The sequence below is a fragment of the Eschrichtius robustus genome, chromosome 4 (genome assembly GCF_028021215.1).
Source record: "Eschrichtius robustus isolate mEscRob2 chromosome 4, mEscRob2.pri, whole genome shotgun sequence".
NCBI classification, from domain to species: Eukaryota; Metazoa; Chordata; class Mammalia; order Artiodactyla; family Eschrichtiidae; genus Eschrichtius; species Eschrichtius robustus.
The window spans coordinates 144,676,899-144,748,987 of record NC_090827.1 but is presented as its reverse complement, the minus strand read 5'-3'; positions in this window follow the sequence as shown (position 1 = coordinate 144,748,987).

Below are 72,089 nucleotides of genomic sequence, written 5' to 3'. Positions count from 1 at the left end.
CAGGGACATCAGCTCGGTGCTTTATGTCCCCTAGAGGAGTGGGAGAAGGAGGGTGGGAGGGAGACGCAAGAGGGACGAGATATGGGGATATATGTATATGTATAGCTGATTCACTTTGTTTTACAGCAGAAACTAACACACCATTGTAAAGCAATTATACTCCAATAAAGATGTTAAAAAGAAATAAAATCTGTGGTAAATGTGCATGAAAAGAAGCCAGTTTGAAGTTCAGAGAATAAAGAAATGCTTGCAAATTGATGAGAGATAATGACCTTATTGGAAGCTGAAGAGAAATGTAAGGGCCGGGAGCCCTGAGTTCTTCCTGAGAACTGTCCATCTTGAACTCTCAAGGCTGTCACTAAAGTCAGAGGGATACTTAAAGGGGTTTCGTTTCATTTTGTTTTTCTTTTGGTTTCGTTTGTATTATCTTAATCCAGGTTGTTTCTTTTTAGTAGTTGAAAGCAATGTGTTAAGTTATGTAAGACCTTTTTTTCATTTTATCTTTATTCAATTAACAATAAAACACACAGGCAAATGTGATATGTGGTAGAAAATGTAAGTATGCACAGAGATGGCTAAATTTACTTCTGTTTCAATGCTGTACGTATTTAATTTGTACAACTTGATGAGTTTGGAGATAAGTAGACGCTCATGGAAACATTACCACCATTAAGGCCATAAACATACCCATTATCTCCTCAGTCTCCTCCTGCTCCTTTTATTATTATTATTATTGCAACAACATTTAACGTAAGATCTATCCCAAATATTAAGTATATAATATTTAACTGGGGTTTAATACACAGGTCTTCAGTTAATAAATTTGCATCACAATATTGTCAGAGCCTTCCTCATACCAATTTCTTTTCCATAACACTTTCAATTAAATGGCATAAATGAGAACATGTTCCATACAATTCCTTTTTGTGCAGTAATATCTCATATGAGACTCTGAACACTGTACTACATGGTTTGCACTGATTCATTGCTTTTGCTTAAAATTCTTGTAAGTATCATTTGACTGGGCAGAGACTCGGTTTGAATTCTGGAAGATTACACTGAAAATGTAAGCCTAAAAATAAAAGCACAGAGTTTAATTAAACTCATGGATTAGGGATGAGGACGAGGTTATTTCACAAATATGAATTTGTTACTGAATGTCTCTTTGAATTTGGCTCAATCAGTGAGCTTGTTTTCTAAGATGTTTTGCTGTAATTGGCAATAGAGATTTGGAAGAAGCAATGTTAAAGTAGAGATATAAATGAGAAACAATCCAAAGACTCAGAAGCCAATAGCCAATAATGCAGTTCAGAATGAAAGAAAAAAAAAGTACCTGTTGAAAATTAAATTAAAAAGAGCGATATTTTGCCAGTGCAGGGAAAAGAACATTTCCACTTTGCTCAAAGCTACTTATTAGTATGCAAAGAAGCTGGAGGTAAAGTCTCATCTCAATGTCTTGGGATTTATTCACGAAGAGGTGTAGATACTTGGAATATTGCCAGAAATTAAAGTAATAGGAAAGGATTCATATATAAAGCAGATATCCAAGTGCAGATTATTATTGACTTATGCAGGAGGCAAGAGAAAATGGAAGATACAGGGAAGTTACAAACAAGGTGAATGTGGTATATTATTGCACTTGAATATTTTTTTGCATGTTAGTACACAATTTTGATATCTACCTTTCTATGAGGAAACATTTATAAAAAGCTTTTGTAAATATCTGAAAATCCATTCAAATCTAAATTATAAAATAGCATTTAAAATTAAATTTTAAATATTTTGTGAAAGCTTTACAAAGAATAAACATTGTGTAAAAATACTACACATATTATCCAACATTTTCTTATTAACGTGATAAACCTAATAAATTGTATTTCAGCAGAGATCATCAGGACCCATTTTGGGGATAACTAATGATTAGCTTTTGAAAACTGTACAAGTTATTTTCTGTATACGTCCTAGAGCTGCAAATATTTTGGTCTTATACTGATGTTATCTACCCTCAGGCAAGCTTAGATAATGTGTAAAATATGACCCAAATCTTATGACATATACACAAACACATGAGGGTTGACTCTGGAAACAACTAGAGTCTTACATCAGGCTATGCATGGGTCCTTAGGCCATGGATAGCTTTGATCATTATCAGCTTCAATGAAAGGCAGCCTGCAGGGAGTTAATTCAAGTTTAGGCTGAAATTTGCTGGCTTGATGTCATGGGAATTCTAAAAATGGTTAAACTACTATTTTATTTTTAAAAATCAGTGTCATTTTATCTATTTGTTTAGAATTTTCCAAATGGAGTTAGATTTTTCTGGGGAATCTTATGTTTATACATTTAAAAAACAGTAGTGGATTTTCTTGCACCCATCTTTGTTTACTGGATTGGTATCTTATAATTAGATAAGGAAGAAAAAAATACCTTCTGTCATTAAAATATGCATGATAAATATTAATTGATCTGGACTTATGAAGAAGTGAACTACTATTTAAACCAAATTTTTGTTCTTATGCATCTCTGACAATTAAAAGAAAGGAAATGCTATTTACTCATATCTTTATAGCTAAATTTTATATATATTCAGATACTCTGTAGACTATATCATATTCTGTAAATGAATAATACTGTGTAGTAAATATGTGATCTAGCAGACAAAAGTTCATTCTTTGTTATCAGCTAATTTAAGTGGTGTCTCTGTGTGTGTGTCCATTTATCATGCATTAATTGCATGATTCTTCCATGCTAACTAAACACAGTCTCTTCTGTTGAGGGGCTTATAGTTTAGTTAAGGAAGCAGATAAATAAACAGGCAATTTTATGGGAATGAGATGAGAGCTATGATGAGGGGAGATATAAGAAAAAATAAAAAGGTTACGGGCAGGAAAATATGACTGGAGCAAAAGCAGCTACGTTAAACAGTCAAGAATAAGTAGCCTGGTGAAGGCTGCTGGCGAGGGGGTTTTGAGAAGCAATAGCTTTTAGAAAACCTATACAAATAACATTTTTAATTAAGACAAATAGCGGCTTTGTTTAAAGTTAGATAGCACACTTTGATTATACCAGTAGGCTATTAATTATGTATAGATTAATTTTCCCTTTACATTTACTGATGACTTAGAGACATTTTCTCTTTTGATTTCCACCATTAATCTGCCAGAGTATTTAAGTTCCTCGCTTTGTTTAGCAAAGCATTTCCAAGGTCTGCGTTGTGTTTTGCTGCTTTGGCATCAGCACAATAGCAAGAATCAAATCTTTCTGAAAGTTACATTTTTCTTCTGTTTCTTTCATCCTGCTGAGTCAAGTAATAACTAAATCTAAGCTTCATTATAGTTACAGTTTTGTTAATGTCATTTTTCACACCTATTACTCATTTGAGTTAGTGTTGTCATTTCAGTTGGGTGTTTTACATTTTATCCTCTGTTGCAAGCACTTAATTTTTTTTTATTTTTTGCTTGTTTGTTTCACACACTTATGTTTGCACTTAACTAGAGGGACTTTATGATTTACCATTCAAACTAGTACACTTTGGAGAGGAAAATAGGGCAGTATTAGTAATTCAGCTGTGGTGACAGGTGTAATCTTAGACTGTCTGGGGCAAACCTACATCACGGTACTTCCCAACTCTAAGCAATACTCTACCTGAAATATTTAACTTTCATTTTATATGGAATTTAAATAATCTTTGAAAGAAGGTATGGTTATGCTATTACATAATTGAATGATTTCATATTCCTATTAATCAAAGTAGATTTTATTTTTTAAATTTTTTTAACATCTTTATTGGAGTATAATTGCTTTACAATGGTGTGTTAGTTTCTGCTGTATAACCAAGTGAATCAGCTATATGTATACATATATCCCCATATCTCCTCCCTCTTGCGTCTCCCTCCCACCCTCCCTACCCCACCCCTCTAGGTGGTCACAAAGCACCGAGCTGATCTCCCTGTGCTATGCGGCTGCTTCCCACTAGCTATCTATTTTACGTTTGGTAGTGTATATATGTCCATGCCACTCTCTCACTTTGTCCCAGCTTCCCCTTCCCCTTCCCCGTGTCCTCAAGTCCATTCTCTCAAAGTAGGTTTTATTTTTAATTCTATAAAAGGTGCCCTTAAGTTAGAAAGAGAGATTTGTATAGTTTAATATAATCACTATTGTCTATTAATGTGAAGGTGGAAAAATTAAATCTTCTGGGGTTTATTTGGTCTTTGGAGAATATATTTTGTATATAAAGTGGTTTTCAAATCTCAGATTCACAACTGCTTAGCAGTGTGCTCTGGAGAAAGCGCTTAAACTTTATGATGTTAAATTCTTCATTTGTAAAAGAAAGATATCAAAGCCTGCCCTGTGGAGTTTCTGTGAGGATTAAATGAAATATCATGAAATAGAAAACAATATGCATGGTGCCTTACTTATTATGGAGGTGCAGTATATATTACTTTATTATTTTCCAATCATAAATATTAAATTGACAGAGATTTTTAAGTCCAATATATTGATAAATTACATGAGATAATTTTATGTTTTTACATTTTCATATAGATTTTTTATAGATTTGTACAAAATAACATTATTTTTTGAAAGGTATCTAAAGTTGTTATTCACTTGTTCTGTCTTTTTTATTCTCGATCTCCAAGGTCAGATGCTTTCTTATTTTCATTTCTCAATATTTTTGGACAACTTTTGCAAATGTATTTTACCCTTTGCATTGCCAGACATATTTCTCCTATAAGTAAATATTATTATCTTGGGCGTATGTAGATTCTTTTGTAGAAAGAGAATAACAGAATCCTCCTTTTAACTAAAGAAAATATGAGATTAAAAATTAGAGTTTGCTTTTAAAAGGGAATCAGATTTCTTTTCAGGAAACTTATGTGGAAAAAATCACATGAATCCCAAAACCAGTGTAAATGTGTTTTTCTGCGGTGACAGTGATACTTCATTTCCAAAATTAGTTTCTTAAAAAAAAAAAATAACCTGGATTATACAGCTAATCAGGTTTTGGAGATGGTCACAAACAACCTTAACTATAACCATGTTCAGTTCTTCATCAAAAGTGAAAAACAATTGATAATAATTCTCCTTCCATTCAATGTAAAGAGATAATGACTTGTCTTTCTGAAATTCACTTTATATTTCCAAAAATTAAACTTTTGTATAGCATGTCTTTGGATGAATGTGCAAAGTTATAAAATTTGGCTACTATAGGAAAGAATGATAATTTATACATTGTACTTCTTTAGATGTAAGTTACATTAAAAGGAAATGATTTATCATCATTATGATCATTATGATACGTTTACCTAAGCACACCTGCTGTTCTTTGCATAAATATGAAAGCCCATGTAGTTAAATTCTGGCATTGAGTATATATTGCTTTTCCCTATAGTTGTTAAAAAAAAAAAGCGGGTTACTGAAAGTCTTTAATCCTAAAACGAACTCTTTTCAACCACTTTATTCTTTGAAGTCTATAGCTATTTTATAATCTTGCATAACAGTCATCTAATCACTCTATTTTTCTTCTCCACTTGTTGACAAGTTCTTGTAATGTCTTATTTATCTGGTGACGTTGTATGTGTGGATAATTCACTAAGAAATTAAATGTTGTGCTATTTTCTCTAATATGACTTTGTTTTCAGATTCTTGAACCCAACACTGTAACTGATGTTTTGTTTCCTTTTCCCTAGGAACATCTGTTCGTAGACCCAGAGCCAGAATTTCCTAGGAATAAGATCCCAGTTCTCCAGTTAGGTCTTATTTTTGCTTGGAGAAAGCTGATGAGATTTAAGATGTATGATGGACTAGGATGTGGAGATGGTGACAGGTTCATGACAATGTTTAGATGTGAGGAGAAGAATTAATCTGAAGAAGAAGAAGTTTAGAGAACTTCCCATATGATTGCAGATTGAATAGGATTTTGCGGATCATGTAAGGAAAAAGTCCATATAAAAGAGAATAAGCAAAGCTTTATGAAAGTTTGGGAGAAAGATTCTGTTCTAGGTTTGGGCGAGGCCAGGAAAGGGTTCATTCAAATCATCTTTAAAGTTGGATAGGAGTCTGTGGGTAAAGATGAAGAGGCAGAACATTCTAGGTGGCAGGAATAGGGTGAGCAAAGGAGGAAAGGTAGAGAGTGTAGGGCCTGGCTGGGGAATGGCAAAAAGCTTGGTGGGGCCTCAGCGTCAGGGACTGGCAGGATATCGCAGGAATGAGGGCCATCTTGAATTCTTAATAAATTCATTTTTGCACTTATGTGTGACTGAAGTGTGATGGGATAAGGGAGCATGTTCCTTGCTATTCTGCTCACAAACAGCCTTAGCAATGCCTCATGAGCACAGATTTCCAATGAACCCACAGTGTGTAGGAGTCCAAGCAAGTCTCAGAGCAAGTCTAAAGTAAGCAAGTTATGTCCGTGACTGAGTAAATGGGGCACTGGCAGCCCCTAGAGAATTTCTGGTTTGAACCAGAAATTTCTTCAAACACAGAAAGAAGTCAATGGTGTCCTATGAGACAACCGAGAAACCTTAAATTATTTTTTAGCTGTGTAACTTTCCTCTATTAGCTAACTTCTTAAGTAGAAATGAAGTGAAGAGGAAAGGTAGGTCTACTCATAATTTCTTTTACTTTCAGTTATTCCTTTTTCTTCAGTACCAGAATGTAGAGTGTAGGTAGAATACGCATGGATCAAGAAGTGAAATGTAAGCATCTCAGTTAATTTTGCTCAGTGTTTCTACTCTTCTGGTAAGAACAAAATAAATATGCATGTACTAGCTACAAAATACGAATTGTGTAATTTCAATGATTCCACATATGATTTAAATGCTCTTATATTTGCATTTAAAACTGGCATTTCACTGTGTAAAGATGTAAAAATTCATGATGAAAATTTTAAACTTAAATTTTTCTTTTCTTAAAACATTAAATAGAAAAAAAACCCCACCATGACAAGTCAAGAGAGAGATGGTGGAAAAAAGAAAAAAAAAAAAGTTTTCTATTTTAGCACTTTAACACTTGCATTTGCACTGTGTCCAGCAAATTATGTAGCCAGCCTGCCTGCACAATAAACATATACTAATAACCACTGTAGACTAAACCTCAGACCCGTGTTTATAAATTCAGGAATATGTAAATTCCTCAGAACCAACACAAGGCAATGGGGTGGGAAGGGATTAACAGTACTTGCTGAAATTGAATTTCATTCCAACTAGATGTGACTGGATCTCAAGGCAGGTTTCATTTAATGTTGTGGAAAAATACTTGTTCCAAGCACCTGTGGTTTTAGGTACTTTTCCCAGTAGCCTTTAACCTCTTTGAATGTTAAAATGATATTACTCTCATCTTAACCTATATATCAAACCATGTCAATGGTCCAAGCATATGCTCTTGGAGCTCTTTACCCTTTGTGCTGTGTACTGGTTCCCAGTATGTTTCAATAGTGCCCAGGAATATTCCTCTCCTCCACAGATAGAACTTAACCAATGACTGATAGGCTATTAACACTCTAACTTCTTTGCAACTGATTGAGATAATTCCGGGTATGACCCACATTACCTTCAGAGATTCCCTGTGAATTGAGGTGAAATTATCCCCTTTGTGATGTTTGATCACACATACTTGCTTGGCTGTTTCCTTGTTCCTGACTCACTTTCCCATTATTCTACTGGTTGCTTCTGGAAAATATCCTACTATGTTCTTTTTACAGAAATCCTTGTCTCAGAGTCCACTTAAGAGGAAACTCCACCTAAAACTCTCAGAGAAAGTAAAATATTTGACAAGAATAATAGGAAACTGATAAATATTTATTGAGTTCAATTGAAAATGGTATGTGTGTGGATGGATAAAATTCTCTACATAATTAAGTAGTTTATCACTATGAGTTTCTTATGAACACTTTCATGGATAACATGAAATCTAATCATTTAAAGTGTCTCATTTTATATCAGCATTCATTGTGAATGAGCTGGCTGGATTAATGAATTAGGTCTCATTTTCAGTTATCCCATATCTCATGTACATAACCTTACTTTTTATGTTATGAGTGAGTACGAATTAGTTCTTTGTGTAATTCTGAAGAAAATGTAGGCCATTATTAATTCAAAGGCTTCATATATTTAGTCATATTTAGCCATAAATAGAACAATTTAACAGTTTAACATTAATCTTCCATCTTTAATAGTTTCTCTCTTTTATAATATTCACTCTATATAATACTAATTAGTATATTTGAAGAGATGAAATGAGTATTGAGATTAGCATGTATATGAACATCCTATGACAGAAAATAAGTTTAGTCATAAAGAAGGAAATAAAATGAGAACAATCAACTGAAATTATTTTAAAAGTCAATAGTAGAATTACTTGACTCTGAAGATTTATTCAATAATTTTAAGCTGCTTTATCTTAAGAAATGCTAGCAGTGCAACTGGATATCAGTCAAATTAAACTATTTCTCAGAAATCCAGATTATGAACACCTAAGTGATCTATACTGAATTTTAAGTATATTTTGTTTTCATATCATTTTAGAAGACTAAAAGTGAGATGCTTTGCCACCTTTACATAGTATATTTTTTTCTTACTTTTCTCCTATAAAGCAAGTCACAACCGAGTATTTTTATGAGTGTATATACATATTTGTAAGAGGAGGGATAGAGGAGAACTGACAGACCACATACAGAGTATGTATTTTTAAAGTCACCAAGAAGCTCTACTTTTGTATGTGAGTGTCTCCACATTTTCCTAACTCAAAAGAGACAGAAACATGCAATGTGGTCACATAAACACTCTTCATAAAGCATTTTCAGGATAAAATATATTCAGGATGAAATATTATATCATACTGACAATATGTCTATTCTGATAAATATTTCTTTTAGCAACATGAGTTCACAGGTCATTCCTCTCTTTTTTCCTACTTTAATCTTAGAGTTTAGCCCAAGGTCTATAAAATTGGTTTAATTAACAAATTAAGGGCTATTTGAGGTCTTAAGTGCTTTGTTTAGCTCTTGAAAAAGTCATCCCAGTGATGTGTGGGACAATAATAGGTAACATTTTCATTCGTTCACTTATTTAACAGATTTTTGAAACTGCTCTAATGAATAATGGATAATTCTTCTAAATAATGAGCAGTAAAAGAAGGAGCTTTAAAAATGGTATGATTGGTGAGGGGCCATGCAATTCTTCCTAATCCCCAAAGTTTTACTTTTAATCCATAATAAAAACTAATTAAATTTTATTCCCTTGATTATAAGTCCTTCTAGTTTTTAGGAGTTGTTACTTAAAATACTATAAATCCTTTAAAAGATAAAATATAAAGCATATATTAGGTAATGTAATGCACTACTCATTTAGGACTAGAAGGTGAAAAAGCTTACCCAGAGATTAACAGAATTAAAAGGGAGGTTGTTGGTACCACAGGTAAACTTGGGTCAATTTACCATTTGGCCTGTGAGCAGCTCTTCCTTTTTCAAGGTGATGGTGTGTGTTTCTTTGTGTATGTATGTGTAGGGCAAGGAAACTATTCAACTGCAACATAAAATTTATATTTCATAAATTTAAATTTTGTTGATGCCAGTTCACCTTACTTGATCATTTACTGATATACAAATTAGAAGTTATATTAAATAATAATCTTAGTATCAAATAACACATATTATCTTTTCCATATAGATCTTAATGTTTTTACCAATCTGTGAAGCATATCTTATAGTTCTCTGTTAAGTAATATGGTTGGTAAACAAGTAAAACCATATGAAAAGATGACCTTTAAGAGCTTTCAACAGCTTTAATTCAGTGGCATTACAATTTATTTAACCTTTTAGAAAGTACTCATTTTGAACAGTGACTTTACTTTTCAAAGTCATACAATCAGTATGTTAGAAAATATACTTTATATTCACTCATAAGCTTGTCTATATAAGTTTTTAGGTCATGGTTTACTTAAAATCTGGAATAAATTACAGTTTATGTACATAATAGTCACTTAAAGTATATACATACATTTATATTGGATATGTATTATATTGCTGTTACATATGTGTATATACATGTTATTCATGTTAATTATCTATATTATATATATTTTCTCATCGTACATATATATAGTACATAAACATATACAACAAGAAAATATATATAAGTATATAATCATAGAAATACATGTATATATTTTATAATATATATACCATAATAAAAATACATAATATATTAACGTCATGTATATGTATATAGTTACATGTATATATTTTTTTCTTATTGAAAAATACATGTATTTTCTCCCTCAGACTGTGAACTCCTGAAGGTCAAGGACCATGTCTTATCTTTATGCTGATTTCCACAGTCTAGCACAATATCTAGCTTAAATTAGGAACTCAATAAATGTTCATATAACTAATAAAATTTGAAACAGGTCACATCAGTTGGCTTATATATTCTTATATGAAAAGTGAGAAGAGCAGTGATTTGAAGCAGCTTAGATGATAATAAAGTTTTGAAAAGTGAAAAACTTGAGGGTAATGAACATCAGGTTTTAAAAAATAATGATACATTTGCAATATCTCCTAGGTATATTTAGAACATATTGTACCTCCAAGAAGCAATTAGTGTTTAAAATGTATTATATATATGTAATAAGTATATACTTATATCTTGATGTAGTTTATATAAAACTCTCATATTTAGATATTTAGAAAATGTATGATTTACCTATATGAGTGGTAATTTGACAGATATTTAAAATACTTTAAAATTTGGATAATATTTTAAAAAGCAATCAAGATAGTACAAACATTTCCGTGGGTGGCTTTTTCTACATCTTTTAATGTTTACTTTGATGTGCTTAGATGATCCATATTTTTGCTCCCACTATATAAAGACTTTCCCCCAATATGTAATATAATTTTAAAAAATTTCAGAGATAGTGTAAATGTGACAGGATATCTTGTCTCCCTACCTCCTCCTATAATTCTAATATACACCTTAAATTATTACAATTTGCCATAAATACCCTTTTAAGTTGCAATTTACTTGATTTTTTAATGCTCCAAAACTCGTGCACATAATAAAGCTAACTGATATCCTTGACGCTTAAGATGACTTTTATTTCCATATTTGTCTCAGGTTGCGCTTTAAGCTTATGATTAATTGTGTTCGAAAATCTACACTATTGATTTTTTAATGTAGAAAATTGATATTGCATTCATGGGGGGGGGGAGAAAAGATGAATCTAAACCCTGCAGACTCTAACCAAAAATGTCCCATGATTGCTCCTCAACACTACAGGATGATTAAAATCAGCACTTTAGAACAAAGTGCCATTTTCTTTCTTTATTATCCTATTGGAAATAATTATTAAAAAAATAAGTATCATCAACTTTTAAAATTATTCCAAGATATATGAAACAATTCTTCCTATTTATACTATTCTTACTACTTCAAATATCATTATTTGAAATATTTCAAATATTATTATTTGAAATAATCAAATAATTATCAATGGAACCCTTCTTTTATTACATTTGCTACTTTTTAAAATATAAGTTTAATAAGAGTAATTTTAATACAACCAGATTGGAAATTGTTGGAGAATGCCATAGTAGAGAAGTAAAACAGTTTTAAATGCAGATAGTTCAATTCACCCTTTTTTCCTCTATACTGGGCAGGTGGACTGTTCTAATTTCAACTTTGCTCCACCATTGCTCAATGCTTACCTGGCATTTGAGATATATAAGACTCTATCAGAATTAGTGATTACCTGTCAAGACTTCAGATAGTTACCCCTTTGGTCTGACATGTGTTAGATCTAAACAATATTGTGTGTAAGATTTTGTTTAACATTTAACAAGCATAATGTTCAAATTTTTCGTTGATTTATCTTGCAGTGTAACCATTACGTTTCCCTCTGAATTAACTCATCTCTCAAAGTTATACTGTCTCCATTATTATACAGTTTACGAGGGACTCTTGGAATCCTGCAGAAGAAACTTGACGTCAAATCTTTCCTTTTCTCATAATGTCTTGCTATTTATTTCTCTGCACAGAGTCTACAGGCTTTGGAGACAGGCACTAATAATGGATCTGACTATACAATGAAAGATGAGGAACTTAATATGGATCAAGTTTGTGAAAGAGGAAAGTAAATCTGTTTAGCACATACAAATGCACACACACACAACTGGCAAGTTTAGAGTTGGTGTGCATAAGGACATGGTTTCAGGAGGTATTCCCATTAGAATTTACAAATGGAAAACCAGGATTGAAACCAGGATATTAACTCAAATTTCTATCTATTTTAAATCATGCAATAATACATATCAACAGAATTATATCTTCTTCATTTTCTGAACATAAAACAATGTAGTTTTAAAAAGTCTGTTTTGCTAATCATACAAGATACCCTTTAAGTAATTATTTGGCCAGAATCACTGAAATAACTGTAGAAGTAATTTCTGTAGTGATTACTAAACACTATTAAAATGAAGCTCACGTCTTTATTCAGTCATCACTTATTCAATTATAACTTTCCATGTTAAACATTTATTGATTGAGAGCCTACTATGTACCAAGAAGTGTGTGCTAAGTGCTGTGCCTGAATGACAGAAAAAAAAGACATAATTTTTCTTACAGTCTAGTGGAGATACATACACATATATACATACACAGAGAAAGCATGAATATTAAACAAAACATGCAACGCATACATAGATACACTTAGATATGTATGTGCAAATGAATTTAGGTGGAATGCACTTTGGAACTGAAGAAAGGCCACTTTGAAGGAGTAGTATTTAAGCTGGGAATTAAAGAATGAGTAGAACTCAGCCAGAGACAGATTTGGGAGTTGGGAAGAGAGCTAGTCTACTTGTTATCTCAAAGAAACTGTAAAAGTATAATACTCACAAGTTTCAGGTGTTGGAGCCATTTCAGGCAACTATACCAATCTCTTTCCAAATAAATGAAGACATTATTAAAGAAAATAGTGCTCATAAATGCTGTCAGAAGAATATTAGAAACCGTAGCTTTATGTCAAGTATAAATCAATCCTTTCAACACTTATGTCTTCCAAAAATCTCCAAGGCAACACAAATCCATCAAGAGTAATAGTGCCAGTGAATGCCTGGAAGACAGCGTTTTATTTTGTAGTTCCAAAGAGGAAACAGCAAGTGTGTCAAAGAAATCTGACTTACTCAGCACTGACAAAAGAAGACCAATAAGAGTTGCGCGTCTTCATGCTCTATTTCAGGTGACTAAATTTCTCTGGCTTCAAGCTTAGTAGGTTTAACCAGGTGTGTCACTGTCCTCATCGCCTGCTGTTTCTGGCAGACATTTTATTGCTGTTCCAGATGTTCAGTTTTGCTGGCTGTGTCCATCAGGCACAGCATGGGTCTCAAAACTCTGGATCATTTTATACTAATGACTGTGAATTATCTGTTCATTTGAATTTCAGGCACTTAATTCATTGGTTTAAATAGTGTCTAAGCTTTATTCATGAATAAAAGGCAGCTTGAGGTGATGAAAGGGACAGAATCACAAGAATAAGTTGTAAGAAATATGTATTAGTCCACGATTATAAGATGTTAGTGCCAGAGACATTCTAATGGAACTTTTCTTATTTAAACATAGAGAAGTATCTCATGCCAGATTAACCAAATTGTTAGATAGTTGAGACAGGATTAAACCAAGGTTGCTTAAGTGAGAGTTTTGGAGAATTTGCACCATCCCACAACAATTGTTTGAATCAGGGGTTAACAAACTATGGTCCGTGGACCAAACCCACTCTTCTGCCTGTATTTGTATATACAATTTTATTAGAGCACAATCATGCCTACTTATATCCATTTTTTATTTATCTTCTAAGGTTCTTTCCAGTGACAGTTTGAGTAGTTGTGACAGAGGCTGTATCACCTGCAAATCCTAAAATATTTACTAATAGTCCTTTACAGAAAAAGTTTGTTGACCCCTGATCTAACTCATAATTATTTTTTATTTTATTTTTTTAAATAGATCTTTATTGGAGTATAGTTGCTTCACAATACTGTGTTAGTTTCTGTTGTACACCAAAGTGAATCAGCCATATGCATACATATGTCCCCATATCCCCTGCCTCTTAAGCTTCCCTCCCATCCTCCCTATCCCACCCCTCTAGGCCATCGCAAAGCACCGAAACTCATAATTATTATATAAATAATTGTGCTCAATTTCAGCTTTCCCCCAAATTGTTTGAAATACATTGTGGTCAGAGTAATTGCTTTGGATTTTCATTATTATCATAAAATCACAAACTGTTATGGCTGGAAACGGCTATGTAGGACATTTAGTTCAACTTGCACTCAATGAAAAATGTCTTTTGTTCCATTACTGCAGATGCTCATTTAGGCGTTGCTTAAATAATCCTACAGAAGGGAATTAGAGTACCTTTTGGAGCAGCATATTGTATGGATTGACAACACTATTAGTTGGAATAAACTTCTATGTTTTGAATCAGCTCTGATATTTGCAAACTTTACTGATTATAGTCTAGTCTGTACAGATAACAGAGAACAAATACACAAGTTCTTTATGCCAGTCTTTCCAGTGATTTAACTTTTTACATGGCAAATCACATTAATCCTGCTCTTCCCTGGGAAAATATATTCCATTCTTTCTGTCAGACCACTTAACATCCTGGTCATGTTCCCTGGGTCCTATTTAACCTGGCGAGAATGGTATTTTAAATGTAGCACCCAGAATTGGAAAAAGCCCAGTCCTGTACAAAGTATACCCTTTCAGTAATATTGGACAAATTATATCTTAATATCTCTGTATTATGGTGATAACACATGTTACATGGTAGTGTTGCAAAAATAAAATGCATTAGTATCTTCTGTGCTCAGTACCCTGACATAAACATATTAGGCATTCAGCCGGCACAAGTTCCTTCTCTAGCCTTTCCCCTTCTTTTTAGGAATTGGTTTGCATATAAAAAAATAATTAGAGCATTTGCTTTGTTCCGAAATAGTTAATATTGTATTAGGGAAGATTAGCACCTAACCAAATAATTACAGTGCAACGAAATAAGTTCTCTATTATAAGGTCCTAGAAAACATAGGAAATAAGTTTTAAAATATGAAGAATTCAGATGCATTTAGTTTTAATAATCTATGATCTTTCTGAAGTTCCTAAACTAGGTAGCTTAAAAATTCATTTTGTAAAGTATTTCAGAGGAAAAAAATCAGTTTTTTATGTCTTGTTCAATAAATATTGTGTTGCCTCTGGGGTCTAATGAAAATTGTATATTATAATCATTTGTTTGTTGACAGCGTAAGCTCAGCTTAAGACATAGAATGGCTTTTTGATGTGGCTTCCAGCCGTTTGTGAACTCATTCTTATAATAATTAAATAGCTTTTAAAGTGATAACACTCTTATAGTGATTACAGTTATTCTTTAGACAAGTAGAGTCATTTGCTTAGTATCCAGTATCTTCAAAAAGCTAATGAATTTTTCAAATATATTAAACCTATTGTAAGAGTTATGTTCTTCCATGAAGGAATTGGCCCCGGTGGCAAATCACTTTCTTATTATTTAACAATTACCATTTCCTCAGTTCAGTTTACTTTTTTTTTTCTTTTACATTTTTAACATTTTGTATTATTAAAAAAAAAATACTATGAACTACATTTGTATGTAATAGTTAATCCACTTACATAGGTTGGATTCTGTGAGTTGACTGAGTGGTTTTATTTGTACCAGTTAAGTTCAGGGAATGGGAGAAAGTGACTAGGAGACAAGGAGAGAGGGATCATAGTAGGTGGAAATTTCCAATTTTATTTCAAAAACTGCTGATTATTTTGTATATTTGATGACACCTCACCAAATCACTGAATCTTTTTTATTTACCTATAGAATTTTTGCTAATTTTCACTATGGCATGGAAATTTCCCCAAATCAAACAGTAATATTGACTGTGTGTAAGAAAAAAGAATATATAAAACCCTACAAGTTAGTTATTTCATAGAGAATAGTGTATCCAGCCAAAAGATCAGTTGTATAATTTTCTGTGTTTTATTGCAAAAATCCTACTCTTATTTCACGAATTTATAGTTATATATTATATGAAGAAAGAGATTAAACTGAAAAGATTGGAGGAATTTTAGATTTTACTGATGTTATATTAAGCAGGATCCATAGAATTAAGGCTATGGATATCTTCCATTGGGCTCAAAAGTGTACATTCTGATGAGTACTTATTTAAAATAGAGACATTTTGTGTTTTTTTGCTTTAACTTTTCTCTAAGTGCTTCCATTTTTATTTTCCTTTAAGTACCATAAAAAATGGCAGCATCATTAGCAAAGATTTAATCTGTCACAGTTTTCTTTGCCCCTAATATATAGCTATTTATCTATAAAAGCTTTTCCAGTCAGTCTCTTTTAAGCTGTTACCTTGTAACATCTCACTGGACAAGTTGGCTTTAACTGAATCACCTAGTTTCTCTATCATGTCCAGCGTCAATAAATCAAATGAATAATCAAAGTGGGTTAAGCCTATATATCAAACTACCACACTCATTGAGAAGTTAATAGGTATTATTTTTTCTCCTTCTGGGAAAGAAAAAAAACAGAGAATATATACATTTTATTTTTATTCCTAGAGATTTCTTATCATCCTAAAATAGCCAATCCACACTTGGAGGAGATACTCAATAGATTTAACAATCTTCACAGCGTGGAAATTGACCAATCAGATTGAATGTGATTTGGCCGTCAACCAATCAAATTGGATACAACAGAAACACCTTTTACAGCCAAATTGGCTAAATAAGAGCACTGTCCCTCAGTCCAGGAATCCTATTTGAAATCCTGATTTAGGAGAAAGATGATACAGTCTCACATTGCATAACATTCTCTAATTAAAGAAGGCAAAGAGAGAGCAGTATTAAAATTTCCAAATCCTGGAAGTAAGAAAATCATACTCCAGATTTGGGCTCTTTATTCAGAGCACCAACTTTCCTGCTGAACAAAAACAGATGTGATGATAAAAAATATTTAACAAATATGGAAGGACAATACACAATTAGAATATATACCGGCTGTATTCTGAAGCCAGGAGCTAATGTCCTTGTGGCTGACAATATACCTTTAATAGCTGGATTATGGGAATGTCTGGGACATCTCAAAGGAGTGTTCCAAGTAACTGATATGGTTGATGTGAACCTTGGGGACCAAGAACAATAGCTAAATATATACAGTCAATACTTGAACAGTGGGGGTTAAGGACACTGACCAGTGTGCAGCTGAAAATCCTTGTATAACTTTAGAGTGGACCCTTCTATCCACAGTTCTGTGTCCACAGGTTCAACCAACTGCAGATTGTGTAGTATTTAGTGAAAATACTATAGTAGTATTTAGTGAAAAAAATCCAAGTATAGGTGGACCTAAGCAATTCAAACCAGTGTTGTTCAAGGGTCAAATGTATTAAAAATCAGAATGGCTATAAAAATATCAGTCGTATCCTCAGCATCTATTACAACACTTAATTCTCACAACCACAACTAAGAGCTAGATAATAAGAATTTACAGATAAAATATGAATCATAGATAAGTCAAGTGACTTTACCATGGCCTCACAGCAGTGTCAGAGACAGAATTGAATTCCACATTATTCAGATTCCAAAGTGAGAGGAAAAATTATTCCAACTAATTTTCCAGTTTTAAGAATGTATTTAGGGCTTCCCTGGTGGCGCAGTGGTTGAGAATCTGCCTGCCAATGCAGGGGACATGGGTTCGAGCCCTGGTCTGGGAGGATCCCACATGCCGCGGAGTAACTGGGCCCGTGAGCCACAACTACTGAGCCTGCACGTCTGGAGCCTGTGCTCCCCAACAACAGAGGCTGCGATAGTGAGAGGCCCGCGCACCGCAATGAAGAGTGGCCCCCGCTCGCCACAACTAGAGAAAGCCCTCGCACAGAAACGAAGACTCAACACAGCAAAAATAAATAAATAAATAAATTTATTACCAAAAAAAAAAAAAGTTACTTCTTAAAAAAAAAAAAAAAGAATGTATTTAATTCTCATCCATGGAAAATTAAATTTAATTTGAGTTTATAAGATCGGAACTGTGTTAACTTTTATATTAATAGTGTTTATCTTTGAATTAAAGGATCAATGGCACATTGTGCTTCTTTTATATCCTTCTGTATTTTTTCAAGTATTCTAAATGGATGCTATTTTTACTAATTGTGAATATAAAATGTTTAAAATTTGGTGTTGTTTCAACAGGAAGACAAACTGAGAAAAATATTAGTTGTATCTCCATTACTGAGACCAATAACAATAGTTATGATCAAATAAAAAAAGACACCCCTTTCTTTATTCTGAGTCATGGTACTCAATCTTATCCATTCCCACATTAAAATATTTTATTTATATGAGGAAAACCTTGGCCAATTTGAGAAGCAGGTTTTGCACTATTTAGAAATACTCCATATTTGGTCTTTTGTGAGTGAATAGATCAACAACATAATTTTTAAAGTATACTTTAAGGCCATTTCTTTGATCTTGAACTCCATTAACTTGTTTTGAGTGAAGCACCTTTGTCAAAATCTATTAACCATTTGTATGTGGATCTATTTCTTGATTCTCAGTTCTGTTCCATTGATGTATATGAACAACTTTACACCAAGGCCATGATTTCTTGTTTTCTGTGGAATTAATTAATCCTGAAACCAGGTACTGTAAGTACTTTCAACTTTGTCCTTCTTAGTCAACATTATTTTGCTATTCAAGTTCTTTGTAATTTATATACATTTTAGAATCAACTTTTGGTTTTCTACAAAAGTCCTACTGAGATTTTGATTGCTGTTACATTGAATCTACACAAAAAATTGGCAAGGATTAACATTTTAACAATATTAATAATATTTTAACAATATTTAAAAAAGCATGATTTAGATTTTCCTTCAATTTTAGCAGGAATGATTAGTAGTTTTTGTTGTACAGGTCTTGGACACATTTTGATAAATTTATTTTTAGGCATTTTATGTTTTTTGATACTATTGTTAATTATTTTTATTCATTTTCAGTTTCTAGGTATTTGTTCACAGCATATAGATATATAATTGATTTTGTACATTAAACCTACTTAAACCCACAGAATGGGAGGAAGTATTTGCAAATGATGCAACCAACAAGGGATTAATTAACCTCCAAAATATACAAACAGTTCATGCAGCTCTATGTCAAAAAAAACCACAACCCAATCAAAAAATGGGCAGAAGATCTAAATAGACAGTTCTCCAAAGAGGACATACGGATGGCCGAAAAGCACATGAAAAGATGCTCAACATCACTAATTATCAGAGAAATGCAAATTAAAACTGCAATGAGGTATCACCTCACACTGGTCAGAATGGCCATCATCAAAAAGTCTACAAACAATAAATGCTGGGGAGGGTGTGGAGAAAAGGGAACCCTCTTGCACTGTTGGTGGGAATGTAAATTGTTACAACCACCATGGAGAACAGTATGGAGGTTTCATAAAAACTAAAAATAGAGCTACCATATGATCCAGCAATCCCACTCCTGGGCAAATATCCAGCAATCCCACTCCTGGGCATATAACCATAATCCAAAAGGACACATGCATCCCAATGTTCATTGCAACACTATTTACAATAGCCAGGACATGGAAGCAACCTAAATGTCCTTCAACAGATGAATGGATAAAGAAGATGTGGCACATATATACAATGGATTATTACTCAGCCATAAAAAAGAATGAAATTATGCCATATGCAGCAACATGGATGGACCTAGAGACTACCATACTAAGTGAAGTAAGTCAGACAGAGAAAGACAAATATCATATGATATCACTCTTATGTGGAATCTAATTTTAAAAAGATACAAATGAACTTATTTACAAAACAGAAGGAGACTTACAGATATTGAAAAACTTATGGTTACCAAAGGGGAAAGGTGGGGGGAGGGATAAATCAGGAGCTTGGGATGAACACATGCACACTACTGTATATAAGATAGATAACTGACAAGGACCTACTGTATAGGACAGAGAACACTACCCAATATTCTGAGATAACGTATATGAGAAAAGAATCTAAAAAAGAAAGAATATATGTATATGTATAACTGAATCACTTTGCTGTACACCTGAAACTAACACAACATTTTAAATCAACTGTATTCTCTGAAATGAACACAACATTTTAAATCAACTATATTCCTATAAAATTAAAATATTAAAAAAAAAACCTACTTATACCCTGAAACTTACAAAACTTGCTTAATAGTTGTAATGGCTTTTTGTAGAACCTAAGAACTTCCTATTTAGACATAAGTTTCTCCATAGTGGCACTGCTGACATTTTGAACAGGATAAGTCTTTGTTGGGAGGAACTGTCCTGTGTATTGTAGGATATTCAGCAGTGCCTCTGGCCTGTGCTTGCTAGATACCAGTAAACACCTACCAATTGTAACAACAAAACTCAACCAAAAATGTCTCCAGATATTGCCGAATGTCCTGGGGGGTCGGAAGAGAAGGAATTACCTCTGTTGAGAACCACTGATGTAGACTATTACCTCTTCTGCAAATAAACGACTTGAATAAAAATATCATACATTTTATTTCTATGTCTGCTGTAAACCCAGCAATGTATTATTAGTGCTGTAACCAATACATTATTCATTATAAATTTTGTTTTAGACAGTTTTTTTGGAAAAAGAGGGAGAAGGAGACTGAGTGTGAGCGATTCATGATATATTTACTCACCTTTTGACCAATTCTGGGAACTTTTAATTCCTTTAATGTAGATCCAAATTTCCATTTAGTATCATATTCCTTCTGCCTGAAGAACCTGTCAGAAGACAGATTATTTTGGTTCCTATCCAGTATTACAACCCCCTTCCTGATTGTTTTGGTTAGGAATTTGATGCAATATAGCAACACTTTGAACAATGAGACAATACATTTAGTAATACTTGTCTATTGCACAGTTTTTTTTTTCTTTTTACCATTATGAATAAGTGCTACATAATATATGTGCATTAAGAGGATGCTATTTTTTTTAGAAGGAGTTGGGCATTCAAATTTTATGTGTATTAAAAGTGAGAATTATTATAATAGATGTGGTATTGTTTGTTCTTCTTTTAGTAATGAATTAAATAACTAACAAGACAAAAATTATTTTAAAGAGCATCCACCCTTACTGCATATGGTGACTGCAGATGGCCAGCCAGTGCGTACAATCAAATTAGAGCAGTAGTTTTGAAGAAGCTTTTTGAATGTCTGTCCTCACATAGAGTGGATTTCCTCATTCCAACTCTCTTGTATTGAGAGAATATTGGCATTGAAACATTAAAATCAGTTTCCTCTTCTGGAATCCCAGGAAAGGGAAAAAAAAAAAGACAACTTTGATCTGTGGTGTTTCCAAGACAACAAAAAGTATGGTTGCTTTGAGAGCTGAAAGTAAAAGACTCTAAGGCTTATCCAGGTGGGTTTCTGGCTTACTCAGAATGAACTGTTAGTATTTACATTTGACCTCTGTAGGTTCCCTGTGTTCCTAAAGGTACAGTGGGAGGGAAACCTTCAATTAGGGGTAATAATCACTCTTACAATAGACAGGATGAGGGCTCATAATTCTTTTATTTAAACCAAGTGGAAGTAATATTCATATTTTGGTGTTTTTCTGTGGATTATTCCTACTGTGTGGATTCTACTTAAACATCTACTTTACCCTTGTGAAAAAAAGTAGGAATACGAATAAACAAATGAAGAAGTAAATAAATAAATAAATACAGATAGGGCTATGAATGAATGAATGGATAAATAAATGAAGAAACTCATGTTTTCCTTGTATTTTATTCTATAAGGGGAAGAAAGCTTTAGTAAAATCACAGTTATAATTTAGACAATATATGTTCATGCTGAGATATGCTAAGATATATTCATGTGCTGGGTATATAGGGCCCAATTCGTTTTAAAAATTTTGGCAATTTTGCATGGAAAATTTATCTCTTGCATGTAAAATATGTGTTCTCTACTAATATAGACATGTTACTCTGATTTTAACTTACTAGCTGTATTTGTAATTGTCTGCTTTTACTTTGGAGAAGTACACAGCTAAGAGGTACAAGCAGGTATTGAACCCCTTTTATGGAACTCATACATACACTTGATGTTTTAACATAGACAAACACACTAAAGATTATAATCCTATTAAATAAACCATTGAAAGAAACTATCAAAATCGATACCACCAAAACATAATATTGTATGTTCCATTAAACACTTGGATTTTATCAACTGATTTCATAAAAATTGTGAGACATATCACATCTAGTTGACCCTTCAGTTTCTACCAATTAAGCAATGTCAGCAGAGAACTAAATGTCAAGAGAACTAAATTTGTGCTACTTCCACATTAAACTTACTTTCATCATTATTAATATGTATTTCCTGGGTTTTGTAAATCAATGAAATATTAACTATAAATATGACGCCATTTGCTTCTTCCTGGAATATAATTCACTGTTTCCTTTCCATATCCTGGTTTCCAGACCTAATACCCAGTTTATAATACTCTTTACAGTAGACTCTATTTTCAATCTGCTAGAATTCAGGGACACATCAAGGTCAAATTTTGCAAGCAAGGACTTAATTGCATGTTTCAGTAACTCTTGCGGAAGTGATAAGCTATCTGCTACAGTACACTTGTGGGTCTCCAATCTGATGTGTCACTCAAGGAACAACAGCCTTTGCCATAGGTATGGAAGACCTCTCAGTATATGGTGCATTAACTCCTTCAGTTTATTCAGTAGCAAAGTATTTCAAAGTGAGGGGAGAGAAGAGAAAGTGAGGAAAATATTACTGTTAGACTTACATGTGCTGTATGTAAGGTAAAGTATGTCAAAAGTTATTAATGTAAGAAGTTGATCAGTAAAAAAGTAATATCGTTGAAGATGATTTTTAAATTTGAAGACTTATAAAATATGAAATAAAAATATTGCAAATGCGAACAGATCATTGACCACCACAAAATTTTCAGCTTATTCTGAGATGATTTGTGTTACTTTGTGCATCGTTATATACCTATGGGCCTTCCAACGTGGAGCACAAGGTGTTCCTATGGGCCTTCCAATGTGGAGCACAAGGAGAGATCCCAAAGTAGTGGTAGTGGGATTGCACTTAAAATATAGCACATGGCAATAGTTTTCTTTAGTTTTATGATTTCCAAATAGACAATAAATATGTGAGATATTAGATAGAACGAAGAAACTGGTACCGTTGTCCTGAGTTCAGTAAACATGAATGCAAATCCTTAAAATGATCTTTTGCTTACCATACCCTCATACCACAAGTTGCATCTTGCATTTTGGTTCCTTCTTTTCCTATTAAAGTGTGTCAAATAAAAAAATTTCACTGGGAATCCTTAACTCCAAAATCTGAGATTTATAGAGGGCCTTCTATTTTATCTCTGTAAATTCTCCCTAGGTGAAAATATGCCATACAGCTGTCCAAAGTGTGTGGCCATCTTCCTGGGAGAGAGTTACTAGGTTTACTATCAGCAGATTAAAATTTGAGACATCTGTATTTGTTCTTGTATTCACCTTTAACAGAATGTAAGTTTTCATTGCCATAACTTCTAAGAACTTCCTGTTTCCATGGAAGAAACTAGTCTCGCTTTGACATGACATTTTACCCATATTTGGCCATATTTAAATCAAAGGCCATTATATATCCTTGAGATTTTTCCCCATTAATAATTGAGAGTTCCATTGCCTTTTTCCCTACGTAATGATCTCCTCAAATTTAGAGTCTATATGTCCTATTATACCCAGGTCTAGGCTTTGAGTCAGTATCAAATACCATTAAAATTAAGTTAAAAATATAAAATAACGACTTTAAATGAGAATAACTGGCATTTTGTTATTCTCATAATTACAATTCTTATATTTTGTAAAAGAGTAATTTGGGTATCCTCAAAAATGTGCTTAAAAATCTACTACCTATGAAATTGGGAAGTGGTTACAAGGGAAGTAGATGAGACAAGCTAGAAGGTGGTGAAACAAGAAAATCATTTAAACATATATACACTAATATGTATGAAATAGATAACTAACAAGAACCTGCTGTATAAAAAATAAAATAAAATAAAATTCAAAAAGAAAAACAAACAAAAAAAGAAAATCATTAAAGGAAACTAAAAATAAAAGAGGGAAAAATATTCCAATAAGCATGGCAACAGCCATATATTAAAATTAACATAAAGGAAGCAAATTCATCCTTTTTCCCTATAATACTAAGTAACAACCAACTCAGAAAAATCAAAAGATTATTCGATAGAATTTGCACTGAGTAAATCAGTTTCAGGGTGGAAGGAGGGCAGGAAGGACTTACAAACCAAGGATTTTATGCTGTAGCAATATGTGATTCACATGTAAATTCACAAATCCATACATTATTGGTATTATTTATCCTTCCTAAAATACTTTAATTTAGAGTAAAATTGAAATATTTAATTAATATTAAGAGTAAAATTGAAATGTACCCATCAAAAGTACATTTGTAGTACTTTTGTGTGTCTTCATAAGTAGAAAACAACACAGAAATAAATAGCACAATATGCTCTGCATACCTGTAGCTATGTCCTTGCTAGGTGTTTTTACTGGGCAAAGAAAGAGACATGATCAGAGCATTTCAGGTGAGACCACCTGCTCTACTAAAAGGGACATCACCTGGGGCTTAGCCAGGATGAAAAGATGAAGCTTTAAATTACTATTATTATTGCTATTGTTATTATTATTATCATTAACATTATTTTATTTCCCTCACTAAAGATAGATTTTATAATGACACCTTATGATGAGGAAATAATTGCTGGCTTTACTTTGTAATTTGAAAGCGTGTCATATATTTTCCTTAAATTAAAATAGAACTTTCTGAATACTTCACCTTACTATATGTGAAGTGTGTTCTTAATTATTAAAAGCTTGTAGGACTTCCCTGGTGGCGCAGTGGTTAAGAATCCGCCTGCCAATGCAGGGCACACGGGTTCGATCCCTGGTCTGGGAAGATCCCACATGCCGCGGAGCAACTGAGCCTGTGCGCCACACTTACTGAGCCTGCGCTCTAGAGCCCGTGCACCACAACTGCTGAAGCCCGCGCGCCGAGAGCCCGTGCTCCAGAACAAGAGAAGCCACCGCAGTAAGTCTGTGCACTGCGACTAAGAGTAGCCCCTGCGAGTAGCCCCTGCTCACCACAACTAGAGAAAGCCCACGCGCAGCAATGAAGACCCAACGTAGCCAAAACGAAAATAAATAAATAAATAAAAGCTTGTAAATAACTATTTTTTAAAGTCTAAGTAGGATATTACATAGTTTAAACTAAGAATACAAATTTTAACAATTAGAAATCAAGCTAAACCCCATTAACTAGTGAAGTAAGTAATCATAGTATTTAGAAAACAGGTTGACATAGCAGGTAGACAACAGGAGTAAGCCTTCTTTATCTTCTCATATGATAATCTTTAAATGTAATAAATAAAGGTAAAAATTAAGTAATTTTCTGCATTGCATCTGTAAGCTAACACAAGTGAGTAATTGGGCCTCTTACTCCATTCAAGTTTTGACAGTAATATGATTTGGCAAGCAGGTAAAAGATTATTTTTCTTTACCCAGAGGCTATTGTCTTTAAACATGTTATATCCTAAGGCTTCACACATGTATTTTAATTTAAAATTTTACTAAGTCTTTAATTTAAAAACTAGTGTCAGATAAACATTGAAATTATCAATTTATGCTTTTCAATCAAGCCAATAGCTGAAGTCAAGGGAAGTCACAAAAGTCCTACAGAAGCTGAAACAGAGCGGATTCTTGGTGCAATCAGTGTCTACGTTTCAGGTTATGTTTGATCACGATTAGTTTTTAAGCATGAAATTTCACATTCTGCTTCCTTTGGGGCCATGGTTATAGATCATGTACTTAGTGTTCAATATAAAACCATGATCCTTCAAGTGATTAAAAATTTTACTTCATAGTTTCAATTTCATGATCAATCAGATGTTAAAAATAAATTCTAGAGTTTGCCTTAAGAATACCTGAGATATCATACACATTTCACGAACAGCCTCATTTTACTGTCTCTAGATGGAGAATGAAATATGTGAATAGTCTATAATGAACGATCTCTAATAGCAGATTATTTAGGAAAGATGTGTGTCACATTCCAATAACCCACTGATTCTTTCATCTTTTCTAGTGCACTATCTCTTCTTGGTCAAGATCTTGATCAAGTTTTTTGAATCACAAATGTCTTAGGAGTCTTAAGATATGGATGGTAGAATCTAAGAATTATCACAATCCTAATGCTGTTCCATGAAGCTTGGGTTCCATTACCTCTCTTTATGTTTTGGTTACATTCTGAGACTTTACACAGAGGAGTAGAGTTTTAAGGAAACACTTGCCTATTAGGCAACATCTGGTATCTTCTCACGGTATAGGACAATCATTATTTTAACTCAGGTTAATAAGTTACCAAGGTCCTTCTAGGAAAGTACTTCCAAAGTACACATTGCAATTTATTAATGATTGTGAAATCCATGTAGCAGAATGATTTTTTAAATTAAAATAAGAATAAGCTAAAATAAAAAATTAAATATTAGATGGCATCACCCAAAATAAGTATGGTTTTGTGAATTCTGGGTCATAATGTAAAATATATTCTTAAAGTGGTCAACAGAAAAAGAAACAAACAAAAAAAAGGTAAAACCATCAATCTAGAACATGTACTGAAGCAATCTAAAATATGTGCTGAAAAGAACTTCTCACCATGATCAAGGGTGCACACACACACACATAAACATAAAAAGATACAAAAATACTTTCAAAACTTAAAATATTCAATTGAAAGAATGAAATTAACTTTCATTGAATAACTAGGGATTATGCTAGATGCTTTCATATATTTAGTTATCACAGTTATCCAAAATGTATTATGCTTCCAGTATTTAAGAATGAAGCAGAGAGATTCGGATAGTTTATGCAGGTCACAGACTTCCTAATTTTCCAAGTCGGGACTTAAACCCAGGGGTGGCTCCAATGCCCTTACTCTACTGGTCTGACATCCAAAGCATTTATTTCTCTGCCAAGACCTTTTTAGTCCCAAGTCCACCAAGGTGTCACCGCCTAATCAGTAGGTGGCTACTAGGATCACTGTCATATGATGCCTTGCCTCTCCCAGGAGATGCCTCTTTTAATAAAACAAAGTTTACACTTATCATCTTTTATTCCTGAGAAATCAGACAGGATTTTCAGTGATAATAATTAACAGTATAATTGTTTTTTTTTTAATTCAAGTAATACCAGTAAACAGTGAAGTAAATATCTGTAAACTACTCAGAAAATTGCCTGGCACCTAATAGGTTAACAATAAAAGTTATCTTCCCATGCAATCTTCTGTATGTAATAAATTCAGGTAAAAAGTAAGTACCTTTCTGCCTGTTAACTATAATTAATCACAGGAAGTAACAGGGCTTATTATCCATTTCAAATTTTGATAATATGATCTGGAGAGAAGGCAAATTTTTTCCTTGGCCCAATGGCTATTGTCTTTACATACTACCCATTTTAAAACGGCTTATCATGCATATTTCAAATTGGAGTTTTACTTAGTCTTTAATTAAGAAAGAGAAACATTTGAATGAAGTCAGAAGTGAAACCCCGAAGACAAGTATCACATTAAACTCAGAATTTCCCCTTCTCAAATTAATAGGGGAATTGTTCTTTGACTAAATTTTTACATTGTCTTTTATCAACAGGATAATCCATATACCTGCCCCAGGAAGAATTTGTTTCCTCAGGCAAACAGACACCTAACTGGATGGAAGAGACATCCCAGGGTGGCCTCAAGCTGCTGGACATGCTACCTCTTTGCCTAAGTATCCATTCAAATGACTCTCCTTGTGGACAAGGACTGTTTCTTACCATCTGTGTATACTCAAGACCTAGATTATACTTTTAGAGAATTTTGAAATAAACTAGCCAATTATTAACATCCCTGCCATCACAAACACTTCTTCAATCCTATCAATTCTGTCAATTCAAAATTTTTAATATAGCCAGATATAGTGAAATCAATAGAGTATTTTAATTGCATCATTTAAAAAAAATCATGTGTGTGTCTACATATGTATATACATATATGCATAAACATATATATATATATATATATATATATATATGCAATCTGATTTAATTCTACCTAGATTCAACTATAATCAAAGTGCAACTTTAGTTTAAATTTTGAGTCATCACTGTAGATATGGGCACATCAGGGTGATTGCTCTGACTCTGCTATTAACGGAAAGGACACCTGCTCTAACTAATTCAGAGAAGTATCAGGTAGGAGCAGAAAGGGGATCCACCAGGTGGTGGTGACTAGAACCTGAGGAAGGCAATTAGATACTCAACTCAATATAGGCTGTCTTCTAACCACAGAGAGACTGAGTTTAGGGCAACGCCGCCAAGCCCCCCACTTCTGCATTCAATCCCCCCATTTTCTTGATTTTTTTTTCTATTTGCAAGGTGTTCTTATATTCCTTTTAATCATATCTCTCATTTATAGAAAGAGTGCAGGTAAAGAGCAAACATATATATCCATGTTTGATATACAAGAGAAATTCTCGTGAATTAAACCGAGTTTTTAAAATCAATTCGGTCCCCAAAATGCAGCTCTTTTCTTATTTATTCTCCATGTCTCCTGCCTCTTGGAGATATATATTTTAAAGATGAGGTAAACCTCATATTCCTTGAAAACTGCAGTGAAGATATCAGGGAATATGACTGTCTTGAGAGCCGAGCAGTTTTTCTAGTTGACTTCTTGCCTATTGCTGATTTGGCACAAGGGTAGTTTTAAGTATCAAATATTCATAGTCTTTTTTCTCCAATTTATAGATATTTTGACAATGCAATTGTCACAAAATAATGTAGTCTGCTTCTTATTAATTTTATTAAAATTATCTCTATGTGTTAATTATATATTTTATTTTTATGTTCTTTAGAGACATAATTCTTGCTTTTGCTATATTTTTTATTGCAGTCAGGCACTCTCTCAACTTAACTATAGGTACCCTAAGCGTATAAGAGTTCATGGAAGAGCCACATAATCTTACCATTTTGCCTAAGCATATTTTCAATTTAAAAGATTTACTGGCTGCCTCAACTTTAACAGGGCATTTAATGTCTTCAGAGGTGCCATATATTGCACTCCCTGGTTAACAAACTCCAAGGCTCTGATATTTGCATGCAGGAATTTTGAGGAAAACTCTAGGAAACAACACCATTAAGGGATATTTTAAAATCAGGTTAATATTCTTCCAACACGGTAACCGTAACAATTTGTCACTTCTAGTACTTCATCCATCCATCAGCATGGTAAAAAGACTTCTTTTTTATGATTCATACCATTTGGATATGTTTGTCATCATCTCCCCTTCCTAATGCTGTCATCTGTTGAACATCTAGTTATTATCCTGAGTTGAAACAAATACTTTGATAATTGGTCTAAGGTCTTCCTGTCCGTATCACAGTGTGCCACCAGTGTGTGTGATATGTGCTAACATGGCAAACTATGACCCTCAGTTGAATTCCTCTTCTCCACGCCGTCTCATCTACCTGCTCCTGTGGTTAACTTCTTAAACCAACTTCCTATTCTCAGTAAGTTAACTAGATTATTTGTATAAAAGAGGAAACAGAAGCCATCTCATAGGATGCTCTCCAACTTTCAAACACTAGCCAATGCTCTATGTCATATGTACTTATCATGTCCTTCCTTCCTTCTGTTAGAAAAAGAGGAATGCTCTCCTAAGACAAAAACAAAATTTGCTTATGTACTATCCCTGCTCTACAATCAAATTTGAGTACACACACACACACACACACACACACACACAAATACACTCTTACCTTTTTCCCTCCTTCATTATAACACACCTAACTCTATCTACTTCTATGCTTCTACTCAGATCATACCAACTAAACTACTCTTTGGCCAATAGCCTCAATATCACTAAAGCCAAGATATGTTTACAATTCCTAAACTTTAACTCACAAGTCCATTTAACACTATTGTCCACTATTGTTTTTGGAAATACCATCTGTTCTTGAATTTTGTACTACCATACTCTACTGCTTTCCCTCCTACCTTCTCAATCTACTTTCTGTTCTCTCTCCCTTTCCTGGCCATTAAATATTGGAGTGTTTCTGTGATTGGTTCTAGGTACTTTTCCCTGCTTTCCCATATACTCCCTAAAAAAAGTATAAAATATGCTGGAACTTCACTACTTACTGATCGAATTGCTAATGAAAATATTTTTTTTTCCTCTAGCCTAGACTTCGTGTCTGAGTTTTGTATAAACTTGTTTTCTTAATCACTCTCTTAGAGTATTTCACAATCCTCTTGTTTCTCATTCTATCCCCAGCCAATATTGGCTCTCTTCCAAAGTTTTCTGCATCACTGAATTTTACTACCATGCACACTGTCATGTTTAGCTATACATTTAGGATGATCTTTACACTTATGTTATCTACCACTTTAAATTTTACAGTCTCTGCCCACTTATCCTAACCTGCTTCTTAATCTCTCCATTTTCCAAGAACAAATAATCCTGGACAAGACACCATACATAAGATTTAGCATGTACTATTTATCTGCCAGGAATGCTACCTTCCACTTTTTCTCCAGCCCCCATGGCCACTTTAACGATTTTTACAAATTCCATACCAATCACTAGTCCTGAGATGTTTTATCTGACTTCACCCTAAACTTTTCTAATTATACTCTGTTAAGCCTGCATGTATTTTCTGTGTAAGTATAAAACTGCATATTAGTTATTTGCTTAATAATCACTTCCAAATCACAGTGTAAGTATTAGGAGTCATTCACTGAATTTTACTAAAAATTATTTATATGTTATATATAATTTTCCATATTTGGAACATACTAGACCCTCAAATACTACTGGAATAAATGAATAAATACATCTTCTGAGGCAAAAATAATTATAGAGTAGTTGGTTAACTGAAAGTATTGAAATAGGACTACAGTATATATTTTGAGAAGTTTAGAGATATCAGGAGTACTCCAGGCACCAGAAAATGATGATCCTTTTAGTCATGTTAGGAGGTTTGGACTTTGTCCTGATAGTACTGGAGAATTATATGGAAATTTTGAATATAGAAACTTGCTAAAAAAGAATAGCTTTCTAGAAATCTCAATCTAAAATGTAGGAAAAAGACCAACTTAATTATAATATTGCAGGTAATAGATGATTATATTGTGAAAAATGACAGTAGAAATGGGATGGACCATAAGGGCTAGACTGGAAGAATACTGAGGAAGGAGGACCCAGTATATAGACAATTGTCAATTCATGTAGCAGTGCAACATTGTAAAAATGATTGTGAAAGCTGAAACCACGTGTAGCAATTCAGTATTCTATGGGAAAAATGATGACAGTTCCTGACTTTTAAACATTTTTGTCAAAATATTAAAAAGTCTCTTCTATTAGTTATAAATTTATAGGGAAATGGAAAAAATAGTAAAACTACCATTTATATAGTACACTATAATTTGTAACATTAGAAACATTGAGAGTTAAAGTGTATTATTTCTTTATAAAAACTTCTAAAAATAGTTTGAGCAGTTCTTGCTTTCTTCTTATTTCATAATTTACAATATCTAACATACGTCTTCCCTATTTCTTGGAGAATTCTCATACTCCTTTCTAAATTTGAGTCAGCTTCCACCATTTTGTCCTTGGTCCTTGAAATTTCTCTGTAAGTTCCTTTAATGCTAAATGTTTTATGGGCAGCACTTTCTCTGAGATATCTTCATCCTTTCAGTCTAAAATGTTTCTCATTTATGTGTATTAGTTCACCTTTACTAAGATCTTGTGGCTGCCTAGCTAGAGTCTGACAGTGGCAATGTCAACATACCCACTGTCAACTATTTCTTCTAATAACTTCATTTGCATTCAAATTGAATTTCACTTCCAGCATGATCATTTAAAAACATTTCTTGTTGACCTTTCATCTTTGTTAACCAATTCTCTCTTTTGATCGTCCATTTTTGTAAAATGTCATGCAGGTTTGTTAATGAGAGTCAAGGAAGCAACACCAGTGCCTGCTTTGTTGTCCGTGTGTGAACAGAATAACAGATGTGCCATGACCAGGCACAAACAGACTTTGAAAAAACTGACATGACTGGTCACTAATCATGATATGCATGTTTATGTGATGACTTATGGACTGAAGAGTTTGCAGTGAAGTATGTACTTTGTTACTTTGATGGTTAACATAAGGTGGTACCTGGAATTTGAACTGTGCTGTTGGGGAGCTGATGTTATTTGACTACAGCATGGTAAGTGAAATTCATATGTATTAGAATCATGCAAAATGGGGACTGTCTCTACCCACTGAGTGATTGAACTTGAGGAGCAGGGGAGATGGTGGAATATGGAAAGTTGTTAAAGGTATTTGCTGAAGGATGGTGTCTTTTACTTGGATGGGAAATACAAGAAGAGCAGATTTACAGGGAATTCTTATGAATTCAACTTCTGAAAATGTTATGTTTTGCTTCTGTCTGAAACTCAAACAGAAATGTCTGAGATCGATAGGTCTGGAGCTCAAAAGAGCAGTCTGTCTGGAAACAGGAATGTTCATGTTATCAACATACAGATGGAATATACTAGGACAAGGAAGGTAAGACTAGGAAGGACTTTAAGAAAAATTGTCCAGTGAGTCCAAAGAAAACTGTTGAGCGTTTCACAAAATCCAGCTGATAAGAGCTTTGCGTTAAAAAATGGAATGTAGTATCACAGGGTTCCAATGGATGAAGAAAGATGTGAACTGGAAAATATCTTTTTTGATTTAAAGACAAGGAGGTTGGTTAAAACAACAACAACAACAACAAACAAAACAAACTTCTCTTCTCTGTGGTTTGAGGCAGTGAGTCTTGCTAAATAATACTACTTAACAGAACAAATTGCCCCTCAAGCGTGTCTTTCCAAGCAGAAGAATAGATGAAAGTGGTAGGAAGTCTACTTGCAATCATAGACTTAAATACACATGGTAGACAATCTAATTTAATCAGAAATTATACTAATATTTTAGTCATAGCCTATCTGAAAATTTTGTCAACTTACCAATTGATTCAGGTATTCAAGGTGATTTAAGGGATGGTACAGTCAGGAACCCCTTTGTGACAATTATTATTTTGCTGTGCTAAATCTGTTCCATAGTTCCATTGCCTAATAAGAGGCCTGGGTCAGCTCTATCCTTATCTCTGGGCATGACTGGTAGTCTGAGAATCACTCTTAGTGAATATAGGGATAAGATTTGCTAGCCAGTGATTTATAACATGCTATTTAATGTTCAAAATTTCCCTTGAGGCACTCTGTACTAGATTATCTACATTGTTTGCAGAAGTACCGATTGATGGTTTGCACCTAGTTTAACTAGTTACATGGTCTAGCTTTAAGTAGGCTAGTAAGGTAAAAAAGTCTTAATAGATTTGTGCCTTGGTCCCCCTGAAACTAAGATATGTGGCACATATTTCAGTAGTTAATTGTACAAAATACGAAGTGTGTCCTCTACCACTGTCAAAGGCCCTGGAGCTATACCTGGAGATTTACACCACTCCAATTATCTGTACTCTCTCGTTGACTGTACCCATTGCTATTATTAAAGCCATGCTGGAGTGCATCCTATGGAGTCTTAAAGAGCCTGTCTTTTATTCAAGCTGCGTAAACAATTCATAATCGTACCCTAAAAATTTAAGATAATGCTTCCTCCTAAATTGAGAAAATGTTCCTTTACATTGGTACAAGATAAAGAGTTCACTCAAAATTGATACTTACTATAAATAGGAAAACAATCATTAATGAAAGCCCATTTTATCAAGATTACTTGAATATCTTCTAGTAATATACTAGATGAGGCAAACAAAAATTTTATAAGAGGTAATCCCTGACCTTTTAGGAGATAAAACTTACTATATAACACTGCCCTATTATATTCTCGGGGTTTTGATATGCACTGAAGATTTAATAATGTGAAAGATAGACACTGCCTCTTTCATATGAAATATTTAAGAGAGTAACCTAATTACTTAATTCATTATAATAGTAGCATCATATATTTCTTCATTTTCTGCAAATACCATTACATATTAAGTATGTATATGCATATATCTGTGCTAATTTTGTAAAATGTATTAAATGGTGCATTTTAATCCTTTCAAATTCCATGTACCTATAATTTTACCTCAATGTACCTATGATAAAAACAATCAGAAGTGTAAACAAAGACGTATGTACAATGATATTCAGCACAGCTTTACTAAAATAGAAGCAATTTAAGTGTAGAATAAAAGTCAACTTGTTATGTATCTCACAGTATATTTTTATGGATAATAAAGAGCTATTTAAAATAAAAATGTATAAGATTAATGACAGAAAATTTCTATAATAAATGAGCTAGTGGAAAAGAGACCATTGAAGAAAGGTAAATGATTTCGGACGATTTAAAATGTGTATGCCTTTCAGAACGCACTTTGACATAAATCACAGCAATATCTTTTTCAATCGTTTCCTAGTATAATGGAAATAAAGACAGAAATAAACAAATGGGACCTAATTACACTCAAAAGCTTTTGCACAGCAAAGGAAGCCATAAGAAAAATGAAAAGACAACTCAAAGAATGGGAGAAAATATCTGCAAATGATGTGACAGACAAGGGATTAATCTCCAAAATTTATGAACAGCTCATGCAGCTCAATATCTAAAAAACAAACCACCCAATCAAAAAATGGGTGGAAGACCTAAATAGACATTTCTCCAAAGAAGACATACAGATGGCCAAGAGGCACATGAAAAGATGCTCAACATTGTTAATCATTAGAGAAATGCAAATCAAAACTGCAATGAGATATCACCTCACACCAGTCAGAATGGCCACATCAAAAAGTCTACAAACAATAAATGCTGGAGAGGGTGTGGAGAAAAGGGAACCCTCCTACACTGTTGGTGGGAATGTAAATTGGTACAGCCACTATGGAGAAGAGTATGGAGGTTCCTTAAGAAACTAAAAATTGAGCTACCATATGATCCAGCAATCCCACTCCTGGGTATATATCTGGAGAAAACCATGGTTGGAAAGGATACATGCACCCCACTGTTCACTGCAGCACTGTTTACAATAGCCATGCCATGGAAGCAACCTAAATGTCCATTGACAGATGAATGAATAAAGAAGATGTGGCCCATATATACAATGGAATATTACACAGCCATTAAAAAGAATGAAATAACGCCATTTGCAGCAACATGGATGACCTGGAGGTTATCCTACTAAGCGAAGTAAGTCAGACAGAGAAAGACAAATATCATATAATATCACTTATATGAAGAATCTATAAAAAATGATGCAAATGAACTTATTTACAAAACCGAAACAGAATCACAGACTTAGAAAACAAACTTATGGTTACCAGGGGGGAAATGCTGTGGGGGGAGGGATAAGTTGGGAGTTTGGGATTAACATAAACACACGACCATATTAAAAATAGACAACCAACAAGGACCTACTGTAAAGCACAGGGAGCTCTGCTCAGTATTCTGTAATAACCTAAATGTGAAAAGAATTTGAAAAATAGATACATGTATATGTATAACTGAATCACTTGGCTATACACTGAAACTAACACAACATTGTAAATCAACTATAGTCGAATGTAAAATAAAAATTCTAAAAAAATGAAAAACATTAAGAAAGAATAAAATAAAATGTGTATGCCTTTTATTTAAAAGTCTGAATATGTATATACAGTATTAATCGTATTTATGTCTGGTGTTGGAATTACATGATTTTTATACTTTATGTAAATATCTGCATTTAAAAATGTTATCTACTGTACATATATTACTTTTACAACTGAAAAAATCATAGTTTAAAATATACAGTGGAAAAGAAAATGTAAAAGCTTTTCTTTTAAAGAGAAAAAATAGCTTTCAAAATCTATGTATATGTGTTGAAGTTTAATAAGTAATTTTACATGCAATCTTTTTAATAGATTTTTTTTTTCTTTAAAGATCTTCAGCATTATTGGAAAGTTTAGTTACAGCAAAAGTTTTAATAGGTAATTTTGGAATGAAAAAAGAATTGTACAATTCCAAAACTTAATACTTATATACCATATAGTTTATGTAAGATATTGATCAACTGGTCATATTTTTGAATGTGTGGAATGGGACATTTCATGAGTCCTTATCTTTTTCAGAAGTACTGTGTATATACACACAATATTTAATCGCTTTACAGACTCATGATTCCCTTTCTCTGAAATATAGTCAGCAACCTTGTGGAGAGAGATTTCCATTAATTAAATTATTAGTCACTCTAAGTAATTTAAAAATTATGCGAGAAGTATTTACGAAAATAGAAATCAAAATGGTGAAATTATTAGCAGTATATATACTCTGAACTTGATCTTTATATAAACACTTGGTTGGCTGTTGATGGTTTTTTCCCCAGTCTGCGTTCGTGTGAAGAGACAGAAAATTACTGCTGCCAAGAAAATAATCCATTTTCATTGGGCCTTCCTTATTTCCCCTGTGTCTGTGAAATATATTCTGAAAATCTGAAACAATGTTTTATGCAAAAGTGAAGGATGAATGTTGTTGATTTGATTGCTTAATGTGATGCCTCTACAAAGGGACCACTAGACTATCAATAATATTCTGCATTATAAGACTCAAAGACAAAGTAGATAATACAGGTTTCTTATTTCTTTTTGAGGCTAAAAAAAATTGTATTAACTTATCCTATGATCCAGTAGAAGTTTGCCTCTGCCAACATGTATTCTATATAGATATATTTTTAAAGTTGTCTCCTTTTAATGGTTCTGCAATTTTTTAGTCTAATTATCATTAGGCATACTCCATAGTTTGTGTGTAGTGAGAATGTGTAATACTTAATCCAGTATTCTATGAACAAAATATGTTACTTTTTCCCAAACCACAATACAATTTTAAACAATATGATAGGAAGGAATAGAATACAATTAAATAATAACTTTAAGAAACTAATGGAATTTTAATTACACCATTAAGAATTGTTTTGCAGGAAACTTTCTAGTTTAATCTGTCAACCAGATTGTTAAAATAAAAACAAGGACAATAGGGAAATTGAGATTTACTTATGCTCGGTACGTTGCACATAATTTCTTAAAAGCTAAAAAGCTTTTCCAGGCAGAAATGTATAGATGCATGCATATATGTATCTTTATGCATATGAATTAATTATGCAATACAGATTATCTTTAACTAAATTATATTAACTGGTAGCAAATATAAGCTTTTTGTATTTCATGACATAGGTGGGAATATATTAGGCCTTTAATCAAGTGAATTACAAAAAGCATGGTTTAAAATACTCATAGTCTTAATTTATATTTTATTATTCAACATGAAAACCTCAACGTATTTTGAAAACTTAATCGGTGTAATATATACATACACGCAAACACACACACATAAACATCATAAGTTTTTTCTGTTAATGTAATTACATGAATATATTTTTAAATATCTTTATTATAAACATAGACTCAAGAAGTACAGCAGGGCTAAAAGTAGGAAAACAAAACATACTGTGTACATGAAGTTAGTTGTAAATTTTAGAGCAGCAGTGATTAAAGTATGTTTCTCAGAACATAAAACCCCTGAGATGTACTTAGAGAAATACAGTTTTAACACCAAATGCTTTGGAGACAAGTTGCACAGAATATAAGTGAATAAGAATGCAGACCATCATGGTAACTATGTATCAAAGATATTTAGGAGGTATGATCAACAAAGTTTGGTATCAGATTGATTGTGTATGGTGATTCTTAGATGGTGTCTTGAGCAAAAAAAAACACACACAGAAAACCTTGACTATGAGTGGAGAAGAGCTGAGATAAATGCTGGAGTGGAGGGTGGGGACGGTTGGGAGGATAGGATAAAATGCATTCTTTAGAGAAAGCATATTCTTGGACATTGCTGTATATCGAATCCAAGAGGAAGTAACCACATTAGAAATTTTGACATTACTCACATCATTAAATCTCAAACATAGATTGAATACTATTAGAAAGTCAACATTTACAATACTTAGACTTCATCCAGTTTTCTCTATTTAAATATTCATGGCACCAATAATTGTTTTAACAAATCTTATTCTATTATAATAAATGTAGACCAGTATATCACAATATTTTATTTTATTTTTTTTGCATCTCACTATTTTTTTTTAACATCTTTATTGGAGTATAATTGTTTCACAATGGTGTGTTAGTTTCTGCTTTGTAACAAAGTGAATCAGCTATACATATACATATGTCCCCATATCTCCTCCCTCTTGCATCTCCCTCCCACCCTCTCTATCCCACCCCTCTAGGTGGTCACAAAGCACCGAGCTGATCTCCCTGTGCTATGCGGCTGCTTCCCACACTCAGCCATAAAAAGAAACGAAATTGAGTTATTTGTAGTGAGGTGGATGGACTTAAGAGTCTGTCATACAGAGTGAAGTAAGTCAGAAAGAGAAAAACAAATACCTTATGCTAACACATATATATGGAATCTAAAAAAAAAAAAAAAAAATGGTTCTGAAGAACCTAGGGGCAGGACAGGAATAAAGACGCAGACACAGACGTAGAGAATGGACTTGAGGACACGGGGAGGGGGAAGGGTTAGCTGGGACAAAGTGAGAGAGTGGCATGGACATATATACAATATTATATTTTCTACCCCATTTGTGCCCCTCATCACATTTTTCAAAAAGACTTTATAAAAGAATTACCTTGACAATCACTGTTGACATTATAAGATTATTATAAATAAAGACAATGGGAAAATTCAGAAGAACAAATGACTTTCATATACTGTTCCTAACCAAGATTAAAATAACTCATTTATAGACACAATAAAGGGAAAAAAAGGAAAATAAAACAAATAAATAAAAAATTAGCAAGCCAGGTAGTCTTTGGAAAACAAGGAAAGAAAAGTGATCAGAGATCTGTATTCTTCCCAGTGGCCACCTTTTTAGGGGCCAATCCTCCTAGGGAGTTCTAGTAATAAAAACGCTTCTTGAGATTTAGTATAGAACTTTGTATATTATAAGTACAAAATTTTAGCTGCATAAACTTTTCACCGAAATCAGTCAGAACCAAGAACCATACAACGTTGGTTCTCCTGTGGCAGAAACACTCGCAGCTACGTAAAAGTTGGGGGAAATAAATTGAAAACTGCTCCTCGTCCAAAGACTACATTTTCTCTGAGCACTTGCTAACCCTGGAAGAACAGAAATAGTAAATGCATGTGTTTTAACAGTGTATGAAGGTTGTTTGCTCCTGAGTACATCTGCAAACATGGAAATATTCTGACATGATGTTTGTTAATACAATATTAAAAAAACAGAACAAGCATTGTGAAAGTCCTTGAGACACATAAAGAAGGCAATCAAGGTTTTTCCTGTCTTTACACTCAGCTTCTCTATTCCAGGTTTTGAACCTGTTGTTACAGCATGACTCTTCCTCTCACTTCAAACTCCCTGAAGGAAAGGATAACTTTTTCTCATTTCAGTATTTCTATCACCTTCAGTGGTATCTCACACACAGAAAACAATAAATGCATGTTTGTCAAAACAGGCAGAAGTGTAATACGTTTAAAAGATATTAGAAATGAGTTAGGAATGAAAAATGAGATTCAGGATGACTTAAGATATAGGAAAATCTAGTATGAATTGTGATGCACAATGTGAACTTAAAGCTCTTAGTGTCAACTTACTACATATTTCAAACATCCAGAATCTAAACAGAAAAGCTGCTCTTGTCATAAATAATGAGTTTGCCATAAAACCATAAAAATTGTAAAAGATCTTGCATCTATCTGATCATAGGCTCCTAATTTATATATAAAAAGTAAGTCCTATTGGGTATATATGTGTAGGAAACCTCTACGCGCCCAAGAAGCTCCCCCATCCACCTACACAAGAATCAGCAGAGCCTTTTAACCTTCCTATAATCACTTGATTATCCATCTTTTCATGTTTTTAATCTATATTTTAAAATATTTGACTATAAAACAATAGAATAGCTTACATTTTAAAAAGACGTGTTTTCAATATGCACCAAAACAAAAAAACACTACACGTTATAAAATAAAATGCTTCTTAGTAACTTTTTAAAAAATTGAAATATACTGTTTTCATTTTCCACGTCTTTTCAAAACGCCAATGTGTAAATACCACATTCTACAGCAAATAGAAAAGTAAATAATATAAATACTGATGTAAACATTTTATGCATGTGTTAAATCTAACATTTTCACATTAAATAAATGTTAAATAAAAATAAATGCAAATAAGTTAAAATTAAGTAAAAATAAAACTATTTTTTAAAAAGAAAAGTCACTGACTAGTAAGCGTAAGTATTAATTTGAGATTCTTTTTTTCAACTTTTTCATATAAAGAATTCTTTAAAGCATCTCAAAGTTTAATTTTACCATTGACAGACAATGGCAAAGTAGCATGGAGACGTCAGTGTGTATAAATGTTGAGATACATAAAAATCTCTATAGCTAGAACCAAGAAACAAGATATAGCTGAGCTTTTATTTTGATAATGAGAGCCTCAACATCATTGTTATTATGAACAGGGACACAGACTTCTCACTGTGTAGTTTAAGAAAATCATGATCTTGATGTGTAGACATTAGCATAACCTTACTAAAGAATATAGTAAGGCTTGGATAAATTGTATTTTAGGAATATCATTTTAATTTCCTTCATTCAGGAAATGTATTATTCATGGAACATGATTTGGAGCTTCTGTGGTATTTGTAAAGCAGTTGGCATGTATTTGAAGTAAGTTGCCAAATTTCTTACTCTAATTCTGACAAGAAAGGCTTGTAGAAATAAAGACCCATATATATATCTTCCCCATATCAATCTGCTAATTGGAGATTAATTTATGCTAAGAAAGACATTTAAAAACAACTAAATGAAATTGGAAGGGAGACGGTCTATCAATTATTCAAATGGTAATGTGAATGCATTTAATTAAAATTTTAAAAATGCTTATCTGCTAGCAGCAAAAAGTTCTAAGCAGTGAGGTCTGTTAATCATAGGAGGTAGAGTAAATAATCCCCAGGAATATTTTCTTTTACCCTTTGTGTTAAACAATTTCCAATCAACAGAGACCTTCTGCAGGTTGCTTTCCACACTCAGATTACTAAGGACACGATAAATTGGCACTAAGCATCCATTTCAAATTTGGGATACTAAGCATTCCTTTATTGTAGACACTGGAGATTTACAGTTTCTGGATACAAATTAGGTTTTGCCAGTTAGATGCATTTGCAAAAGATTTGGAAGGTGGAAGTGAGGCAGAGGCATTCTCCTTTGGTTTTGCTTGTTTCCTGCTGGCAAGCAAGGTTCTGGAGTCATTGGGGTTTTCTGCAGCAGTGTTTTGGTGTCCAATTATTATTAGTTTTATGACCACTGAGAGGGGTTCAGGAGACGGCAGCCTCCAGATCTTGGGATCACAGCTACTGTACTGTGATCCTGAAGTCAGCAGTACCATGGGTTGCTCTTGACCCCACCCCCCCGCCTCCCCTCTTAGGCCAGCTCTCACGGAAGGAAGGCCAGGTTTACAGCCACTGCTGTGGGAGCAATTTTTGAGACCCACCAAGAGCCAATTTCCCACCCCTTCCAGTGATTTTGTAAAAACCTAAATTCATTTGTGTTTCAATAGCTAGAGTAGTCTTTGTTTCCTGAAAATAAATCCTGATGATTCCGACATATGTTTTAATTAATAGGAGAAGCTAGACTATAAGTAGGCCTGCTATGCAGTGAGTGCAGAGAATGCCTCTCGCAGACTTTCATCAATGCACAAAGATTTTTGTGCTTTCTCTATTCCATCTACTTCTATGCAATCCACATCACATCACTGTGGCTCCATCATTATCCTTTTCTATATTTAAATAACCTCAGATTTGTATTTTAAAGTCAAGAAACAATAATAAAACTACAGGTTGTAGATTTAACTTTGAATGAAAGAGCTAAATCAACATAATAATCATGACAGCCAAATTATTATTTTAATTTGGTGGATTTCTTTAGTTGGATTTTCATACCTATCACAGCTGAAACAACCCCAGAGTCACATAATGAGTGACTGAGACAGGACAGACCATTTCAAACATCCAGATATCCTGTGAGAGCAATCATTTTAGCCGAGGGATAAAGCACGTACACTAGAATGTATCTTAGTTTGGGCTGCTGTAACAAAGTACCATAGACTGGGTGCCCTATAAGCTACAAAATTTATTTTTCACAATTCTGGAGGCTGAAAGTCTGAGATGGGGGTGCCAACACCGTCAGCTTCTGGTCAGAGCCCTCTTCCAGGTTGCAGATGGCTGACTTCTCCTTGTACCCTTACGTGGTAGAGAGCAGAGAGAGGAAGCAAGCTCTCTCTTGACTCTTTTTTTAAATAAATTTATTTATTTATTTTTTGGCTGCGCTGAGTCTTCATTGCTGCACGCGGGCTTTCTCTAGTTGCAGCGAGCGGGGGCTACTCTTCATTGCAGTGTGTGGGCTTCTCATGGCGGTGGCTTCTCTTGTTGCAGAGCACGGGCTCTAGGCGTGTGGGCTTCAGTAGTGGCTCGCGGGCTCAGTAGTTGCTCCACGGCAGGTGGGATCTTCCCGGACCAGGGCTTGAACCCGTGTCCCCTGCATTGAACCCATGTCCCTTGCACTGAACCTGTGTCCCCTGCATTGGCAGGCGGATTCTTAACCACTGCGCCACCAGGGAAGCCCCTCTCCTGACTCTTATAAGGGTACTAATCCCGTATATGAGGACTCTAATCTCATGACCTCATCTAATCCTAATTATCTACCAAACACCTCATCTAATAACATCGCACTGGGTAGAGTTTGAACATGGGAATTCCGGGGGGGGACACAAACCTTCAGTCCATAACAGAATGTGAACTACCTCGGGGAAATTTGTCTTCCTCCTCGTATTTACTTTTGTATGCTTAAGACCCAGAAGAGAATGCAGCATGTAATAGTACTTAGATAATTAGTTGAGTGAATTTTGGTGACATTTTCTTAGAGCACTGTTACTCTCTAAAACAATTTCTAAAGATGTTGCCAGCCCAGGATAAATAGAGCAGTCATTGCTAAACAAGCGTAGAATATTCTCGGCACTGCCTGAGGCCTGATGAAATCAGAATATTTAGACTTGGGTCTTAGAAAGCTATATTTTTAAAAAACGATAAGAGTCTGAGTATTTATCACTGTAGTGAAACTTATACATCCTAGGTCTTTCATCACTACTGTCATCTTCATTTCTAAAAAGTAAAATTCCCAAAATAGTCAATTTTCCAGTCCTTCTGACGATTTTGTAAAAAACTTGAATTCATTAGTGTTTCCAATAGCTAGAGGGAGGGAGGTGACATTCTTAATCTCTCCATTCATACCCACTTCAGGCTTGTCTTTAGCTCCTTCCTTCTATGAAACTTTTAACTTTCAAGCCATTGATGGGACAAATATATCATTGGTTCTCACCTTCCTAGGCTTATGCCTGCACAGTCTCATTTCTTTCACCTGTAGTTTCTGCCTCTGTGTTTAAAAATGACATGTTCTGCTTAATCATGGACTATAATGTTCATAAAAGTACTTTTATCACCAACAAATTTAGTATAAACTTCAAATCCATAGTACTTTTAGGTTTCATGTATCTGCTAAAAGTCTGCCTCTCTCGATTTAGGAATACACATTCTGACATAAAGGTTAAACCGCTTTTAGTACACATTTCTATTATTTCCAGAAAAATCCAGCTACCCTGTCTGTGGTACCTAGTCAGTTCCTACTCTTGATGTCTTCTCCTTTAGGTAAGGATACAAAATAAAAATTATAATGAAAAAGTGGCACAAAAGATAATCCCTCTGTTCTGTTTTCCAGAAAAGACAATTAATTCACCAGGAAGGCTAGAATTATCCTTTCTATAGTTTTTCATTTCATTTTACAGTTTCCTTTTTCTCTAGGAGATCGTGTTTATTAAGCTCAACTTATTCCCTTTAGTATTTCTTTTAATGCAAATCTACTGGACATGCATCTTCTGATTTTGGTTGTCCAAATTTCTTTATTTTACTTTCAGTTTTTAAGGATACATTTGCTTGAATATAAAATTCTTTCAAGACTTTAAAAAGATCAGCCCACTGACATCTGGCTTTTACGTTTTTGTTGAAAATCAGCTGTTAAGTCTTGTTGTTTTTTTTTAAGGCAATGTGCAATTTTTTCCCCTTTGGATATTTTTAATATTCTCTCTGGCTTTGATCAGTTTCTCTATAATATGGCTAGGTGTGGATATATTCTTTCTAGCGTTTGCTTAGCATTCTGAGTATGTGGTGTGACATTTTTCATCAGTTTTAGAAAATTTTTGATCATTATTTTGTTGAATATTTCTTCTTTCCCATCATTTTGTCTTCTATAATTCCACTAATACAAATATGAGAACAAGTGAGCATGCCGTACATCTATCTCTCTTCTTTTCTCGTTTATTTTTCTTTGTACTTTAGTTTGTCTTTTTCTAATTTCTTATGTTCATGTTTCTTGATTTGATGTTCTATTTCCAATACTTTATTAAACTCATCCATTTAGTTTTAAAAAATCAGTATATTTTAAATGCTTTTTAATATATCCAAATTCTCTTGTGAAACTCCAACTAGTATCATCTATTTGTTCTTGTTTTTTTTTTTTTTTTTAATAATCAGCGTTATGTAAATTCTGTGTCCATTACTTGGGTCTCTTAGCCATCTGGATCATTCCTAACACTTTTTATATTATGTTTTTCTTTTTCTATTGACTATAAGACATTTTTTGCTTATTTGAATGTCTAGTATTTTTTAATTTTTTTAATTGAAAACTGTGTACATAACAATAACAGAAGCTCCAGACAACTGTCTCTTTTCCCACAAAGGGCTATTTACTTTAATTCTATCAAGAATTGAGCTAGGTTAGTGTTTGCCTGACTCTTTAGTAGACTCAGACTATCTCTGCTTTGTTTCTGATTCTCGAGGAAGCTTCTGAAACAATGGGTAACATCCAATTTTGCCCTAAAAATATTCTACCCAACTCTGCAACCTTCTACGAAATTCAAGTTAAGAATCTTACAAGTATCTTAAGAGGAAGTCCAGCAGTTTGCTGAAGGCAGATTCACTCTCTAACAGGTTCTGTTTTCTAAAAACATTAGCAGTCAGAAAGAGACTTTATTCTCACTGCTTTAGAAGATTTTGACCTAGCTTGCTAGCATCCTCAGCAGCAATAGATGTCAGCACCTTTGAGTTCTGAAGCCTACCTTGATACTTAAATAATTAAATCTTGGCAAAATTGCCAAGATTACTCTTAATAAAGATGCCATATTTTCATATTATTCAGGATACATACAGAATATTTATAATCATTATTGTGAATAGTGAAATACATTTTCAATTTTGGTTTACGTACGTCAATACATATTTGGAAGGTCAGTTTAAATTGCATATTCTGTATAATTTTCCTAATTTTCTCTGCCACTTGGGAAATGAGAAAAAGGCATCTTTTTTGTTGTTTGTTTTCTTAGATGCTGTTAGATATAAAAAAGGTTTGTCATGTAGGCAATAAGAATTTTTACTTCTGTTTGTGCATATTATAATTGCAGACATCAGCCATGCTTTGTCCTCTCCCTATACTCTATCTTTTGCATACACTTTTAGCAGTATATGGCCCAAGAAGTACACTAGTTCTGGAAGAAGAGGGACTCTGTGAAAAATGGTGTTCTAGAAAAAAAAAAATTGAGAATTTTGTTTATGAAGTTCACCAACCTTCTTCCTGGAAATACAAAATTAAATTACAATATCTTTATATCAAAATAATGTATGTCAAAATCTGCATGTTTCTCCCTTGGCCCAATGTCAGATACTCTGGCCTAAACTGAACATATTCTACATATTGTATTGTAAAGTTGTGCTTATGTATAAGTATGGTTATGCATACCTTCAAATTCTGTAGCTATTTTGATAAAATTTATTTCAACATATTTTTTCAAATAATCATTATTTTTAAGAGTTAACATTATTAATTGCCTCTTTGAGCACACTTCACTTCAATTTAATAATTTGGTATTATAGCTGTAATTCATAATCATGAAACTCTACATAAAAGATATGGTTAATTTATATAACAAACTCTATGGTGAATGGTTAGTTTACATAATAAGCTCAATGGATTCGATATTTGAATTTTGTATTTGGAATCATTGTGATAGGCTATTTTTTGTTTAAAATTCTACCTTATTTTCACTGTTTCTTTCTTTACTCTCACCAGGGAACACAATGCTGTATCACTATGTCCATTTCTTCTTTTTTGTTTTCTTTTCATTTCTTTCTTTAGTCATAATAAAGGAAAAGTGAAGACGTGAAAACCTGACTTTGACATATCATTAATTCCACCTTATTCCACGTATTTTTTAAAAAAATAATTACATATTAAAAAGCAGGAGGTAAGCTTTTAACTTTTACCTCCATAGTTATAGGTAAAGACTGTGTATATATCTCTATTTCAAGTAGTATTTTTTAATACAAATTTTTCTAATACTTAAGTACTTTTAGCAGAATTCTAGCTATTGGGTAAATAAGAAGATTAACTTTTTCTAGATTGTAATAGAAAGACAGTAACTGAGTTTAATAGATTAATGAATCTACTATACCTATAAGTATATTTACAATAAACAATCAACAGAATCTTTAAATAATAATAGCAATGAAGTGAGATCTGATTAAGTGATCAGCTGGTAGAGAAATAAACTCTATGTTACATGTTTATAAAGACAAAATCATAAGTAAGTTGCTCAATTTTGTGGCTAAACCTATCAATGTATTTATATAGGAAATTATACGGTTTTGCTCATTCCTTAAAATACAGAATATGGTAGTGCACATTATTTTTTTAAATGTTTGACCATACTACCAAAGCATGAACATATGCTCAATCAAAATCATTCAAAATCTCACTCAAAATGGACTATTAACATCCCAGTCTTCTTTTCAAAGACCAATAAATCTGTCAATAATCTGCATATCTTTACAAAAATACACACAGGGTTATATGAACCTAGAGAAAACATATTTAACATAAATTGTAACATAATGTACCTATAACTTTGTAAGACATTTTCCCCACTAATTGGTATCTTAGTAATCTACTAATTTATCAAGGTAGCTTATTCTTTTTATATACTACTCCAAAGTATGGATATAACCATCATTTTCATTGTTAATCTCTAGTCTCTAGACATTTAGGGTGGTTCCACTTTCTTGCTAATGTGAATGGTGTTAAGTGAATGTCAGTATGTACACTTCTGTATTTTATAATTGTACCTACCCAGGGTATATTCCAAATGATGGAATCCATATATTTATTTTAATTTATAATAAAAGATTGCCCTCTAAAGTAGATGTTCCAATATAAAACATTTACTAAGAGGCAAAACCACATTTTAAGGGTATTGTCTTAAAATAATACACTAATGTTTATATAAGCTAATGAATCCAAGTAAGAAACAGGTAGTAATATTGATAACAGTAAAATAGTAATTTTGGTTCACCATAAACTTTAGTTCAAAAAAACCACAATATTTTGTAATGTACTTCTGCTTCTAGTTTAATATTGTATTGTGTCTCTTGTCCAGTATCCTTTTCACGATTGCAATGACTTTTTGATAACTTTCCATATGGATATGTTAATTTTACTTTAAAATCTCCATGGACTTATAACGAGATATTAAACCAGAGAATAACATTTCTACATCTTAAAATTATTATAAAGACATTATGATGCCCTTCTCCTTTATTAGAAACGTCCTTAAGAATAACATAGTGGCTTGGAAGACCTAAAAATCCTTGAAATTTCTGCTGCTTTAAAACAAGGCCCTGAAACAAATTCATCAACTTTTCTTAGGTGAGGTGGTGTGATTAGTTGCTTTCTAAAGCAATAAAGAATGTTGTTCACTACTTCTTGTTCAGAAAACTGTCACCACTTAGCTTCCAGTTATCACCTTCTCTTGGCTTTTGCTGGCCGCTCTATATATCTTATTGATTGGTCCTACTTCATTCCCCTAGTATCTTAATATTGAAGTTTCCAAGAGTTCAGTCCATGGAATTCTTCTCTTTTCTTTCTATTCACTTTTGATAGGTGATCAAATTTAGTTCTTTGGCTTTAAATATCAACCAAAATATTTATCTCTGAAGTTCTTCTCTGAAATACACCTGTCTGTGTGATATAGCCAACGAATATTTAACAGGTATCTCACACTAAGTATGTGCCAAACTGAACTCCTTGTCCCCTCCAACCCACATCTTCTCCTGGAGCTTTCACCTTTACAGCAGATACAACCCCGTAAATCGGCTGAAAAACCATGGAGCTATTCTTGACATTTTTTTTTCTCTCAAATTGGTATTCCTGCTGGTTCTACCTTCAAAATATAGCCAGACCCTGGCCAGGTCCTTGTCACATTACCATCACTACTATACCCTGATTACAACTGGCAATATTTTTGCCAATTTGTTGAATATCTCTTCATTTAGTCAGTATGCTTCAAATTTTGAACCTATATCATCTATTATCACATTAGCAACTAGAGTAATTTTGTTAAAATACAAGTAGTATCATGTCACTTCTACATTAAATATCATTCATTAATTTCCCATCTCAATTAGAGTAAAATCCAAGCCCTCAAAAGGACTAAGATAACTAATTGTTATCTTTTTTATCACATCTACTACTTTCATCACTCTTCATTCTGCCAAGTCACCATGGCCTCTTTGAGGTACCCAGAAAATGCAGGGCAGCACCTACTTATCCCCGAGAATTATTGTTGTGGTCCTTTCTCTTTCTGACAGGTCATTTCCTCCAGGCAGCCACAGAGCTCACACCCCCTTCTTCTTTGAATGAGCTTTTCCCAAAGCACCATCGATTTCCTAAGCACCATCTAACTTTGCATTTCCCTTGTGTGACTGAGCAGGACCCTATGAGGCCTTCCCAGAATAGACGCCCACCCATACCTTCCGCCTGTCTTTCGTCTGTAGAAAAACTTTATCCAAAGAATAAATTTTATCAGAGAGGTGAAAAATGCAGAAAGAAAGGAAAATAGTCAAGCAAGACAAGATAATAATACTTTAGCTATTAAACAAAGTCAAGGCTCTTTATTTCTTCCTCAAAGACTATAGAGAATATTCGAGCCACATCCCTTGAGCTGTTTTGCAGATACTGAAACCCCCACCAGGTGGAAGAAGTTAACTGTAGGCTGCCCACAAGCATGTACATCCCAGACCAATTGGAACCAGAAGATTGGAGATGCTGACTCCTGATTTCCTCACCACCAACCAATCAGAAGAATGTCCACAAGCTGAACATGCCCTGCTTCTTGAACACTATAAGACTCCTCAGTACCCCCTCAAGGGTGGGACATACAGTTTTGAGGGCATTAGCCCCCTTTGCCTGGCAAAGCAATAAAGCTATTCTTTTCAACATCACCCAAAACTCTGTCTCCGCGTTTCTATTTAGCACCGCTGAACAGAGGCTGAGTTTCGGCATCACTTGGCATTCCTTATCTCTACTCCTTGCACACTATACACTTATTTATGTTGTAAACTTATTACCAATATCCCCCAACTGGAATGAAACTATATTAGTGTATGAACTTTTGTCTGTTTTGTTTTCTGTTGGATACCCAGGCCAAGAACATATTATCTGTTAAAAGAATGGATGAATGGTCATTTAGTCAAGATGTTTCTCTTATGTTCCCTAAGATTTACTTTAAAAAAAATGTTCTCAATTCTTTTAGTCTTAGGATCACCTTGAACTCTTAAAAATATGTACCAATAAACTATTTATTATGTATTCACCTATGTTTCAAGATTCAGTAGCATGTAATACCAAACACACTACCTGAAAATATGACCATTAGTTAATAATTTATTTTTAAAAATGTACAAAGTAAACGTTTATACAACTGCTACTGAATTTTACAAAACATAGTATGATACTTTCCAACAGTGGAATTTCATTTGCTGACTGGCTTTATGTACATATGTGGCTCTGATTTTCAAGAAAGATGGAGTGAATGCAAGAGTCATGCTCAATATAATGGGAAATTTAACTTTCTCTTAAATGAAAGCTTGTCTCACATTTTTAATAGACCTTGAAATATGTATAAATCTAGCTTTAATTTCTGAATTTCAATAAAATTTGCATCACAAATTTAATAGAAAACTAAAATACCCTGCATTTTATTCTGAGTATGTGAGTTGATTGGAGTAGATAAAAATATCATGTCAGTCCTCTAACAGATTAGAACAAAAGTTATAGAAACACATAATCTAAAGATTTGCCATCTGAGACATTTCAAATTTAACAACGTTTCAAAAAAAATTCCCTAACTATCCTAAGGAATGAAATTAAAATCATCTCAGATAACATCAGATCACTAATCTGGTTCTAAGCCAAAAGAAATTGTGACTTGAATGGCAGAGAAAAGAAATACATGTCACAGCAACTACAGCTGCCAACTTCCTTAATTTAACTAGTTTTTCACTCCCAATTTCTCTTGCATCCTTTATTATTCTATCATTGAGGGTTCTAACAATATGGTGATTTGTCCCTCTACTGATGATGTTGCATGATTAATAACATCAATAGTTTCTTTACTTTAAAAAGTAAGGTGACTTGGCTTCTCTGGTGGCGCAGTGGTTAAGAATCCGCCTGCCAATGCAGGGGACATGGGTTCAAGCCCTGGTCCGGGAAGATCCCACATGCCGCGGAGCAACTAAGCCCGTGCGCCACAATTACTGAGCCTGCGCTCTAGAGCCCGTGAGCCACAAGTACTGAAGCCCGCCCGTCTAGAGTCCGTGCTCCCCAACAAGAGGAGCCACCGCAATAAGCCCGTTCACCTCAACGAAAGAAAGCCCATGTGTAGCAACAAAGACCCAATGCAGCCAAAAATAAATAAATTAAAAAAAAAAAAAAAAACTAAGGTGACTATACTTGTAATTTTTTATGTAACAGCTTGTATAACTTATTAGGTTAAAATGGATAATCAAGAAAATATCTCAATTTCTGCAAAGATGGAAAATAATCCATATAATTATATTCAAAATGATAATACATTCAGAGATTGAATGAAATATGATCAGAGTGTAAGGGAATGCAATGTACTTATTTAATGCCATGTGCATATATTCTTAACATTTTCATGTTATTTTAAGCCAGTTCTTATAGTTCTACATTTTACACTCTTAGATAGTAAAACTATGCTAATTATTTTCCTTTACTTTTGAAAGTGACAGTTCACATGTGGTTTCTCTTACACTTTGGCTCCCCAAGTTGGAAATACTCTTGAAGGGAGCAGGGCCGTTGTATCATATGGCAGTTTGAATGACCTGGTGTAAAATAATGGAAGCTGGTGATGAGGAATCACCAGAGACCCTGCTACCTGAAGCCATTGCAATAATCTGGCCTTGCTTTAGTTATGGGCAGTAAAGTTTACTCTAGAGCCAAATGAAAATATTTTTATTGCTTTCTCTGGAATGTATGACAAGGTTTTTTCGATGAATTTTTCTTTAAAGTCTTGAGAACAGCTGGCCCCAGCAGTGCAATCCTGACTAGAGCAGCTTGATTCCTGGCAGCATTTACCCAGGCATATATGAATTGCTGTGAGTGGTCACTGTATCCAAGTTTAATTCAGTATAATAAGATACCTGATAGTAGGCAAATCTTTAGTATTCAAAAGAAAATATACCCAATTAAACTCAAACATGTGCCTTTTAAATGTTGTTTAAAAATAATACTGCATATACTGTAAAGTTTAGAGATTTGCCAATAATTACTATCAAAATAATTTATGTTCACCAAGTCACACATTTTGTAACAAAATAATCACTATTTGAGAAACTAAAATTCTTAAATATAAAAAAATATATTAAAGGATCAAGTTACTTATCCTCTCAGATACTGGATACTATTTTTAAAGAAGCAAATCAATGCCTTCAGTAGATTAAACGTGTGTTTACTTACATAACACTACTTGTTATGTTCTACTTAATGTGGAAATAAGATTTTATATGTATTAGCAAACTCACTTTAATATTTATGCACAGGAAAATCTCCAAATTCTCCCTTTTTCTTCAAATTCTTGTTAAAGAAGGAAGGTGATAGGAATAACAGAAAGGCAAATGAATTTATGGAAGAAAAAAGAAGTGGTAAGAATGAGTTATTTTCATTCTTGATTTTTTAAATTTTGGGATAAATACACAATTAAAAAATAAAAATATGGGAAAAACTATTTTTCATATCTTATGCCACAAGTTATCACAAAATAAACATATGATTGATGTTCAAACCTTACTATAATTGGTATCCAAGCCTTACAGATAAAATTATACATGTAAATTATCTATCATACACCATGGAAATTTTAAAGTTAAAAATAATTTGCCTCCTAAATTGAGGTCAACTTATAACTGGCAACTGACTGTTCACACCCTGATTTCAAATATATGCATGCTCAATTCACAACAATTTCTGTCAAAATTTAAAATTAGAAGCTGTAAATAACACATCATGAACTCATAAAAGGGTAACACTGTTGGAAGGCTAAATTGATACCAAAAATAAAAATAAAAAAAAGATGATAAAGGCCATATGTATATTACAAGCACATTCACATTTTTGTTTAATTGGGGAAAATGTCACTTTTCAGTTAATACTGCAAAGGACTCTATGTCAAGGACACTTTGATACCGCACATTTATAGAAATGACAGAATGCATTGATTGCTTCTCTCTCTCCCTCCCTCCCTCCTTCCATCCCTCTCCCTCTCTTTCTATTTCTGTCTCTCTATCTCTCTATTTCTCTTTTTATCTCTATCTCTTCTTTAGAAACTACATAAGATAAATAGAATATAAAATTAGTTACTAAAATGTTATTTTTTAAATTGAACTATTTTTCAAAAATAGATAATAAAATCTCTTAGGAAAGTTTCAGTACTGAATTAAGTACCACCACATAGTCATTGGAGATTGAAATTACTCAACTTGATCTTTCAGTAATCGAAAACTCTTGAAAAAATTTTCAGAAAATGCCATTCTTCCTGTCAATGCAAAAGCTGTACCAGACAATGTTAAAGAGGTAAGGAAGATTTTATTCAAGGCTATTGTAAAAAGGGAGGAAGGCCAGAACTCAGGCTCAACTCTGCTGAAACAAAAACTGGTAAGAATTGTTGGATCACATGGTACTTCTAATTTTAAATTTTTGAGGAACCTCCATACTGTTTTCCATAGTGAGGCTGGAGTGAGAGGGAAATCATGAGCTGTGTCTGCTAATCGGCCTTACCCAAGAGAAAACTAAACTTTCTCATATCTTCATGACAGGAGGTATTTTTACGACTTGGAAGTAAGGTGTTTGCTAATGTTAGGTCTCTACCTTTCTACAGAAAATAGAAGTTTAAGGCATTATCCTCCTTGATGATTACAGTTTAAAGGGATAGCTCCCAGGTCCCTGAGAAAGATATTCCTGGGTTGTAAAGCTGGCAAGAGGCTGGGAGCAGATTTACATATCTAAAGAGCAGAGAAAGAAATTACAATTTCCGTAAGTTCTCTAAGAAAAGGGAGGTCAGAGACCTAGAGAAAGGAAGAAGCTTGCTTAAAGTGTAGTCAAGCTGAGGGTACCATTAAGGTCTTCTTGGTCATTTCAAATTGTTTTAAACTTTTTTTTTTCAAACATGTCTTTTTTTTCAAACATGTCTTCATTTAATTAAAACTATCTCAGTATATTTTTCATAAAGATTTAGCTGTTAACAAGATTATGTATGTTTTTGCAGTGTGAAAGAATAAATGTGGGCATTTCAGCATCTATTTTAGAACCTATAGATGTAAACTTTGATGTTTAACTTTTTGTGAGAATCCTGTAAGCCCTGAATCAATTAAAGGGCACTTAGTCTAACTTAATATTCTACCAGAAAAAAATAAAATTAGAAAAAAATAAGTTTAAATATTTTTCAACCCCTAATTCACTTATGCATTACTGATTTTTTAAATGCCATGTTCCACCCACATTTTCTTTAGTTCCTCCAACGTATTAAACTGCTTCCGGACCTCTACACAGGGCTGTCCCTAGAATGTGCCCAGATTGATAAAATATTTTTTATGGGACCCTTTCCTACATAAACAATTGGAGCTACCCAATATCAACTGATCAGTATATTCTGGACCTCACTGTCACACCATCCGGTAAAAAAAATCCTGTACAGGCCAACAGAGTAATTTGCTCACCAGGCTGTGCTCCTAGAACCTGGACCAGCCACTGGCCACTGAACTAACCCCATAAGCAGGAGATCCAGAGTTCCTTGGGACATATGGGGGACCCATGACCAAGAAGATAAGAGAGTATCCCAGGGAAGAGACACATGGAACTCATGTCGCTCAGTCCTTACTCAGGAGACACTACAGGCCCCCAGGGGTCCCAAGAACTTAGACTATTTTTAGGAAGGCACACTATATCTTGGGTAGCTGCTTTTCTAAAGGTGGGGTTGTCTCCCCATGCTCTTTCCAATCCAGGGAGACTATTCTCCAGTCCCCTAGCCAACTCCCATTACACCACAAGTTTCAGCTTATGTTCCACAAGAGATTTCCCTGACTCTGCTGACTAGAATCAAACTCCCTTTTTCCCTCTTTTATAAAATTGTTCCCTTTTCTTTCCTATTGTTAAGCATAACTATATTTAAATAACATCTATGCAATTATTTAACATATATCTTTCCAATGTGTTGTAACCATAATGCGTTAAATTTGTCTTCTGCACTCCCACACTCACCCCATTCTCCAGGACATAACTCAGACCCTGTAACAAGTACATACTTAACACACATTCATGAATGAATAGTCTTAAGTGTTTTCCATCTCTATGTTGAAAATTTTACATACTTCCCATATAAGTCTCTGTCCTACCTGTATTGTTTCATGTTGGATTGATCTTAATATATAGAATTTGTTTATTCATTTAGCCCAAACTGACTTCAAACTTCTAGCTATTTACTAATCCTTACAGTATTTTTGACTTTCTAAGGCAATATGTAGGAAACAAAAATTTATAATCATTGCTATTATAGCTACTGTAGCTAATAATAGTATGAAATTTGTTCACTGTATTATACATTTTACTTGTATTATTTCTCATGTTTATAGCAATTTGGGTAACTAGAATAATTGTTATTTTGAAGATGGGGATAATGAAGATAACAAATTATGCTATTACTTGCCAAATGTAACACACTTTGTAGGTACAGAGCCAGGTTTCTACCACATGCTGTTTACTCCAAAGGTGCATCTTTATCTTAGTACATCAGGGACTTTATTTTTTCTTTCGAGATCTTAAAATGCTATGGAAGCACTAAGAAATTTCCAAAGATTTCCTTATTCAACACACATTTGTTCGATGCATATGGAGTAGCAGGCTCAATACAACAACAAACAATACCACGTACTTAGTAGTTAGGAAATTCATTCTAGCAGGAAAGATAAACCAGTAAATAGATCATTATGAAACACTATAAAAACAAAGAGGGAAGTATCCACAGAATGGTTTGGAAGTGTAAAGAGAAGCTATCCAATCTAATTGGAACGGAAGGTAACACAGAAGCTGTGTCTTGTAAGATGAGCAAGATTTAGGCTTGTGAAGGAATGGGCAAAGAATATGCCAGGTAAAATACACAAAGGTAAGATAAAAATGCATATAAGTAAAAGAGAGATTGTAATACTGATATGCAAATATGATTACCTTTCAATTTTCTTATTCTAGGATAACTTTACCATCATGACCATGAAATACAAAATTAATGGACGAGATGGATGTAATCTGAATCTTAATATTTAAGATAAATTTACTTAGTTGGAGGAGCAGCACAGAGGGGTGAGCACGTATAAAGCATTTAGGCAGTAGTACTGGCTAGTTAGGTAATGTGGATGTATTAAATCGACAGAATGATTTAAAGAAAGAGATGCTTTAGAAATATTATTTACACTTACATTGTAGTAAATAGTTTGAGTTAAGGAAATTGGTTAATGGTACCACAAAATTACTAGTTTATTGGTTCTGAAAACTGATCTAAGATTGGAATAAGCAAATGGAATTAATCACAGATTCATCAAACCATATATTAATAAATATTGAAAATTACAACATGTGGACTTAGAAATTTAGAGAGAGTAATTGGTATTGAATTCCTAAGGTAATCAAGGTATATAATAGAAATATGGAAATCATCTTATTTCACAGAAATTAAGGTTTGGGGCTTCCCTGGTGGCTCAGTGGTTAAGAATCCGCCTGCCAAAGCAGGGGACACAGGGTTGAGCCCTGGTCCGGGTAGATCCCACATGCCACGGAGCAACTAAGCCCATGTGCCACAACTACTGAGCCTGCGCTCTAGAGCCCGCAAGCCACAACTACTGAAGCCGGCACGCCACAACTACTGAAGCCCACGTGCCTGGAGCCCGTGCTCTGCAACAAGAGAAGCCACCGCGATGGGAAGCCCGTGCACTGCAACGAAGAGTAGTCTGCAACTAGAGAAAGCCCCCGCGCAGCAACGAAGACCCAACGCAGCCAAAAATAAATAAATAAATAAATTTTTAAAAACAAATAAATTAAGGTTATAATGTCTTTTCATATAACTGTTGACAATTCATGAAGAAACAAATTATACAATGATTATATGCCAGGAAAGAAATGTGTTGAATCTTGTATAAAGATTAAATTAAAATAGAATACAAATGTATATGCTAGCGTAAAACAGGCTAGTGAAAGAAAAAGTTTTGGAGTTCTGTAGAAGCTAACTACCAAAAGACATTTTCCTTAGTTAGCTAGTTTGGATCCAAAGTAGAAGAGCAGAGCTTGACTAAACTAGGCTCTTAAAATTTAAGGAAAAGGAAACATGGAAGAACAAAGCATTTTCTATACAAAGCAGGAGGAACCTGTACTTCAATCAAGATTAAATCGAGCATTTGCAAGGATTCAAATTGTGGAGAATTCATAATGAACCCTCTATGCTCAAGGGAAATAATGAATGCATCTTTTGAAAATACTAGCATATTTTTTATCAGGAAATCTGAATATTTATTATTCAACATATTTGGCTTTGAAAATATGTGATGCCATCTGCACCTCTAGAAAGAAAATGTCATAGGTAGACCAGGAAGAAGTTGTCTGCAATAGTCCAGGCCTAAGCGGTGGTAGCTTCCCAATAAGAAAATTCTGTCAGGTGCCTAATGGCTCAGGGGAAATGAGAGCTGGGTGGGAGGGATGTCTGGAGATCACCAGTCTTACTTAGTTCTAAATCCACTTATTTATATGGTGTAGTTTACATTTTCTTTTCCCCATTAATCATCTAAGGTAGAGCTTACAGCATAAATTCATTCTTGCATTTATTCAACAGTTTTTGTAAAGTAGCAATAGCTGTACACCAAATGTTGAACATAAATGACAGAATGACTCATGAAATGTAGGTAAGGAATGGGAAAAAAGGAATATATTCCCAGGAATATTATTATAAAAAGGAACCTCTAAATTTTGCAGTGTGCTCATTGGATAATTCATGGGCAAGCTATTATTTTAGTGGTTTCAAGTTTAATAAAGGAAACACAGGTAGATTTTTTAAATGGGAGAAAATTACCATTTGACATGTTTCTGTTGGTCTCATCTAAATTCACGATGTAATATTAAATATTATACTCAATAATAAAATAGAAAGAAAAATCAGTAAATGCTTCTTTTCATAAAACTTTACTGTACTAGCTTATGGAAATTATACCTGTAAAATTGTATTGAATTCACCATTCTTTTTTTTCTGCTCCTCTTCCAATCTGTAGTGCTAATATAACTTTTTCCAAGTCTTTCAAATTATTGCTTAGTTTGAAATCATTTTAATTTCTATTTGCCACTCTGAAATTGTAATGAATGGTCTACGAACTGTCATTTATTCTGAGAACCAAATAGTTCATTTGGTTCACCGTTTTAATGCTTAGCTGGATTCAGTCTCATACTGGAATATATTTCAGTATAACTATTAAAAGTGACAATATATCTCCTCTATAAATCTCATTATTTCAATAAATATCACATTAAATTGAAACTCACTGAAATCTAAAAGACTAAAACTGAGATAAATTTAAAAAGAGATTAAAAACTTTAATGATTTGCAAACTTTCGCTCATTTACCTTCCAATTGTGAACTCAAATTCTTCTGCCTTAATTTTCTACGTACTACTTAATTTTGGCATTTCATTATTAGAAGTATTAAATTGCTATCTAGCAGCATCAATATACTGTGACAATTGCCTTAATGAGTACAAATGAAACAAATCTATTGAATATACTTGCTTTTATATTGAAATTATAAATCTTAGAATAGTTCACTGTTTATTAGTTCAAGATATTAAAAGCAGAAAAATCTAATAAAGGGAAAAATCAAAGATAGATTACCTTAAGAAATGATTTTCCTTCCGAACAAAATTATTTTCATATATTTTGGAGGTAAATTATTTTTTTCAATTTAAAAGCTTATCATTTAATGATAAACTAATTAATGGTTCACTCTACCAATAGACTATTTTCTGTGTGTAGCTATTAATATTCATTATATGCAAGCTTGAACAACTGCAACTAAAAACTCTTATAGGTAGTATATTATACATAAATTGCTTACTAGAAAGTATAAATTTATTTTCTTTAATAATCTAAAGGTAAAAATAAATCAGACTATTAATTCACTCCATCTATTGATGATAACTTCCTAGTCCCAGGAAAAAGTTATCTGAACTTTAGAAACTATTTTTTGTTAAGCTCTGAGTGCTTGAATCTCAGTAATGTCAAAGAATGATTACAATATGACTTTACATTTCTGTGCCAGGACATTGATATAAAAAGATTTATTCAATGTGTCTTATTTCTGTAACATCACTGCAAAAATTGGTATTACATATTCTCAAAATGCAATGCTCCTCTTTCTAATTAAAGCCACTGCCCTAATGCAGGACTTGGTCTTGAGATGTGTGTTGTTTTCACTTTTCCCTCATTCATATTCCCCTTAAACACAGGCCCAGCTCTAGAGTGTCTCCCCTTTTTTTAAAAAAAAATAAATTTATTTATTTATTTATTTATTTTTGGCTGCGTTGGGTCTTCGTTGCTGCACGTGGGCTTTCTCTAGTTGCGGTGAGCGGGAGCTGCTCTTCGTTGTGATGCATGGGCTTCTCATTGCGGTGGCTTCTCTTGTCGTGGAGCACTGGCTCTAGGCACGCGGGCTTCAATAGGTGTGGCTCGCGGGCTCTAGACTGCAGGCTCAGTAGTTGTGGTGCACGGGCTTATTTGCTCCGCAGCATGTGGGATCACAGGGCTCGAACCCGTGTCCCCTGTATTGGCAGGCGGATTCTTAACCACTGCACCACCAGGGAAGTCCCTCTCTTCTTTATTATATTTGTCCAGGAGGACTCTTCAGATTTGGGTAAGAAGCAACAGGAAGTCTCACTCGTTGCTGGTGGGAATGAAAAATCATACAACGACTTTGGAAAACTGTTTGGCTATTTCTTACAAATCTAGGCATATACTTACCGTACAATCCAGGATTGCTACTAGTAGGTGTTTATTCAAATGAGTTTAAAAATGTGTATGCAGTGACCTGCATACAAATGTTTATAGTAGCCTTATTCATAATTGCCACAATTTGGAAGCAAGCAAAACTCCTTTAATAAGTGAATAGATAAATATTCATAGAGTGAAGTATTATTTAGTGATAAACAGAAATGAACTATCAAATCATGGGAAAATACGAAGGAAACTTACATGCATATTACAATGTGAAAGAAGCCAGTATGAAAAGGGTACATACTCTTGATTTCAACTATATGATAGTCTGGAAAGGCAAAACTATAGAGACAGTAAAAAACCAGCAGTTGCCAAGGTTTCAGCAGAAGGGAGAGGTGGAGCACAAGTTTTTTAGGGCAGTGAAAGTGAAACTAGTATAAATAATACTGTAATGGTAGATACATGACAAAATTTACATAACTATACAACATACAAAGTGAATCCTAATGCAAACTATGATCCTTAGTTAATACTAACGTATCAGTATTAGTTCATCAATTGTTACAAACGTGCCACACTAATGCAAGATGTTAACAATAGGAGAAACTCTATGAAGGGAGGAGGGTGAATATGGGATCTCTCTGTACTTTCTACACATTTCTTTCAATCATCCTAACACCCTTTAAAATAGTTTATTAAATATGAATATGTTAATTATAGTAATATTGTGTTATCTCAAAGTACAATGCCATAGGAATAGATACATCTTTATATACGATTTACTTTTAAGGAACGGCTGGATTAGTGCTGTTAATGGGAACACACAAACTGGGATCAGTAAAACTTGGTAGAAGCCAGTTCAGGTGATTCACTTACATGCTGGAAGTTGGTGCTGGCTGTGCATTTTCCGGGAGCTCAGTTAAGGCTGCATGCCTCAATTCTCTTGTATGTTAGTCTATTCCTGTGGCACTTGGGGTTCCTCAGACTTTGGTGGCTGGTTTTCTACAGGAAGGATCTGAAAACTGACTCATGTTCTGAATGCTTTCCTTGGAGTTACTAAAATGAAATTTCTGTTTCCAGCGATTAAGGCAGTCGTTGATACAACCTAAATTAAAACTCAACTTCTTAATTGGTGGAGTGAGGTGGATGTACAGGAAGACACACAATTGATTGGGCTATATTGGAAGACCTGTTACCATCACAGTGTGCCCTTGGTATGATGACAATTGAGTTTATTTTCAAAATCCATTCCACCTCTTGTCAGAAGCATGAAGATGACTGCCAAGAACTATGAAGGGGCCTGGGATTTTACTTTACTTGCAATCTAACAAATTAGCCTGTCACAAATTTTTTTTTCTGTCACAATCTCATGGATGCTGGAAGAAGACTCCTTGTAAGAAACAAAGGACGATTTAATACTCATACCAATAGCAGTAACTCAGGGTATCATCATTTTATTTTTTGCATTTTTAAGCCCGAACTTCTTCAGGGCGACACAACTTAGGATAAGATGACGTTTGCACATGCTGTTGTTTGCATTACTGATCTGGTACCCAAGGCCAAGGGCTTAACACTTTTTGAGCAAACAGCAAACATCCTACAAATAGCAGACAACGCAGCCCAATCCCTTCTCTCCATCACGGCTTCCAGGAAGTAAGAAGCTACAGGGAATTCCTGCTGTGGTTGCCTTCACCTAACTTGCTGCCTATATACCTACAGAAACTGCTCAGTATAAGGAGACATATGTCACACACGCTGGCACACTCAAAAGGATGTTCAGGGATGCTCAAGCCCATGGCAGACTGCCTCTCCCAATATAGCTCTATCTGTGAATTTAGTATTTGCCTGGTTTATAGATGTTTCTGAGGTGCATCCTTCAGAGAGGTTTTGAATTTGCTTCAAATCCAAAAAGGCTTTGCCTCAAAGGATTTTTGTATTTTAACTTGCTAAATAAAATTATCAGCTTGAAGTTTGTCAGACCACCTTAATTTTGTGATTTGGGCATGGTTTGTAGTTCCCAAATTTTAGCAAAGTACTGTACTCACCACTCAGCATCTAAGTTTATGATAATTAATTTTCTTGCCCTCCTTTTAGGCAGGGGGCAGTTCTGTTTTATCATACATTGACAGAATGGTTGTTTAGAATCACAGACTTACCAGAGGTAGTACTCCGATTAGATTTTTCACCTCGACTCGTAATTCTATCTCCTTTTCTTCATGTCCTGTGAGACTTGAGCACCAAATTTCAATTTCACTGATTTTGCAAATGCCCTCAGCTGCTTATCTTTCTTAGTTCGTGACTTCACTGTTCTGCCTATTATTTATTTATTTTGTCTGAAAATTATTTAATATTTTGCCAGCTTATCATTTAAAAATACATTTCATTTAAACCTTTTAGCTGTCAAAGAGACGGTCAAGTCTCCCTACTCTCATAATATTGGAAATGGAAGGCCCTCCTTTTATTATTTTTATAAGATATTACAACATAGAAAGCCTGAAGAATTTCTCATGACACAATGTGAGATTTAAGACCACAGATTTCATGGTTTGTTCACTCTCCTTGTTATAACTTACACACGTGAACCCATGAGAATGGAACAATATCAGGTTTATTTTATCCTGCTCTGTTACTGACAGTTTAGCATGATCATACACTAATAGATTTAGGAAGCATTGTAGCGTGGCACGTGGCCATTGTAATGTGGCACGTGGCCAACAATTTTCCTGGGCTCCTTTCACAGGACTGTCCAAAGTTCTTTCGTGTAAGTGCACATGAACGGTCTGATCATTTTTCTCTCATAGTACAGGCTGCTTAGCAGTTAGAATGTGTGCCTAAGTACCCGCAGGAAATCAAGGCACTAGGATTATGGAAAAATCAAACCGTTTATCTTAATACTGGAATAAATTCATTAAAATTTTCTTAAAAGTCTTTTATCTGTTACAGTTGTTTCAAGGATGAGAGAGAGAGAGAGAGATTAAAAGAAATTAGTCTTCAAGCTCCTTGGTGATGAACATATGGATTCAGAGATGGAGTAGCTAGAGCCTGAGAACTCGGGGTTGATGGCTGACTTGTTACGCTAACAGAATACTGAAGGATTTCCTTTTGGAAAGCCTCACAACATGTCCAACATTGAGTACCTCAAAGTTAAAAATGCTCGGCAATGAGTTCAGAAATATCTCAAAAGACTATTCAGTCTACCCTTCTCAACACAATACTTTCCCCATACATGGAGAAGATAAGCGCATTAAGCACAGGAATTTAGCAAAAGATTGGACTTCCTTGCCAACTGCATTATTATGGTGGAAAGCAACTTCTTCTGTAACCACAGTCATAACTTCGGAAAGGGGGAGGAGGATCTCTGTTTGCTATGAAAACCAAGGAGGTGCCATCAGTCCACCTGAAGCTTCAGAGCAACACGTGTAAGAAAAGAGACGTCCTATCCTAAATCCTCTGGAGAAACACATGTAAGAAATAGTTTATCCCAAGTCCAGAGATGGTAGATAAGATTATCCAAAATAGAAGAGATGAAACAAAAATTATTTTCTGATATTCAAACGGTGTTCACATGTTGCCTTTCAGCATTTTATTACCTAGTTTTGGTTTGTAGCAATATATGAGAATTGGTTGTTTTCATTTTTCTATGAAATTATACTTAATCACCATATATGAGGCCAAGAATATTAGCTCTCACTCTGTAACTGTCAAGCTGTTCACTTTTGAACAAGACAATTAACCTGATTTTCTTCAAAAGCCCATTGTGTTTTAGGGTGGGATGTTTTGGATCCAAACTGAAAGGACTTGGAATCTTTGACTCATGCCTTCTGAGCCGAATTAGCTTCAACAAACGATAGAAACCCTCTGACAGAGTTTTCTTATCTTTAAAATGTGAATAATAATACCTACCTAACAGTTGTGTTATAAGGACTTCTTATAGTAATACATAAATACTTAGTAAAGTTAAACACAGTAAGAGCTCAGTAAATAGTAGCTGAGATATATTATTTTAATATTTCAATTATTATTAATATCTATCTTATAGATTTTTTGAAAGGGCAAATGGAATATATTATTTAAAGTATATCTTATGTTTTCTAAAAAAAAGATTAGTTTTCTTTACTTTCATTATCTCCAATCTGCTTATATTTATCAGTAAGAATATATTATCCTCTATAATTAGCAAAAAGAGTTACTATAGGATAAATTAGGAAAAAAATTTAAATAAAACATACGTGATCTGTTTTAGGATAGAATCTTAAATTATGCATGCATTAGGACCAATTTTATTGGCCCATTTTATCGAGGCACAGAAAACTTAGGTAACTTGTACATCAGAACACAATTAATATGTGAAAGATGTGGGATAGAAACCTGGAAAGACTGCTTACAGAGCTTGCACTATTAAACCAAAGTGTTATAGCTCTCTTGGCTTGCAAGCATCCAAATTGAGGATGTAAATTATAATGAAATCTCTAGTAGTCAGAACACAGTCATTAGCATGTTCATGTCAATCTGGCTTTAAAAAAAGCTTTTGCTAATTCATTTGCATATTCTTGCTTCCTCAGAATTTTGTCAGTTCCTCTCATTATTCTTGGACAAATTCTTGATGGTGAAAAACAACTTTTAAATTGTTTTAATATCACACTTAAAAATATATATATTTCCCAATTCCACAAGATAAAATGTATTAGCTGTTATTGTAAGATATTTCCAGGTGAGATATTTAGTCATATCATTAATTGTTCTCTAGATCAGGATTGGAAAATAATCCATGTAATATCAAATGATTAAGTTGCTTTTGGTGTAAAAGGTGCCAAATAAAATGGCCTTTTTGTGAATACCATTTTTGAGAGTCACTATTTAATAAAATTAGCGAGCATGGCATATATAATATATGTATATTCAGCAGATGTTTCATTCATTAAGCAGTATTGAGATGATCAAGGTTTAGACATAATCTGCTCAGCAAAAAATTGTGGAAACAAATTGCTTGATAGCTTACTTGATTATTAACTTCTTTGGTACTATTTACAATCATAACTTTACTGTTTGATAATTATTGTTGAATTCTTCAAAAAATTAAAACTGTTATTTCCAGGAGGTTAGAAGCACTTCAGTAAGCCATGGTAGGCTAAGGGCAGCATACTGGCCATAAAAAAATGGCAACGGTTATTGCATGAACTTAGTAGTGACCTTTTATTTCCACAAAACGTCTAATGAGTCCATATATACTGCGTCATTGAGACTGATTGAGAATCTAAGAATTATAACGCAAAATGCAAGTTTTTAGAAAAATACAGGAGATTGTGAAAATATATATACTTTCAATTTGTTTTAAACTTTTTTGTTCTTTCCAGTTATCCCAATAGCTAATTTGGTGTTGATACGAAATATATTGTGATCTTTACTTTTAAAGACAAGAGCTAACTATTTGCATCATTCTAGGACAGTCCTGATTACCTTGCTTCACTAGGGCATGAAGTGTCTCTGACATTTTTATGTCATAACTGGAGAAATTCAATGCACAGTCCAAAAACAAACAGGTGAAATGTTATTCACTTGTTTTTTTTGTTGTTGTTGTAGCTTTTAAAAAAATATTTCTCACTGAGATATTTGTTTAATTGTTCTCAATTTATTCTTAAAATTTCTTTTTTTTTTTGGTGTAAACATTGAGATATTACTTTGAAGGTCAGAAATATGGTTTCTCAGCTAGATAAGCTTGCATGTGTTTTAAGCCAGGGAACTTGCTTCTTAACTTACTCGAAAGAGGTAATAAACAAAGATTTCCGTAGGATAAGCCATCATGAGAAAGTTTATGAAAGTCTGGGGGGAAGTATCTGTTTATTGGCTCTATATACACAGGCGTGATTACGGTGCTGGTTTTTTTTTTTTATTTGATGTGGTTTTTTTTAATGTAAGAGAAAGGAATTTCTAAGTTGGGGATAGAACATTACTATGAATTTACAAGATCCTTAAAATATAAAAGTTTGAAGAATTATTTGATTTTTTATTATTTTAAATAAATGGTAATTAACATGTTTAATGTTATGCTATTTAACTTAAGCATTATCAATTAAAAAGTAAACACATTTTATACTCATGCATTATGTTTAAAAAACACAAAATTACTGAGTTCATTCCACAGCTATAAAGTACATAGATGTTATTCTGGGATTACCTTTCTTGGGTGAAATCAATATAGTAGTGAAGCCATAAAGAATACTTCCGTGACTACAGACAGACCATTTGGTTGAATATACAAGTGAGTTAACTGACAAGTTCTCTCTCCTCTTTCGGTTGGGCTGCTGGGCAGCCATCAAAGGCTCAGTAAATTTCCAGCTGTGAGCAACTATACTCATTGATATACGCACACTCATGAGATAGGAAGAATCACAGATAGGAAAACTGAGACATACAGATTTAGATAGGCTTCCTTGAGTGGAAATATTAGTAAGCTACAAGCTATCTGATGTTATACAGAATAAGTAGTACTTGATAACTTTTTTTTTTTTAAGAAAGTTAAGGAGTTGCTTTCACTCTCATTTTGAATTTAATAAAACAACTTGATAAATGTATTCTTAATGATATTTTGATGTAAGAAACTTTTTTAAAGTTTTGAAGCTCAGATCAAAACATCTTAATGTAAGGAAATAATGTGATTTCCTTTTATATTTAATTTCGATGGAATGCTATTTGAACATCTCTAAATTAATATTGAATTTAATGAATGCCCATTCCACGAATCAGGGAATCTAGAAAAGTATAATGATGATTTTGGCTTCCAGAAGCTTAAAATTTAGGTGGGGAAACAATATAAATGTTAAGCACAATTTTAGGAAGGGAAACCTGATTGAAATAAAAAGGTGTTTTGGGGGGGGGGGCTGTTAAGACTGCAGCACGGGAGACACAGAGCCAAGAAGCACTAGACTTGTGTTCTGTTGGACTGCAAAATGGGGGAGACTTACAAAGGCAAAACCACAAGGTTACAGTTAGTTACATGAGTTATCAGAATTATAATTGAAGCTGGCAAGAAGTAAGGGTGCTTGTTAAGTAAGGATTGGTTGGGGTCCAAAATGGTTGCATAGTTACTAGAGGGAGACCTTGAGACCAAAAGGTTGCAGCCGGCAGATGTGGTTCTCAATACAGCTGGCGGTGTCCTACAGTTCAAAGAAAGTTCAAGTTCTCAGTGGGGCGGAGGTGTCTCTGAGACCAGGTCCATATCGGCCACCCAACTCCATTTTTGTATGTCTGAACCATGATTACTCCATTATAATTTTAATTTGTCATCATAAATATATTTAGGAAAGAAAAGAAAAAATCAAAAAACAAAAAGAGCTAAAATATATGTTACTGTCCAAATGTATTATAAATTAATAAAAGGAGATAAGCTTTATATAGACTTAAGTTTAGAACACAGTTTTGATATCAAAATACTGCTGGAAATAACAATCCTAATTATTTTGAAGAAAAGAGTTAGGGATGATCTCCAGACAACAAACACTAAAACTTTATTTTGATTTGTTTGAATTTTACAGGTGGCAAAATAATATTACCTTTGAACTACATTTAACATGAATCAATCTCAAAGCCATTGCATCTATAAAACAAAGGCTCAAGTTTTCCAATAAAGTACCTCTAAACAATCTTGTTGCTTAGGGTGAAAAAAATTTTTAACAGAAGGAAGAAAGGAAATAAATGTTAACATTGAGTCTTTCAAACATTTGATATATTATTGTATTTGTGTGACAACCAATCCTATTCAGAGGCTCTTGTAAAAATTTTATTTAAAATTTTTGCCTAATTCATCATGATAGTGCAATTTTGTGTACATTCCAAAAATAGTAAAGCAGAAGTGCTATTCAAATTAATTGTAGATCTTCCCCAAAAGTAGAGAAATATGTATAGGAGATCAATAGATATTTCTGTACGCAGACAATAAATATTTCTGTATTAAATAATTAATTAATTATGTTAATATGTGCTTCTGTTATTTACATGATATTTTGACATAAACCCTTATTCTGTCAGCCTTAGATTTTGTTTAGCAAGTGCTATGGTCTAAATGTTTGTGTCCCCTCAAAATTCATATTTTGGAACCTAACCCTCAAAGTGATGGTATGGGGCCTTTGAGGGGTCATGAGGGTGGAGCCCACATGAATGGAATTAATGCCCTTATTAAAGTGGCACAAGAAAGCTCCCTTACCCCAGCAGCCTGATGAGGGCCCTCACAAGAATTTGACCATATGGCACACTGATATTGAACTTCCAGCCTCCAGGACTGTGAGAAATAAATTTGTAGCTTATCAGCCACCCACCCAATCTATGGTATCTTGTTATAGCAGCCCAAACATGCTTAGACACAAAGGGATCTACAGATTCAATGCTAACTCTATCAAAACTCCAACGGCCTTTTTAAAAATAGATACAGGAAAAAAAATCCTAAAATTAATGTGGAACCACAAAAGTCTCAGAATAACAAAGCAATTTTGAAAAAGAAGAACAAAGCTGGAGACATCACATTTCCTGCTTTCAAGAAGTATTATAAAACCACCATAATTAAAACAGTATGGAATTGGCATAAAGACAGTTGTACAGAACAGTGGAACAGAATGGAGATCCCAGGAATAAACCCACACATATACAGTCAAATGATCTTCCACATGGGTGCCAAGAATACATAACAGGGAAAGGACAGTCTCTTCAACAAATGGTGTTGGGAAAGCTGGGTATCCACAAGCCAAAGTGTGAATTTGGACTCTATCTTACACCATATTAAAAAAATCAACTCAAACTGGATTCAAGGCCTAATTTTAAGTGGAGAAATATACATTGCTGTATTTTTCAGTGACTCATCACATAGCAATGCCAGATAAGATGGCAAAAACAATGAAAAGGAAAGCATACGGTGATATGTGGGGGAGAAAAATATAGCTTCAAAATTGCAATTTATGATAGGGATTTAAATTTTGTTGAATGGTATTTTAGCACATATATATATATAATTATATGATTTTTATCCTAGATGTATAAATGTGATAAATTATATGAATATGCTCTAACATTTAATGATAGTTAACTTTTCAGGAATGAACTGCTGTGATGGTGTGTTATTCTTCTTAATTATTTTTAGATTCTATTTGTTAACATTTTATTTAAAATTTTTGCCTAATTCATAATTGAGATTGGCATTTAGATTTTATTGGTGCAATTTGTGTCAGGTTTTATTATCAATATGTTACACACTTAATAAACAATGTTTGAAAAATTATCCCTATGCTCTAGGATACTTTAGTGTTAGAATTATCTGTTCTTTACAATTCTGTTGCTATAGCTTTATGAAACTGAGCTTATCAAGTGTTTTCTTGGGGGATAACTCAATGACAGGTTTCTCTGATTCTTTTGTATACATCAACATGTATATTATTATTTCATTTCCAGGATGGATTGTGGCAACTACGTTTTCCTGGAAAATTATAAGTTTCATTGCAATTTTCAATTATATTTAGATACAAGTAGCAACTCAATTTACTATGAATATTTCTGTGGTTTGTTCTACATTTTATTTTCTGATTTTATCAATTATTCTTTCTTGCATCATTATTAGAGACTAGTACTTGTTTCATTTCTGCTCTTTGTATGGTGTGTTTTTAATTTCTTTTTGAGTCAATTTTAGTTTATGTTCCATGGACACTCAACAGAAAGTGATCCTCTGATTTCAGGACTAAGAATTCACATGTCAGCAATCACCTCGAATTCACAAATTCTTATTTTAGGCTTTGTATATTTTTTGTTTTGTTGTTCTTCTTTTGACCTTGTCATTGTCTGAGAGGAGTGAATTAAAATATTTTACCATTATTATGTTTCTGTTTATTAATCTTATTTTTTCAAATACAATGCTTTATGATTACAGGTACTAGATTATTTGATTTGTAGATATTCATAATCTAAGGTCTCCCTGCAAATTACTTGTTAACTTTGCTGCTTTCTTTAATCCTGAATTTCACCTCATTTGATGGACTATATAGATTAGATAATAACGGTGTATCAATATTAATTTCCTGATGTTAATTGTTCTCTGATTATTTATGAGAATGTCTTCTTAGAATATACACTTTGAGGTATTTAGGGATAAAGTCATAATAAAGAGTCACATTTTCTATAATTTACCCTCAATGTTTAGAAATAATCTTTACATATATACTATCATTAATTATTGTTTTATTACATAGATAGACAATAGGTAGATGGATACATAGATAAAATAGTATGATAATGCAAATAAACTAAGATGTAAACAATTTGTGAACCTGGGTAAAGGATATAGATACTTTTTTGCAGTATACGTACAACTTTTCTGTAACTTTGATGTTATGTTTAAATAAAACAAACCACCAGGAAGGGTTTAGCATTGGCTGCAGTTTACTTATGTTTATGAACTGAAGCTTTCTCATCATTCCTGGACACTGATGCTTTTCTTGTCTTGCCAGCCCTCTGGGTATTTATTATGCCCTGTTCCCAAAATGTAAAGTTAAGTTTTATTTCTAATAGTGACAGTTGAAACTAATAGCTAAATATAAGTGAAATATTGAATGTATAATTTAATAATCAAATTATGTTCCACTACACTCCCTTTACATATTCATCACTATTTCATAGTTTTATTTTATATTGGGTTGTTTTTTAATCAACCTCTTTATGAACTAAAATACCCTTAGTGAGTTTTTTACAATAAAATTATACATGTTATTATGAAGCTAAGCTATCTTAGAGAAGGATAAGATTTGCAAGGCAATGTGGTATTGTTTTCATATCTTTTTGGACATCAAGATATGATTTATTAATTAGCATTTTTCCTCACCATTTGGAACCCCAGTTTATTTTCAAATAGCCACTTCAATTATTACCTTTCTTTATTTATCTTTACCTCATACAAGCAAAATTAAGTAGATTTACTAAATACTAGAATAGACAAAACAAAGGTTTGATGGTTCATTGGGAAAAGGATCAGGGAGTATAATAAAATTCAAAAGGAGGAGGAGAAATATGTGGCCACAAATATTTGGCAAGTTTTATTTGAGAGTATTTCTTTTTTTTTAATTTTTAAAAATTTTTACATCTTATTGGAATATAATTGCTTAACAATGTTGTGTTAGTTTCTGCTGTATAACAAAGTGAATCAGCTGTATGTATACCTATATCCCCATATCCCCTCCCTGTTGCATCTCCCTCCCACCCTCCCTATCCCACCCCTCTAGGTGGACACAAAGCACCGAGCTGATCTCCCTGTGCTATGCGGCTGCTTCCCACTAGCTATCAATTTTACATTTGGTAGTGTATATATGTCCATGACACTCTCTCACTTCGTCCCAACTTACCCTTCCCCCTCCCCGAGTCCTCAAGTCCATTCTCTACATCTGCATCTTTATTCTTGTCCTGCCCCTAGCCAATCCTCCCAAATGAAGTGACTTAAATAAATGGTAGGGAAAAGTAAAAAAAAAAAAAAAATTAAACTTAAAATTACCATTATAGGCATAAGATTCTAGCATGGCAATTTAGAATGTATTAATATTTGTTTGTGTACATTTAACTTAAATCCTTTGTTACTGTAATGTGCTTTTTGTGACTTGATTACAGAGGTTATAAAGGTAGGTTCATATTGAGAAAAATATCATTGATTGCATTTTGCTATCTACATGTGAGAGTAAATTCCATATAATTGTTCATTGTCCCATAAGTTATTTTTTTTACATAATTAATCACTGATGGAAAATTTATATTGCTTGTACACAGTTTTACAGAAAACAGACATATGTTTTTGATTAAACATAATGTAATTTTATGTTTCAAAAATCAGGGACTATTCATTGTTGTGAAGAGAAAATAAGAAATAAATTCGATTGTGAGTCTTCCAAATATTGTACTATTTCAGCATTGATTTAAAATATTCAAATTCATATGATAAAGAGTATGTTAAATTCTACACACATACAAAGTTCTGGAAAATAATTTTAAATAAAGAGTAAAGTTTTTAAAGTATATAAATCCTTCTATGAAAATAAAATTACTGAAATACTTCACTTAAAACTAACACTTTACTGACCAAAAAAACACAAACAAACAAGTCTTTGGTACATAAAATTGTAAAACCTTTTCTTATTTCTTTTTTTAATGTAACTTTCCAATATATTTCCATACACTGACTATATCCAGGCTGACTTATTTAGAGAGGCTTATAAATGGAAATTATAGTACATCTTTTCTGAACAAATAAAAGCAACCTGGACAAATTCTTTTTTCCAATCAAATGAGAAATTCAGAGAACTCCCAGAGAAAAGAGAAGCAC